Consider the following 72089-nt stretch of genomic DNA (forward strand, 5'->3'; position numbering starts at 1 on the left):
AGGGTCGAACTCAAGGATTGCTTAGAAGTGTGCGATAAACTGATACTCAGATCTTAATGCAAATGAAATGTTATACAAATGGTTGATTTTTGGTATTATTCTAAATCTATTGCGTTGAGGGTTGTGCTTCAAGTGAAACAGTGGGAACAATGGTTATGGATACTAGCAAGCGATGGTAGAATTGAGAAGAATTTTCACCAACACTTCCTAAGCAACTAAATGAGTTATGCATTCAAGCAGTGCACTCGATATACGACCAACACTTTTCAGTGTATTTAGCCCCATTATTCTATCTTTAGGATGCATGCGGTGAGTACAGTATGCAAAAGATGAACTTATTCCTAAAGAGCATCTCCTCTTGTTTTACGAGTTCTAAATCTGAATTCTTTCAAACCTAGATTATTTGCTTAGAATAATCTTTCGAATTATTCAAGTGATGCGAGTAGGCATACATAAAACAAATGATCGCATAATTCTTTTGCTACTTAGTTCATGTTGGTTATATGCTTCTCAACCCATAAGGTAATTTAGCTACTTATGATAGTGATAGAAGAAATGAACAAAGAATGGGATAAACATTTATTCATATTGCATACATGAATTCTTCAATGTTAACGATACAACATAAATACACTGTAAGATAAAGGAAGGGATAAAGAATCAAGCTGTGGTGTACAATGTCTTGCTCCCTCTGGCTTTTATGCTGACTACTTCACTTAAATATCAAACAATGGAGCTTTTCTTCTTCCATAAGAGACCCAGGCCCTCACCAGGGTGTTTTTATGGTTGAACGAGAAGGATTCTTTCCAGAGTTTTCTTCTTAAAAGTTTTATGACCCTCGTATATTTTGCATGGCGATTGTATAGGTATTTATAGGTGTCTGATGATGACTTCTCTTCTCTCACTCATGATTGTGTTGATAAGGTGCATTGAATTCCATACCTTGATGCGCCACCTACAACCCGTTGAAAGTTCATTGAATCTTCAACAAAGTTCTCTAATCAGCTACCAACTCAATCTGAGATTTGACTTCCACCGTCCATGTCATATCATGCTTCATCGCCTAAGGTTGTCACATTAACTGGTTATGTGATCGTGCTTTTGTTTATGATATTTCTTGTTTGTTCGCATCAATGAATGTTTTGCATTAAAATAGCGACATTAGCTCAAAATTTAGATAGATCAGGCATTGGAGATGTATGATTGCATGCTATGATTATTTTATAAATTCTTTAGCAAAAATGTCGCATTTTTAGAGCTTTTTTTCTTATTCTTTTGGATGAGAAAGATAAAATAACTTGTATTTCTACAAGTTATCATTGAGCATTTAGTAGATGGAATATTTATTCATCTTATACAGGAAAAGTTTTGAAAAGATTTTATATAGACAAAGCATATCCATTAAATATTCCAATGGAAGTCCGTTTATTGGATATAAAGAAAGATATATTTCGATCTCGAAAAGATAATGAAGAACTTCTTGGTCCTGAAGTACCATATCTTAGTGCAATTGGTGCACTTATTTATCTTACTAATAATACAAGACCACATATTGCATTTTCAGTAAATTTAGTAGCAAGATATAGTTCTTTTAAAAAAAAAAAAAGAGATTGGAATGAAATTAAGCATATACTTCGTTATCCTTGAGGAACAATTGATATGCGTTTAGTTTATTCAAATAAATCAAAATTTGATTTAGTTGGTTATACAGATTTTGGATATTTATCTGATCTATACAAAGTTAGATCTCAAACAGGTTATCTGTTCACATCCATTAAATATCATGAGGATCGTTGAAACAGATCGTAACGGCCACTTCCTCAAATCATGCTGAAATTCTTTCAATTCTCGAGGCTAGTCGAGAATGTGTATGGCTAAGGTCAATCACTCAGCACATTCGTAAAATGTGTGACTTGCCTTCTAATAAAAATCTTCCAACAATATTGTACGAAGACAACACAGTGTTGGAAATTTCCTAAACTCGCAGTTCGTAAATGTTGTTAACATATTCTGTTTATTAATAAAAAAATGTTGTTGAGTATTTTATTAAATAAATTACTATTTATATTGCATTATTTTATGAAAATCCAATAAACGAATCAATGGCTATAACATGAATACTTTAACTTTATGTAGCGACATAAGAGAGAATCAAGTTCTAGTATGTAGTCAAAATGGTCTATAAGTATACATATGAGATTGGGTACCTCATCCTGATGACACTATTGGATGCGACTCATTTTGTATACTGATATAAATGATGTGATCCAATACTCATTATGTTGGGATTGGTGTCCTAATTCTCCCGGAGTCTCGTAGTTTGTAAACTGTACACATCGTTATGAATAAAATAAGAGTTATTTTATTTGGCATTTACTCATATCCAATAAACAAAGTTCCATGATTATTGTATGAAAACTTAAGCATGTATATGAGATATACAAGTAGATTATGCCTTAAGTGATAACCTAAAAAGGTCTATAGTATAAGAATTAAGGAAGGATACCTAATCCTGTTGACACTACGGATACGACCCGCTTTTCAAGTATTGTGAACTACTACAGATGGTTGATCCTGACTATTCATGTGGAGACATGCGAGCGGAGGTGTCCTATACAAAGAGTTTGTATAAGACCAGACCACGAGATGATTAGTCTCTTTATATAACGCCATTAATACTTAAGATTTATATCTCACCTAAACGACCATAGGTGACATGACCCCAATCCTGAGTGTTTTGGGAACTCCTGCCTTTTAGGGCGGTCCTTTGATTAGTATGGGTGAGAGTGGCAACTCAACAAAGTTACACAAGATGGAATTCACGCCTTCCCTGAACCAGGAGTAAGTAGATAGATTGCTTCCTTAAGGGCTGATTCTGGGTCTTGAACATAGTGGCCACAACTTCGCTTTGGAAGAGAAGACTCAGTCATAGTAGGACTATGACTTATGTTCATTAGAGAGATCAGTGGTATTTAAGGAATTAGATGTAACTACAGGGGCAAAATGGTTAATTGGCCCAGCTGTACTTACGAGCGATCTGTGAAGGGTTATCGCACTGTTGATTAGTTGATATGGATACAAAATATATCTGCAATAAAGAGAGTGTAGATGTCGGTCTTTAGTGGAGTGCCCGACAATTAACGGATGGTGGATCCTCTAACTAAAGAATTTAGTAAGTTATTCACGTACCGTTGAAGCTTCAAGCTACAGGTCTATGAGGTCCCCTTGGTAGGAATCAGTTCTTGGTGTTAGTTTGAAGTGTTCAAATTGACAGGAGGAAACTCAATTATATATGATATGATCAGTGTGATGTAAGAGATACATCAAGTGGAGGATTAATGTAAATGTCATTTACATTAAGTACTATAAAATAGAAAAAAGAACTATGGTTATGTTTCGTGTGATGAAATATTAAAACTATAGGTTATAAATATAATATAGTAAGTTGGTTATCGTATTTATTTATAATAATATTAATTATTGGATAATTATCTCTTTTTCTCTAATAACCAATTGAGTGGGAGATTATTGGTGGTTTTATGGTAACCGTGAGATAAAAGAAAAATTATTTTCCTAAATTTTGGAAGAGTTTCTACTTTTGGAAAAAAAAAACTCACGACATTGCTATCAAGTGAAAGTGTTTCACTAAACGATAGCTTATGGAGAGACTGAACGATCGTGGAGTGTCACTATACGATAGTTCACTCAGGTGGTCGTAGCTAAACGATCGCAGGGCATTGTCTATACGATAGGCTGCCTTCTTCTACACGATTGAGCATTTATCTATACGATAGAGACTTCTCATCTCCCACTTGCTCAATCGTCTCCACGATTGTTGTTCCTCCAATCTTGTCTTCTAACCAAGTCCATATAGAGCCCACACTTCTGGAATCTCAAACCGAGAATACCAAAGTAACCACTATGGTGGTGTCCTCACTCAACTCGACTGAGTTCGAGGTTTTAGAGGCCGTTTGTTGCGTTTCTGTTCATTGTTGATCGTAACGATTGCGGTCGTTTTGTTCGAGTGTTCATGTATTGCTGTCCTGAAGAATGAACAAGCATTTGTGATTGAGGGAGTTTGAAGAATGAGTCTTCAAAGGTATGATACTCTATCCCTCGATCTTATCTTAAAGCATGCTGTAATTTTGTATGTTGCATGACCTATTAGTTTCCGTTTTGTGACTGTAATTGTTTATGTTCAATTTCAAATGGAATTTGGAATGATCATTCCACTGCTCATGGAAATCTTCATGTTTGATTTCCTTCACATTTATATGGAGGCATGTGATTGTGGCATCATGTACAATGAGTTTGCATAAGACCGGACCTCGAACTAATCACTTTTCTTTATAACAACCGTTTACTGTTAAAACTGACTATCTCAAACTCAATGACCTAGGGTAACTCGATCTTAATTCTGAGCTAACTATGAACTCCTATATATTCGGGATTATTCTTTGATTTGCATAGGTGAGAGTAATCCAACAGCACTGCTCAATAAACCTCCCATTTTGGGGATAAGGCTGGATAGATAGCTGGGGACATAGCTTTGCAATATGAAATTCACTCCTACCCGATTTAGGGTTAGTAGATAGGTTGTTCTCTTAAGCGTTGATGCCTTGTTTTGAACAATGGGGCCCTGCCCTCTCATGGAAGAGAGAGTTATGATTTATAAGTTGGACTATAAATCAATTGTTCAATGGAGGATCGGTGGGAGCTTAAAGAGCAAGATGTATTTACAGGGGTAAAACAATAATCTTTGACCCAACTATAAAATACGAACGACCTGTGAAGGATTGACTTACTGATTATGGTTAAAATAGATAGAAATATATCTACAATAAGGAGAGTGCAACTATCGAGCTATAATGGAATATCTTGATAGTTAACGGTTTAAAGAGTTTAACCAATTAATTATAAATTGTTGGAGCTCATGATCTGTAGGTCCATAAGGTCTTTCTACTAGCTCGTAATTTGGATTAGCAAATTGAGTAATCTAAATGAGATTTGAAATTAGGGTTTAGAATTTGAAATGTTTAAATTCAATTAGGGTTTCTTTTAATTGTATTCGATACAATTGAATTGTTTAATTTTATCGAAAATTAAACGAAATTGGAGAATCAATTAATGTTTAAATTATGATTTAAATATTAATTTCATGAAATTAAATTCATTGTAGTAAAATTGGTATTTTATTAATTTAATATTAGATATTAAATTAACAAAATTAATTAAAAGGTTTAATTAATTAGTTTTATTTAAAATTAATTAATTGAATTAATTTTTTATAAAACAAATAAAAACAAATAAATTAGTTTATTTGTATTTTTTGATTTTAGAAATCATTTTTTTTAAAAAAAAATAAATAAAACAAAACCAATACAAAGTGGAAATTTCCAAAAGTTGGAAATCTCCACTATGGTGCAAAGTACCTTATTCATCCAATTTCACTCAATCTATGAAGAAGAAACTGGCCTTCATGTAAGCTTTGAATGTGCATGATGAAAACTTTATAAATTAAAGTGTTGGGCTGGATGATTAAGCTAAGCATTCAGAACTTCTTCAAGAACTCTGCAAAATTGAAAACCCTCCAAACCCTCTTCATATCTTCATAAAATCCAGCTCAATTTAGTGTTTTCACCATACAATCCTTGCAAGAGAATAGTAGAGAAGATCTTCATGGTAGTCTACTTGTAGATTGAAGCATATTTACGTGGAGCTCAGTTGGTGTTGAAGAGGTTTCATCAAAGGTATTGTGTTCAACAAATCCTCTTCTATAATTGCTACTTTGAAGCATGTTTTAAACTCAAATTAAGTATAATTAGGGTGCTTGTTGATTCTGATTTTCTCAGTTGCATGTTAATTTACTCTATCACATGATTTGCATAGCTCAAATCAAAGGATGATATATTAAAGGAGATATAACAAAGTATATTTCACCAAAACTTTTTTACGCTCATGATCTTGAAGAAAATAGCGATATCACTGTACAACAAATTTGTTCGAATGATAACCCGATAAACTTATTTACAAAGGCATTACCAATCAAAATTTTGAAAAATTGGTGCACAACATTGAAATGCGACGACTCAGAGATTTTAAGTGATGTTTTTGTGAGGAGAGTAAATATATCGTATTATTTTAGGAGTATGTATTATATGAAATATGTACTCTTTTTCCTTCATTAGGATTTTTTCCCATTGGGTTTTTCCTAGTAAGATTTTAACGAGACATGTTTCAGATATACATACAGTATATATATACATCTAAGTGGAGTATTATAAATATCATAAAAATAGATGGCCAATGCTTAATGTCCTAAAAGCCATGTGTCATTTTTCTTATTGTCCATATGCCTTGTGATAATTCATGTTTGTCCATGTAAGTCCACATCCTACTTGCCACTTTGCCTATAAATAGTGACATTTGATGGATCTCAACCTAATCCACATTGGTGAGAAATCCATTTCAAAATTCCATAAATTTTCATTTTTAATTTTAGTTATTTTATTTTAGATTATATTTTATATATTTATTATTATTATATAAATATATTATTATATTATATTTTCTCCATATACATGTTTCCATCGTGCTCCTCAATTTCACGACAGAAGTAAATATTTATTGGAGTGTCGTATGTTCACTTTTTACGTTTCCACAAATGTGATAATTGAATAAAAGATTTGAATAAGATTATACGTAGAAAGTACTAGACTAGATGGTCTTGGAGATTAGACTGATTGGTTATTCGTTGGTTTGTTCTTTTGTTATGCCTAAGAATGAGGTTTATATATGTATAACGTATGTATGTATTAATTGATTTATTTTATAAATAATTTTTGTATGATTGACCTTATAGTTGTGAGGTTGTTTGGGCCAGTTTTCGAAAGTAATAAAGGATGATTTTGTCATTGTCAAAATGCATCAAAAATGTGTTAATTATCCAAACTACCTCTTGCAATTTTATTGAGTGCGGCATTGAGATCATTTATACCAAAGTGTTTTACACGTTAAGGTTCTTCCTCCCTCATGCTTAATTAATTTAATACAAATAACGCTTTCAGATGTTAAAATTCTTTCTCATGATAACTAATCCAATATAATAGTCCTCTTACATGCTAGAACTCTTCCTCCCTTGCGTTTAATTGATCCAATACAATAATGCTCTTACACACTAAGGTTCTTTCTCTCTCATACTTAATAATTAATTCATTACAACAGTGTTCTCATACACTGACTCTTCCTCCCTTGGCTAATCTAATGCAATGCTTTCACGTTCTTCCTTCACACTTAACCAGTTCCAAAGGTGAATAAATCTTGAATTGATAGTGCATTGATCCCTACATATTAAAGGTATTTTTGTAATCGTCCACAACCATGTTTTTTGTTTTTATGAGTGGAACCCCCTGATTTATAGTGCCTGACCGTTGTGTACTTATAAAATGAAATATGTCGAAATTATTTTGTTTTGAAAATAAATATTCGATGGTGGTTAATTCGATAAAATATGATATGTAAGTTTGCAATCGATTTTGTTGGTATTGTTCAATGAAATTTAATCCAATACAACAATGTTCTCTCTTCATCCCTCTACATTTAACTAATCCAATACAATAGTGCTCTCACACACTAGGACTTTTTTTTTTCTCGTACTTGTACTCCTCTTCATTCATTCCCTCCTACTTGCAATTGTCACGACACTCTCATTGGCCCTCCTCCTCACACTCTTACTTGTGCTCGTGTTTGCCACTCTAAACCTTCATTGATAGTGGACGAAGAGGAGCACAGAATGATTATCCTTCATTTTCAAAAACTGAAGCAAACAACGTTAACCCTCCAAAATATAGTAATCCGTATAAAAACCCAAGAATAAAACCTTATTATTTTTAGTTAGGCATATGATAACGTGGTTTCCATGAACATAAATTCTAGATGTCTTTATTCTGTTTCATTACTCTAGAAATATGTTTTGTTGTTATTAATAAATAACTAATCAGATTAATTCAAACAAATAATATAAATTAATTTATTACAAGTTATTGGTTATTTTGACACAAGTCAAATAATCAATTACTTTTGTACCTATCCATGGAAAGTAAGTCATACAAGCTGATGAGTAATTCAATGGAGAATTATATGAATAAATAAATGTATACTTAAGGATAGATATTACACCACACAGAAGTTGCAAACCTACACCCTTAGCAATTCTACTTCTACATTCCTTCTTTCTGTTATAGTAGTGTACAAGTAAACGATTTGCCAACATTCTTTCCCTTTTTGGCTTCAGTAATATTCACCAAGCATAGGATAATGTTGCTCTAATTAATAATCCTAATAATCGATTTTCAAGTATACAATTCAAAAACATCACATGTCCATATTGGTTGCTTTGAAGCTTCCAGGGAACTGGAAATGAAGAAGATCCACTCAGAAGGTGCTGATTCCTCTGTAAACTCACCATCATAAAGCTGAACCAGGTGCTGAAGTTGATGCTTTTTTCTCAGCAAAACAACCTTAACATCTCCAGATTATGGCTAATGGGTAATACTATTTCCAGGTCAGTAATTTCAGTTTCATTGAGCGATTTGGTTAAGGCATACACTCCAAATGTGTATTGGAAGCATTTGACGTTTGAATTCCAGGTAGGTTACAGAGAATGAGACCTACAGCTCAACCAGCTGCATAGGGATCTATGTTTTGCTTTGTTGTTTGGCTGGAACAGAAAGTTACCTTTTGAATGGTCAATTGTGTCGACTGTCGAGTCTGAGGAGAGGTCTACTCATTGCTTCAAGATGTCATGTTGGTCTGATCTGTGAGATGCATCAGAAATTCCATCAGGGGAAGGTTGGATCATGACATGAATTATAGACGAGAAAATAAAGTACAACCGATCTTATGAGTCGTTAACCATTGGCAAAGGAATTAAAAAGAGAGAGAGAGAGAGAGAAAAGTGTTATCCAACATAACCACACACTTCAATATAAGCACATGTTTTTTTATTCAATATGTTCATAGTAGGAGGAGATAATTGACCATTGGTTAAATTACAAATTTGGTCTACATGATTTGGAGAATGTTAAAATTTAGTCCCCGTGATTTAAACCATTTGAATTTGTCCCTATTGTTTAAACGTTTGAATTTGTCCGATGGTTTGATAAAACCTCGTATGGAATATTTCTGAAGGTTTTATCCAACGTTAGGGATTATTTATATTATTTTATCAAACCATTTGGATGAAATTCTAACTTTTAAAATTAAAATGACTAAATTCTAACTTTCTCCAACTATGGACCAAAATCGTAATTAACCTTGTAATTTAACCTTGATTGTTCATCTAAGGGGATGTAACTACAGTGGAAAGTTCATTCTCTAAAAATTCTGAAACGCACGCACGTCGACATCCATATTAAAATCAAGTGGATTAGATTATTTACCTGAACGAAGGGCTGCAGAGGAGTCTTGATCCACCAGTTTAATGTTGTCTAATACTTGATCATTTGATGTGTTTGAAACAGGAGCAGCCGCTACTCTAGTACTGTTTCTCACTATTTTGGCCCTCCTAAAGAAGTGAAACAAGATTGCCAATATTGGAAAATAGATTGTCAAAGGAACAGTGATAAAAATGTGAAGAAATTTAAACGTACCTGACTGCATTTCGCTTCAAAGTGCTGCTGGTTTTCATCTTTGATATCCCTTTGAAAACCAAGTAAAAATTTCAGTGTGATCTATAATAAATTTGACTGAAATTGAGGAAAAGTAGATGCAGACCATGCTCACCTGATTTAAGAGCTAAATAAGTTGAAGAAGGTTTCTTATTCCCCCTCTCAGCTTTAATGGAAGCAATTACAGAATCAGCATTAGGACCCAGACCTTTTCTTCCCACTAGTCTCACTCCTAGCTTCTCACACAGGTAATTCAACCTCATTTCATCACCCCCTCGAACCTCTCGGAGTTCAAGGGCCTGTTGCCTCGACAACAGAGTATAAACATGAAGCTGTTGTTGTTGATTAAAGTGTGATTGAAGTTGTTGGAAAAGCAACTTATTTGTGTGCTGTTGATCTGAGTTTGAACCTTCATGGTTCTTCTTCTGAGGATCATTGAATGTCACCCTTAGAATGACTGTTGACTTAGGGTCAGCATTTTTTCGACCAAAAATTATAGAGAAGCTTCCAAATTCCAAATCTGGCTCTCGGAATAGATCTGCAAGAAGACAGGCACAAGAGTGTGCATTTTTGGAAGGGCCTCTATCTATCTTCAACCTCAAAGCTCGAGCATTGGCATAGTTTGCCATATTGGCTGCTTCTCTTAGCCCACTTAGAAAAGCTCCATGCATAGTTGCTGGATATCGTCTCGTAGTTGCCTCACCAGCAAAGAAGAGTCTTCCATCTCCCACATTTTCTGCTAGAATGTCATAGTCATCACCTGATGCGCCCACTGCAACATTTGAGTAAGAGCCCAGACTAAATGGATCGCTAGCCCATCTAGTACAGACTGTTTGAATAGGCTCTGGGACATCAATTCCTTGGGGTTCATAGATACCTGCATCTCTTTACGTTGAGAATCTTTTAACACCACAAAATTAACTAGGGCAATTATTCCAAAGATATATTAAAAACATTTCAGTAAAAACATACAATGAAGACAAATAACAACACTCAAAACACAATAACACTTTGAACGGGAGAAGAAAAGGACAGAAAGTTAGGGTTCTCCTGATCTTACTTTTCTAAAAGTTATGCAATGAGATATCTTGATTTCTTCTAAAAAGTTCCTTTCCCGCTAAATTTTTTCATCTAAAAAAAGACACTTCCCAAGTCAATTAATGCTATAAAAGAAGAATCGGTGAGAGAACATTAATTTCAATCTTGGATTTCAAAGATACAGTTCCTATGTGAACCTCCAAGGGCGCTGAAAAAGTCAAACTGCTTTTTTCATAGCTCAAAATTCCGTCCTCTTTAATCTTGCCCCTGGTCTTAAGAAATCTAAAATGTAACCAAGTAACGGGTAATCAAATTCTCAAGCAAAAAATGGTAGACAAACTAACTTTGTTGGGAAAAGTTCAAGTTCAAAGATTCCCTATAGAAAAAAATGGCATGAGCATAAATTATTACCCTTAAGAATTTCAATAACCCGAGTCACAGCATCTGTAGGGGGCATGCTCTCAAACTTATGTGCAGCTTCACCTGCAACTAAGGCTATCAACAGAGGACCACCTGCAACAGTTGCATAGTTGTAAAATAAAAAGAACTCTCCTCGACGACTTGGATCATCAGACAGGTGCCCAAAGGTGTCAAGATCCATTTCCCAAAACACACGAGGAAAAAGCATTGCAACCTTGTTCAACAGTCCAAAACCCAACCTCTTTATGCCGTCCAGCTTTCTCTGAGGCAATTCTGGAATAAACTTAATAGAACCACTCTTTAAAACACCAAGAGGTACGGTGCACAAAGCCATATCACCTTCAATGACCTGATTTCCAGCAATAACCTGCACACCGTGACCACTGTATCTAATAGTGTGCACTGTTTTCTCATATAAAATAGAAACATTTTCAGCCAACGCTTGAATCAACCTTCCATTGCCCCCAGCCAAGAAGCAATGATCCCCTCCCATGTCATACGGATCATCTTGGTCCCAGAATGCAAGTGAAAGCTTCGACAGCAAACCTGCATTTGCATATTCTAAATTAGCAAGATGCCAATTGAACAAGTTCATCTCTTCACTATTAACTGAATCCCCATGAGCCTGCCAAAACGTTTCCAGTGCTGCACCAAGAGAAACATCAACAGAGACCTCCCCCATTGACTGCCTGAGCATACTTGCCTTATCCAAAAGATGGTTAAATGCAGTTTCCACCTTCAAGTCCATATCAGGATCCACAGGCTTCCCATCCAGACTATAAAGTGGACACTTATCTCTAACCTTATGAAGAGAATAGCCTAATTGTCTAGCCATAATACCAAGTGGGTTTCCTAAAGTACCAGTCAAAACACTCCCACCTAAATCTGCAGCTGCACATACCCTGTTTCCACCCTCCATCTTCTTGGTATAAACCCGCCCACCTGCTCGCTTCCTGCCCTCCAGAACAGTCACTTTAAACCCAAAACGCATCAATTGCCTAGCAGCAGCAAGACCTGCCAGTCCCGCGCCGACCACAATTACACTAGGCTTAGATGGTTCGGCAGGAATTTTTTCTTTGATTGCAGGAGCAACCCCAAAATTAATATACCCATGTGAAACCAAATAATTATAGGCAGTGTCTAGTAAAGTATGACAATGAGTAGGTATAGAATCAATAAACATCTCCTTACTCACCCAACTCGACACATTTTCGCGCCACTTCGCAATAATGTGATTACGAATGATTATGTAGTTCACCTGTTCAATACCTCCGATAACAGAGACCACCCGAGCATCAATTTCATCCTCCGTTAAGTGATCAGCCGGAAATCCGGCCGTTAGCGCAAGCAAGGCCTCGGCAGTGGATTCTTTATTGATCACGATAATCTCATCAGCCACATCTGGGACATTGGCGCTAGAACTTTCAACGCCATTTCTGGCTGCCGGTACTGAAGCTGAAGAAGAGGAAGAGACGATGCCATTGTTGCCACTGAAACTTCCATTGGGAAAGGGAGGGAAATTAAACGACGTGACACTTCGCTGTGGTCTGCCTCTTCGCCGTTTCTTCGGAACTGGGAATGGAAAAAACTGGCTCGAATCTATCGTAGAGTCTTGATTTTGAGTGATACTCGTGTTGATCGTTGTATCGGAATTAGGGTTAATGTTGAGGCTGAAGTTCTCTTCCGGCAAAAAGAGAGTGAACGGAATCGGCGGGAACGAATCAAATAATTCGGAGCTCTGGTCCGGCAGATCCATGATTTTCCCGGCGATCGCGAGTCCGAGGAGCCGATAAACGGTCGTCGGAGGAGAGAAAATTAAGGGACGGTTTGTTTATTACCCGACGATGGGTGATTGGGGACTTACCCAGAGATCAAGTTTACAAAAATATCCCTCGGTTTTTTTGGGGGAAAAAATAATTTTATATCAACTTTTATTCAAATTAAACTGAAATATAATATTTATTTCCGTTTTTATCCCGCTTAATAAAATTAGGACAAATATCAACTTATATCCTCTAAAATATATCAATTATAGTTAAATGTATAATTGTTTATATTGTAGTTCAACCGATGTAGAGTTGGAAGATTTGTACCTCTAATATTAATATTATAAAACATGAAAAAAACCAACATTTCATTAAGTATTTACATTTATATTTATGTTAAATTACAAACTTTGGTCATTAAATTTTCATATTTACATTTAATAAGTCTTTAAACTTTCATTTTTTTAAGAAAAAAAACCTTCTAATTTTATATCTAATTGGTTGAACTCTCATCTTTGTGTTTAACAAGTCTCTTGACTTTAACAAATATAAATATAAATCTTTGTATCTGTAAATTTATACTTAATACATCATGTATATATTAATCATTTTTTTAAATTAATGAACCTATTAAACATAAAATCGAAGGAAATGTGATTGTTGGAACTTTTACTTCAGTGTCCAACAAATTGATTAATTTGTATAAAAATATAGAATAAAGCAGTGACCTAGCAAATAATAAAAAAAAAAAACATTAGCAATCAGAGTAAAAAAAAAAAAAAATAACTAAGTGTCAATATTTGTAAACGTCTATTACGCAAACTCACATACATTATGCAAAAAAAAAAAAAAATAACTAGATAAAAAAAAAACAGTTTATTTTATTAAAGAGTTCAAAATTTAACCCGACAAATCTATAATATAAACATTGGATTAAATACTATTTTGATCTTGTATTTTTTGTTTTGATTTGTTTTAGTCTCTGTATTTTAAAAATGTTTATTTTGATAATTGTATTTATAATTTTGGTTCATTTTAGTCGTCGAATTTTCAAAAAGTGTCCATTTTGATCCTTTAAAAATGGAAATCAAAGAACTAAAATGGTAAGTTTTTGAAAGCACAAGAATTAAAATGAACATTTTGAAAGCACAAGAACCAAAATAAATTAAAATTAAAAATATAGAGACCAAAATGAACATTTTAGAAATATAGAGACAACAAAAATAACTAAAATAAAGAATTAGTTTTTTTTAACACTAAACTAGTATTTAAACCATAAATATATTTCCATTGAATTATCGACTCAAAAATGAAAATGTAACTCATTTATGTTACTTAAATATACTATTGCTTTATTTATTAAGACCCATACTCAGACCGTAAATACCAATAACTATATATATAAATCACCAACTAATTCTTCCCGCTGGCCTCGTTGAAAATTTCTTGCTTGGACTTTAGGGCAAAATCGGCAGATCAACTCAATTTCTTTCTTCATCACCATTTTCTCACGTTCTGAGCAAAATCAGAGCACTAATTCAGCTCGCTTCTCTCGCTCATCAGCATTCCGTTAGAGCTCTGGACTCAGTTCATCTCCATCGCCGGTCGGCGAATCAAACCTCGGTGATAATCTGTAATCTCTCGTTTTCTTTCTTTTTTGGGCTGTACGTGTCAATTGTTACCCCTTTTTGGTCTATAAAGGCTGTTGGTTTCCAAAGCAAGCAACATTCGATTTCTTGTTGAATTATCTATCGTTCTCTCCGTTCCTCGTGATCTCATTTCTTCAGTCTTCTACGACAGTCAATGTCTTTTGTTTAAGGTTTGTTCTCTTGATCTATCTCAAGGTTTTTCGAATTAAGTTATGTTTAATGGCTGACGTTGATGGTTGCTGGTGATTTATCATTTTATTGGTATTTGAATCATGATTTCTGAGAATTCATGACGTGGGTCCGGTTTTCGGAGGGTGTAAACTTTTTTTAAAGGTTTTAGTTGCTGCAATCTGTTGTTATTTATGTTCCGAGCTCGCTGTAATGCGTGTAAATATAGGTCTCATTTTGCTATCAGTCCCTTCCTTGCTGTGGTCGTCTACTGTAGTCTGCTGTAACTTGGGAATTGGTGACATTTGATATCTAAAGTGGCCTATGCCCATCACGGTCCCCACACATTTGGTCGTCAAAAACTTTGTAGGATCTTTTCCATAAGTTTGAACCCATTACAAAAAATGCTTATGCTGAGGAAGTATTTATCCTCGTAGCTTCCTTAATTGGTTCAGGGTTTTACCCTTTGTGATTTTATTAAATGAAATCTGTTTCTCAAAATAAAGGAAGGGAGTTATTGCTTTCGTGCTGCATTTTGTTTATTTCCCGTAGAGTGCTTATGCTTCTCAAGGGGGAGAGGAAAAGGACGACATGCATTGAATTCATTTTAGGAATGTTATTAGTGAATAGCGTGTAGTTTTCCTTTAGTTTCTTGCTGTAGTAGATTGTTTTGCCCTTTGAGCTTGGTTTCAAGAATTAGTTGAAAGACTTGAGCTGCGCTTTAATGATTACCGGCTTGATATTCTCTAGGTAAAGGCTTGAAAAAGGGAGAACCCATAAAGAACGGAGGCAACATACAAAAATGGCCTTCAATCTAACATAATACCTAATGAGTAATTACAAAAAAGCTCAGTTGCCAACGCCTGTAGGGACATGTTGAAACTAAATATAGGACAAACCCTCTAAAAGTTTTATTGTTTCTTTCTCTCTAGAGCCCCTAAACAGTACGTGCCATAAAAACCTTGCTTTCTCACGGTTGATGAAAAGGAGGATGGAGAATGAACTCCTTAGTCATCTCTTTGCAACCTCTATGTGTGGCCAAACTAATACCGAATCTCAAAAAAAAAAAAAAAAAAGATTCCAAACTGCATAAGAAGTTTCACAAGCCCAAAGAATTTGATCTAGATCGTTTGTCAGTTTCCTGCAAAGAATGCAACATAACGACACCATCATGTTGGTCATCCTCCTCGAGATGCTATCCAAGGCATTAATTCTTCCATGGAGAACCTACCAGACAAAAAACTAAACCTTCCTATAATTCTCACTTTCCACGATGAGGCAAAGACCACTCTAGGGAGATGGGTTCACTAAACAGAGAAGAAATGCTTTACACTAGAACCCTTCAGAAGGACTAGGGTTCTAGGTATAGATATCCCTTCTCCCTGGGCTACAACGAAACTCCCCTAGCACCAGTAGAAGATTGATAATATCCAACATTTCCCTGTCGGACAAGTCTCTAGTGTTAGAAATGTTATTTGTGAATACTGTGCTGTTTGACTTTAGTTTGTTGCTATAATAGATTATTTTGCCCATTCAGCCTTGGTTTCGAGAATCGGTTGGATGACTTAAGTTGCGCTCTAACAGTTACTTGCTTGCTCCTTTTTAGGTAAGGCTCAAAATGGGAATTTTTGATGGCTTGCCAGTCCCTCCCGAGAAAGCTGTGAGTCTTCTTTTAGACACTCATTTTCATGCAGTCTTGTGGTGTGTTATATGAGTTATGGTTCTTCATTCCTTCCATACATTATTATAATTGTCCATCAATTTTATATTTTATATTTTGTCATGTTCGAAAGGAAAAGTTCTTTAATGTGATTTGTTAATACATGATCACATTACTGTGCGGAAGGATATTTGGAGGTTTACATTTGTGTTTAGAGTAATAGCTTGTAGCAGTTTCCATTTTCCTTCTGTACAGCAGGAAAGGTTCATTGATTAACAGTTTGACTCTTATTCATGATATTTGTATTACTTGGGATGCTTATTATATTCACACATCATAAATTTCTGTATTTGTATGATATGTTTGACTTCTAGTGATGGCTTTTGGAACTTCGTCAGCATTCTTCATATTGGTGCTCCTGCTGTATGTATGCCAATTTGGGAGCCTTATTTGTAATCCCCTTGGCTTTTGGGGATATTTTGTTGCCTCTTTTTGTACAACTCCATTTTTTTATGAATACACCTGATTTCGTAACAAACAAAACAAGTGAAAACTAAAACCTGCTGTGCATGTTGTGTGTGTGTCTCTCTCGTCATTCATTATGGACTTTTTTTTGTTGTGGGGGGCGGGGGGTTGTTGAGAAGCACCACTGAATTGTGACAAAGAAAGGGTTCATGGGCAATATTTCTTCTTCTTCTTCTTCTTTGCTTTTTTTGTTGCTTTTTTTGTTTTTGCTTTGTTGTGGGACTTTTGGCTTGGGAGGAATAGTGGGATTTTTCATGGGTTTGAGTGGTCTGGAGAAGATCTTGGGGATGCGATCAGGTTTAACATTTAGTGAATTTGGAAACATAAACATTATCAAGATTGCATACCTAACATGCCCTACCCAACTGATGAAGGAATTTTCCTACTTATCCTTATATTGAAATTATTTTTTCCCCTAGAAGTGATCAATGACGCTTGAGCCCAGTTTTGTTAAATATCAAATATCGATATTAACACTTTTCTAGAGGCCATGTACTAGCTATCTTGATATCTGGGTATTTTTGTTAAATGCAGTATTTGAAGGATGAACTTTTGAGAGTCGATGAGAGTTGGGCTGCTGCACGGTTTGATTCGCTTCCTCATGTTGTTCATATTCTGACGTCAAAAGATCGTGAAGGGGAAGCACAAGTTTTAAAGGAGCAGAGTGATGTTATTGAGGAAGTTGTGGATGAAGTGGTGCATGCTTTTCATGGTGGTTTCAACAAAGCCATTCAAAATTACTCCCAGGTTTATTATTATTGTCATTATTTTTGCCTATGTGCACACTTTTACTCCCTGATTACGGATTCAAATCTTCTCTTATCCTTCCAATTAGTCGTTATTTTTGGGTCATATTTTCTTTGGTTGAACCCATTGGCAGCATTGAGATTTTCTTGGTTCAATAGTATCTCGTTTCAATATATCTGTAGTGTTGTTGTAGGAATCTCTATAATTCGTAAACAACGCTTCAGAAGTTTTTTTCCCACTACAAAACTTATTTTTTAAATTGATTTTTCACCAGATATTGCGTTTATTTAGTGAATCTGCCGAAAGTATAGCAGTTTTGAAGGTTGATTTAGCCGATACAAAAAAAAGTTTCAGTGCCCGCAGTAAACAGTTGCATCAGCTTTGGTATCGTTCAGTTACATTGCGTCACATAATATCCCTTCTAGATCAAATTGAGGGCATTGCTAAGGTATGGCCTCTTAATTTTTTGGTTCTAACTCTTTACATTACCAACAAATGGTTATCTGAAATCTGTAAATTGTTGAAATTTGATTTTCGAATGGGTTCGTATGTCATAATGTTCTATTTTATGATCGATGCAGTTTACTTCTTAAAATTGTAGTAGTGAAAAGCTCTTTTGAGTACAACCACAGACCTCTTATAGCTAGTGCCCGTACAATCACAAAAAGACCCTGACCATTGATCCATTCAATCCACTTTGAGTGAAAACCCACTAATGAGAGTATTCTTTCATGAACATCCCAGTTTACTCGATCAGAGGCCTTTTCCATATCAATTTTAAGAATCCAGCCCTTTTTTTCTTTGCTCAGTAATCTTCTACTGCTTCGTTTGCTACAAGGATCGGGTCTAAAATCTGTCCTCCTCCAATGAAAGCACTTTGAGTGTCCGAGATTAAGGATGGCATCGCCTTTTTCAGCCTCTCAGATTGGACTTTGGTAATTATTTTGTAGGGAGCCGTGGTTAGATTTATGGGTCTAAAGTCTGAGACATACAGAGTCTCTTCCTGTTTAGGGTTGAGGCATATAAAATGCTCCTTGATACAAGCATTTAGTTTACTATTTAGATGGAATCCCTCGAACATTGATTACTAAGGCTGGTAGCTAGTCATTTTTGTGTAATTGTCGGACTTGATATAAATTATTCCAGCTTAGACAAACAAGACAGTACTTAGAATTAGGTTTTCCTTTTCCAACAAATGACAAATAATGGAAAAAAAATAATAATACATTGACCTTGACCTACATCAACACGATTCAGCATTTAGTCCTGCTTGAATTGCATGCCATACTGACCTGACCTTAAGCTTAAACAGATGGATTATGATAAACTCTAATTATATCAATACTTCAACACTCCTCATTACTTGTGGGCTTGAAAAGTTGTAGAAGGCTCAACAAGTGGAAATCAATAGTAATTGAGAGGAAATGACATTAAGGGGGTTCTAGAACCTCTTTTTCTAATACCGTATTAAATCATCAATCAACCCAAAATCTTGTTCTGATACTACGTTAAATCACCAATCAACCCAAAATCTTGTTATGATACTACGTTAAATCACCAAACAACCCAAAATCATATTACGATATCATGTCAAATCATCAAGCAACCTAAAAGCTTGTTCTAATACCATGTTAAATCATCCCACCCAAAATCTTAAGTTGTGGATTATGGATAAATTTTTTTATATCAATACCTCATCATATACATACCTCCATAATTATGTATATCCATTATCCCCATAGATTATTGTTGATCTATTTAATAACTAAGAAATATGACTAAGGGTGTGTTTGAAATACATTTTCAAGTGTTTAATTTAAAAAATAAGTCATTTTGGAAAAAATTGGAGTGTTTGTCAAATGGGTCTTGTATAAGGCCAGCACACTGTTGGATTGAGCTCAAGTTCACTTCTTTTACGTTTCGTTTTCATAGTACCAACAAATGCTCTACTTAGAAAAAAAAAGAGAATTGATTTCACAGCTCCTCTTTGCCCCCTATGACGTCTAGTTCTATTCTAGTAAGGCTTTTATTTACGAGGTTCTGAATACTTCATTTCTGACTTAATGGATGCACTAATGGATGAGGGGTAGCGTGGGCAATTCCTGAATATCAAGAGAACGTTGATCAATATTCAGGAAGAGATCGAGGATCCTGATCTTTGTCAACACAAGACTCGTTCAAGTGTATTTTAATAAGGATTTATCAAAAGTGTTTAAATAAAAATGAGTTTTTTTAAAAACACTTTTTTCTCAAGTCAATCCGAACGGATCCTAAATGGAGCTAAACTTGACCAAAAAAAGGAAAAAAAAAAATGAAGCAATTGATGAAGAAGACATGTACACATTGGACAGAGGGTGCGTGCACCACAATGAAGCATCGTGAACAACCCAAAATAAAGATACAAAGAGATTACAAAAATGCTTTTTGTTACATAAAAGGCAATGGTGGGGCACTGCAAATTTCTTTCATTTGAACCACAAAGAAACTTTGAAATAATCACCAGAAGTTATCATATTGCAATATCTAATATGATCTTCTATTTTGTTTTCTAATCCCTAAAGAAAGAGCTAAATGACTTTGATTACTCGGACTCTGCCTTTAACATCGAAACCTTTAAGAAAATGAAAGAACAAATGTTCTCACTTTTCTTGAAGATTGTGTTTCTCAACTTTTCAAGGCCTCATGGAAGGTGAGGTACCTAATGACTATATCCGATGTTGACTGACTCTTCTATGAAAAACGGGGTTCAATTTTAGTAGAGAACTTTTTTCATTCATTCTGAATAGTTGTAGTTGGCATAATATTCATCTGAAACATATCTCAGGTTCCGGGGCGAATTGAAAAACTGATTGCAGAAAAGCAATTTTATGCTGCAGTTCAACTACATGTTCAATCTGCGTTAATGCTTGAGCGCGAAGGGCTTCAAACAGTAAGTTTATTAAGAAAACTTTAATTGCCCAACAGGAATGTTTATATTCATCAGTTGCTTTCTAGTGTGGCTATTGCTGTGTTTCGTATGGAGAGATTGGAGAAATGAAGAGGGATAGAGGGAAAAGGGAAGGAGAGTGTGGGTAAACAGAGTTAGTTTCCATCTCTTTATGAGAGGTGAAATGGGTTAGGGGCTATTATCATGATTTGAAAATCTGAACCTAGGATTTAATAGAGCATGCTCATTTCTTCCATCCCCTGTAGGCCCTTTTTCAATTTAATGCTCCAGAAGTCTCTCATCTGGTTCCTCTTCACATATAGTTGTCATTTCTAGTATTTTAAGGATGATTAGCTTGTTCTATCGTGGATGCATTGTGATGACACCCGTTCTCATATAGGTTGGTGCTCTTCAAGATGTGCGGTCGGAGTTGACTAAATTACGGGGAGTTATTTTTTATAAAGTTTTGGAGGATTTGCATGCCCATCTTTATAATAAGGGTGATTACAGGTAATTGATTTCATATCATTCTTTTGTTGCTGGTTTGACGTCAACTTGCATCTGTATTTTTATGAATTATGATGGAGTTACTGGTCATTTATACTTACTTCAGTTGTTGGTTGTGGTTCACGTTATTATTTTTAAATGCCATTTTGATGTATATTACTATTAGGGGCATAATTATGAATTTAATCTGAAAGAGATGAAAATGAAAAATATGTTATAATTCAAATATCGTTTGGTTCTTGAATTTTATCTCTGGTTATTATTAAGTCAAGAACTTCTGAATATTTGAATTCAGTCTCTTGTTTTTGATTAAATGCTCAAACTAGTTCTTGATTAAACTCCTTAGTTGGATTTAGAAGTTGTTTACCCTTGGATATATTTGGATATTTCAATCAAACAATGAAATTGTTTCATATAAAAAAAAAGGGTGAAATTATGTCCGCCATAAATTAACGAAGTTTCTTTTTCTTTTCTGGATATGAAGCATTTGACAAAGTGACTTCTTATCTTTCGAAGGAAGAAAAAAGAAAAGAAAAGAAAAGTTGTAGGCAAGCAAATCCTCTTTGCACCTTTTTTAAGTCTTTCAGCCACTTGCTCGAAATCAAAATATGCTGTTGTGTAATTACATATTGCCTATTATATTTGGTTTTTTTTATGCTACAAATCTAATACTTTTCTGCAGTTCAGCAGCCTCAATCATGCAGGAAAGGGACGATGAAGTACCAACTGCTGAAGCTGTTGCTTTGTCTCTGAATAGCTCACAATCTCTGTCTCGAAGAACCAGGTCGCAGAGAGGTGACGGTCAATTTGGCATTCATGTAGATGGATCATTTAGAACAGGTTCTGTTGATGATGGGTAAGAGTTTTCACAACTTTCTTCAAGTTTTCTTTCTCCTTCCTCTTCTCGTATGCTCTTCCCCTAGTCTCAATAGAGGTTTCTATGATTTATTTGTTCATTTTGTAAATTTGGTATTTTTTCTGTGTTCTTGATTTAGCCTGACTTGTGAAAAATTACATTTTTTTTTTAATAAATAAATAATAAGAAACCTGCTGTATGGAGTTACAAATATATAAAAGAAAGAGAGAAACAGGAAAAACAACCTAAGGGATGGGGGAAGAGAGATTCCCTACCCGTCAAAAAAAGCTACTTGCAAAAGGCCCAATCAATTTTACTGTTGTCATTGATTTCTTGAGCTTGAACAGTTTGCTTGAGGTTATCATTGTTTAGTACATTGTAGTATTTATAGTCAGTTTGTTCTAGTAGGCTACACTATTATCATATTCATGAAAAGTTACACTATATCACTGGGAGGGGGCTCACATGGAGGGAGGAGAGATGACCAGAAAACCAATGAGCTATTAAAAAAATCTCATTGGGTTACATTATTAGTGAGATCCTTCTAAAAACTTTTTGATGTTGATTTGAAAACTATATCTCCTTCAATCTAGGCAAGGGCCTTCTTACACAGAATCACGTGCAAAGACTGCTCTCTTGTTTACCCCAAGAGCATACGACCTATCCTTCAATCTAGAGCTTTCTTACACAGTATCATTTATTAATATTTTTCGGATTGTAAAATTACATTATATTAACAGATATCATTAATATGTGACCCAACCGTTATGATTGACCTGCTGTTGACCTTGAGGAAATTATGCTGTTTTCATTATTGTTGTCTTCCCTTGTATCCAGGTCATCTTTTGATGGCCACGAGGAAGCTAGTACTTTGGAATTAAATGACGAAGCTGTTTCAGACGGTCAGTCAACTTTTTCAAGGGTCAATGGTGGAGATAGTGGGTTAAAAGAGGCGAAACTGGCTGCACGTCAATTGCCAACATGGCTTTCAAATTCCATTCCAGATGAATTTCTAGTAAGAAATATTTCTTATCTTCTCATTTGAAAAAAAAAATCAGAGAATTTTTGTAGTCTTACAGTTTGATCCTTTAACTTTTCCCTTGACTTTGTGGCTCAGTTTCTATTATATTTTGGATTTAGGAAACAATAAAGAAGCTTGATGCTCCGCTTCATGTGAAGTATTTGCAGACCATGATTGAATGTCTGTGCATGCTTGGCAAAGTTGCTGCTGCGGGTGCAATCATATGGTTTGTTTCTTGTCTAATCTTTTTCTGCCAAACATTGGGGTTGCATAAAGGCTCTCCAATTTTTCAAAGGACACTTAAGTTTTAACTCAAAAAAAGACAATAACATCATTAGGGGTGGGCTGACATATATGCTTTTTTTCTCTAAAAGTTGTGATATAATTCCAGAGAATCTTATTACAGTAAAAGATGTTTTAGATCTATCATTTAGGTGAATGTTCATTTTGCTCTTTTTTAAGGTTCCAGTTTTTTAGAATCTTAATCTTGTAGATATTGCTTCTACTCTATTTCTTCGAGGAGTATTCTTACTCTTTTCTCGGCACTTTTGTTCGTAATTATTGCTTTATTTCTCTCAAATGATCCAATCTATCATATCCAGAAAAACACTAAATCTATATTTGTTTCATCTGAATTTATTTGATCTATTAACTTCTTTAAGGTTTTCTTATATGACAGCCAAAGATTACGACCAACTATTCATGAGATAATAACTTCCAGAATCAAAGCTTATGCAGAACAAAGAAATTCTTCAAGGTTAGGCTTTGGTCAGGCTGTTCGATCCGGGACTGCTGCTCATTTTACGAAGGAACAGTTAGAAAGTTTCCATGTACCAAAACTTAAGTGCCAGAATGGGATTTCACTGGCTGGGACGTTGATTGCAGTAAGCCCCGTCTCTCCTGTGATGGCTCCTATGGGGAAAGCACAGACTTCTGCAAGAGATCTTCTTGATTCTGTTTTGGAAACTGTTGTTCGTGTATTTGGTCAGAAAACATTTTTCATATATACTTTGATAAGAATATTTTTTGTATATCCTTCTCCCTGAAATGCTGAGTGTTAATTGCCAATGGTAATCATACAGAGAATCATGTTGTTGTTGGGGAGCTTCTGGAAGCAAAAGTTTTGCGGCAAGCAGATATGAATACACCGAAGTCAATGCCAACTGATGATAATTGGAATACGGACTCTGAAGCTTCTCAAGTTACTGGAGGTTATACTATAGGCTTTGCCTTGACAGTTTTGCAGGTAATCATGTAGCTTCACTCTCTCTCTCTCCTCTCTCCTCTCTCTCTCTTCTTCTTCTTCTTCTTCTTCTTCTTCTTCTTCTTCTTCTTTCTTCTTCTCTAAAAAAAATTAAATTATAAATTAAGGAACATAGACATTTTATTAAGAAAGACATTTCATTAAGAAAAAGAAAAGGCCAAAGCCAAAACAACCTTAATGGACAAAGGGACGAGAATGACCCTTCTCCAAAAGAGTAAATGGTTCAAACTAGAAGCCTCCTATGTTGACGGTGCAAGTGAAGTAATTACAAAGGAACTTGTGTTGAGCACTTCAATGCTGGCCATGAATTGTGTAAGATCACATAGTTGTTATATTTTCACACATGTACTTTGCTTCCCTTAGGGAACCCTTAACTTTGGAGGGTCATGAAGCACATGTAGTTGGGTGTTGATATCTCTACAAAAAACTTGGTATCTAAAATTTATGTACTCTTGATATCTTCGGCTATGAAACAGAGTGAATGTCAGCAACTCATTTGTGAGATTCTGCGAGCAACTCCTGAGGCAGCATCAGCTGATGCTGCTGTACAAACAGCCAGGCTTGCGAGCAAGGCACCCTCCAAAGAAAAGAGGCATGTATTTAGTTGATCTTCTTTATCATTCTTGAGCATATTTTGGAATCCTTTTTTACCTTCATTTGGTTATCTTTTCATACTTCATCTTCATGTAACCTTTGGCACGTTAAGCTTCTTTATCAACCTTCAGCATATTTTTTTTTTTTGCTTCTTTCTTCTTTATTGTTGTTTTTCTAAATTTTTCGTGCCTTTTTGCTCTGGTCCTCTGGATTTATAATAATGTCTGGACTCTGAAGGTAGCTTCAGATATGTAATTTCTTGAAATGTTCTTGCCTACAATACAGGCAATATATAAAGGCAGTGGTACTGTTTGCTCCTTTACTCTTTGGTTTTGATGCCGTCAAGATTGGATTTGGTGTGAACATGAAGTTTAGCAGTAGATCTTCTTAATAATCCACGTGCCCCAAAATTTCTCCCCTAAATAATTAAAGGACAATCAACAAATATTGATTTTAAATTGGTGATCTTTCTTGTAACCTGCCTATAGGTGCTTGGAGTCTTAATCTACCTATTTCATTTATCAATGAAATTGTTTCTCTTCTAAATAATAACAACAACAACAACAACAACAAATATTGATTTTTCTATTCCAAATGTCTATGGTAATTCTGTTCATTCTTTAGTCTATAAAATATTCATATTTCTAGTGTATGAGAATAGTATGATACTAAAATTCCTCACGTTTATGCTTTTACTTTTCTTGAATTTTTATTGCAAAAATGCATTTTCATGCAAATGAACTGCAGGGATGGGGCAGAGGATGGTCTCACCTTCGCTTTTCGTTTCACAGATGCTACGATATCTGTTCCTAACCAAGGTGGGTATAGATATTAGTACATGCAAAATAAGAAATTTTCATTTCCCTTAAACCAAGAAGCGATGGATCTGTTTGGAGTCAGTTTCAACAACCATTACTCTGACCAAAATCGTGAAATGAACTATAAAAATTAATGAATTCCATTCCTTCAAGTGTTCTTAATTGATTATGTTGCTGTCAGAATGGTTAATAACGACCTTGTGCTCTGAACCTGGATACTCTAACTCAGTTCTATACCTTCTATAGATATTCATTCAATGCAATTGTTATTATAATGTTCTGTTGTGTATGTGTTTTTCACTCCTTCCACTTCTCTGTTAGTCAGCATATCTAAATATTTTTCCATTTTGTTTAATTATCATAAAGGCGTGGATCTCATTCGGCATGGATGGAGTAGGAAAGTTCCCAATGTATCACAAGAAGGCTATGGATCTGCGGCTGTCTTGCCTGAACAGGGATTTTATTTGGCGGCCGCCATATACCGGCCAGTTCTTCAGGTTTCTGACTGTTATTTATACAGATGATAAAATATGAACGAACGAGTCGATATTGGTTTCTATCCTGACATTTTGATATCTTCCCCAGTTCACGGATAAAGTTGCTAAAATGCTTCCCGAAAAGTACTCACAGCTGGGGTAAGGATTAAAAGCTAGAAAAATATAATAGTGTGTTTGTATCTAGACACTACTTTAAAAGGATCTCCACTCGAAATGGTTAATGATTCATTGCATAGTTCTTATTCTTCTATTCTGCATCTGGGAAATTATGAGGGAGACGGCCTAGTTAAACGATGATATGCTTTGATGATCAGCTAATATTAAAATAAGTTGCATAAGCATTGTTTGAAAATTTCCCTTATATTATTTACCTGCGTTAATTATAGAAAGAAAGTATATGTATATGATAGTGAAAATATATTATTTACATTTATCTGAAGAATTTAGTATTTGTATTTGGTATTTGGTTATTCCAAATGCATTATCCTTAGAATGGCCTTATTGTTGATTTTTATTTTTGTTTATTATTTTTTAAATTTTGCATTATTATTGATTTCAGTAATTTGATTCCTGAAATTACAGGAATGATGGATTACTTTCTTTTTTGGACAATTTTGTGAAGGACCACTTTTTGCCAACTATGTTTGTGGACTACCGAAAAAGTGTGCAACAAGCTATTTCAAGCAAGTTCTCTCACCTCTCAGCCTCTCCTTCTAAAAACTATTGGAGAATTGCAACCTGAATACATTTTCTTACAATACAAAACCTCAAAAAATTAGCCCCCATATAGTTATAAATTTTCTTAAAATAAGCATATTACTAACGTAAGCAGAAATTGAGGCATAGAGTGAAGTTGTAGAGGTTTATCCAAGCAATTTCCGTTCAGTGCAGGTTCGGGTAAATATGGAGTTCCAATGAGTTATAGTGACACAAAACTGAATTGTGCTGACCATGAAAATAATATCCTGAAAAGGCAATTCTCAGCTTTCTCCATCTACCCATTTAATTAAATATGGTGTAATAATATTTGCGATAGTAGACGTGTTTCTATTGGGCATAAAATGAGTAGATCAAATAGAGTTGTATGGTTTGTAACTTTGTAAAAGAAGAAAGAATCTTGCCTGTATACTCAGTCTGATACTTGATCAAAGACTTGTCGGTTGTTTGTGCCTTATGGGCTATGACGTTTCTAGTGAACTATATTTCTAAATTTAAGAACTCTTCATAGGTCCGGCTGCATTTCGCCCAAGGGCTCATACTGCTGTGATTTATAATTCATCCGTTGAGAGGGGTCGACCCGTCTTACAAGGACTACTGGCTATTGATTTCCTTGAGCGAGAGGCAAGTCAATATTTCTTCACTGGATAAGCTGGCTTTCCTCCTTTGCAATTATAATTCACCTTTTTGTACTTTATAGTTTGATATTCTGCATTGATGTTTGGCCTAAAAATTTCTAGGTTATTGGTTGGGCTCAAGCCATGCCCAAGTTTTCTTGCGACCTTGTGAAGTATGTGCAAACATTCCTCGAGCGAACATATGAAAGGTGTCGAACATCGTATATGGAGGCATGTGCTTTTGTTCCTTTTCTACATTCCTCTTTCTTCGGTTGGCATATACTTTATACTCATGCTATCCTTCTAATTTCAGTTTTCCTTATTGGTTGTTGAGTTTATTTTCTTCTTGCTTATTCTTCGTTGGGTTTGAAGTTTTAAACCATGAAGAATTCATACTTTGATTAATGTTACTCATTTTCTCATATAAACTCAAAACAATAGAAGAACCCCTTGTTGAATTTATTCTATAATTACCCTGTAGCATGTTTCTTTTCTTGAATCACCTTGTACTCAAGAGTTGTTGTTTTAATTCCAGGCAGTTCTTGAAAAACAGAGCTATATGCTTATTGGGAGACACGATATTGACAAATTACTGCGACTTGATCCAGCTAGTGCTTGTTTATCAAATCTCAGTAGCCCATCAGACCTAGAAAATAGTACTTCTGATGCTGAAACTGCTGAAATTGAATTAGAGCTCTCCAATTTATTATTGAACTTACCGCCAATTAAGCAGGTTTGGAAATAATATGCCCGTTATCACAACTAAGTACATTGGTTTAGCCTTCAAATTTTTAAGTTCATAGTCTGTCCTTTCCCTTCAAGAGAGAACATAAAAGTTTGAATGTAGCTTAAATGTTTTGTTAACTATTCTTTTTAGGAGTATCTAATCCGTGATGATCACAAACTAATTTTGCTGGCATCTCTTAGTGATTCACTGGAATTTGTTGCAGACTCTATTGACAAGTAAGTTCCCTAATTTGCTTGTCCACTAATTTTTATTTTCTTCTTCTTTTGTTTTTTCTATTGTTGGTAAACTTCAACTGATTCAAATTCAGGCTCGAATGATTTAGAAGTTGCTCATTGAAGTATCACGTAGAGGACCTATTCCTCTGTTCCAACGAAAGAGTTGGGGAGTGTCAGATTTTGCAGATCCGAGTGGCTTGTATATGTCATTCTCTTTGCTTGTTTTGTAGCAATCTTTGAGAATGACATCATCATTGGAGCTTGTGCATCAGAATCTTTTTGTAGAACCTTCGATATATTAACACAAATTAATTTAAATTTGTTGCTCGGTATAATTTATTACTTAAGTGATACCTTCAAGAAAGTAGGGACACAAACATTAGAAGTTCCGTTATACTTAAATCTAACACAGAAGAAAGAGAAATTGCCGTATTTTCTTGTAGACTGACGTAAGAATTTGAGAAAATACATACCAATGAAGAGATCTTGGATAATGGGCTAAAGAATTTAAAGAATTCAACTCTTAGGGTTAAATTTATAGGATTTAAATCCTGAAAAAAATCTCATTGACGGTTCTGAAGTCCTACACCCACCTTACAGGGCTGTGCGAAGATTTCTAACATTTTGTTAGCGAAGTGTCCTGTTAATAGCTGATCTAACTTATGTCAAAACTAGTAAATTTAATAAAATAAATCAGCTTAATAGTTAATATTAAAAGGGGGAAAAACTTACTTCAAGCTTCCCCTTCACAAAACTTAACTCATCCCCAGAGCTACATATGTATAGAAAACTGATTTGCGGTGTAAGATTCTTGGAGATCTGCAACATCAAATGTAGGATTGATGTTTAAGTAAATCTGAAAGCTGTGCAACATTTGCCCCTATTTTCTTTTGTATTTTTCTTATGGTCCAACACGTTTGTTCTTCAACTTATTAAATGTTCCTGTGATATATTTAAGTGAATCATGGCCTAGTCTCTTCAGCAAAAGTGTTCAACCTGTTGTGTGCATTCTATTAGGAATAGATTTCATTTTGAGAGAGTTGAAAAGGTTCTATCTCATTACAAGCTTCTATTTATCTATATTTGCCAAGATAGCTCTTTGGACAGAGATTCTTATTTTTCCTCTTTCTGGATGGAAGTTTTTGTATGGGATGAAACAATTCTTTAATTTCCATTTAAACAGATTTATTTATTTCTTATAAAAACGTTTGATGGAAGTTTCTTGTTTGCAAAGTGGAGCCCCATTTTTAGGTTGAAATATTTTTGGCGCATTTTTAATATGAATTTGATGACAGTATCCAGTCCTAAATGAACAGGTTTTTGTTTGCATACAGGTTAGGACAGACAACTTTAAGACCACCATATCAAGCAGAAGTTAACGGCAGGCACCATCATGCCCGAACAAACAGTGCACTTACTCGGGATCTGGCATCATTTTCAGAGGAGTATAGGAAATTATCTATCGACTGCCTCAAGGTTTTGCGTATTGAGATGCAACTAGAGACACTTTTCCATTTACAGGTTGAAATTTGTGGATTGCCAAGGGTTGTGGAGTTTGCTTGATTGGTAAAGGAAACAATTTTTTAATAGTAGTATTGAAACAGGAAATGACAACTAGGGATTTTATGGAGAACCAAGATGCAGAAGAGCCAGATGACTTCATTATTTCCCTCACTGCACAGGTAAGTTAGATGATTAGATATAGGATAGTAAGTGTCAGTTTAAATTGAACTGATTATATAATTTCATAATGAAGCTTTTGGTCAATACTAATTAAACTCTTGGGATGTTTAAGATCTTCTTGCTACTGTCACATTAGAAAAGCTGTATATGATGAAAATGATGAGCACTTTTAGTCATCGAAAATAGTAGATTCTAGATTTTCTTAATTGAATGAGAATAATTTCAAAAATGAATTTTTCACCAAAGTATCAGATTATAAACTCACATAGTCTCCTGAAACCCAAACCGCAGTGTTTATATTAGGCTGAGAGTGCGAGGGAAAATCGCCTTTTTATTGACAATATGTTTTTCCATTTAGATTCTTTTGATCTTTTCCTTCTAATCAAATCACGTAAAAAAAATCTTTTTCTTTTTTAATTCTCTTTCAGTAGCGATGGTTAAAACAGATTTGATTAGTTTGGTTTTTATTTTTTTGTTCCAATTTGTTTTATTTTTGGAAGGTGGTGGAATTATAACATGGGGAATGAATGCTTGAGGATGAGTAGGTAATGTTGTAAAGATAATGGATGAGTTCATTTTTGTAGCCATTTCGTATGGAAAGAATTCTAGAGATTCCCTCGGAGTTTTCCGATGTTCAAATTATATTGATGCCCGGGCATCAAAATCTACACAAATCTAAGGATTTTACAAAGCCTGGAGGTTGCTTGGTTTTTTAGGATACCCTTGCTGTCTGAATTAATTTTTAGAATTTTAGCCTTCAACTGTCAAAATACGTCTCTCTATCGACTGAATACATGGAAGAGATAATCCATAATTTATTTTGTCGCTACCTAGTTTTATTTATGTTCAGTGTTAAGACATTCATACCATTTCCTGAAAGTAATATCACTGGGAGGAACTCATTTAAAAAGTTCACTTTATTGTCCTTTGTAATTTTGATTTTTCTTATTTTGTTTCCTTGTATTTAGAGCATCAGCCTATTTTCATTTCTTCAATCAAAAGTTCCGTATCCGTTTCAAAAAGAAAAAGTTCACATTTTTTTTCCTTACCTACAGATAACACGTAGGGATGAGGAAATGGCGCCTTTTGTTTCAGGACTGAGGCGGAATTACATATTTGGAGGAATCAGTGGTATTGCAGCAAATGCATTTATCAAGGTTCACATCTTTTTCATACCTCCAGATTCTTTGGGAGTTTTCATTAGCTAACTTTTTGGATTTTAGCTTTTATTTAAATTTCCTCAGTTGGACCCTCTCACTGATAAGATTGCATGTTTAGGCGGTAGCTGACATTAAATCTATCAATCTCTTTGGCGTTCAGCAGATATGTCGGAATTCAATCGCACTTGAACAGGTACAGCATATAAATTGCATCGGTTCTGGAAAGAGTGAAGTAGCCTGAAAATAATTCGTGTTTGTCAATGGTTTGACTCACGTCGTAAAGAATGTTCTCTTCTCTAGACATTTAATCTCAACAGAACATTGCATTAATCACAGCTAAAGAAGCAGTACCACTAATATACTGGAGGATTAATAAGCTGAAAAGTTGCAATGTCTTTTAACTACATGGTGGCTGGATGGTTGATTCTTTCCGCTTTACTTTTTTAATATCACTAATTGGTGCATAAACTTATGAAGTGTTACGAAGTTCTGTTTCTACCAAAAAGTTTCCCTGTTAGCTTGACTTGGTTATAAAAGCCGATCTATGGCACTTCCATCAGTAACTGTAATTCCTCTTAATGGAAATGTAAAAATAATCTTTAGTTGGATTATATTCGGTTAATCTCAAGGCCATGGGTAGAAATAGATATAACAGGGTCGTACAGAACTACATTGTGAAAATGCTATACAGCTATAATCAATCTTATTTTATAACTTACAGGCGTTGGCAGCAATTCCTTCAGTTAATAGCGAGGTGGTACAGCAGAGATTAGATCGTGTGCGTACTTACTATGAATTATTGAACATGCCATTTGAGGTAAGTAGTTTGATTTAGTTTTAAAATCTAGGTTAAATTGTAAGTTATTTATCCTTTTAGTCTCCAAATTCTCAAAAGTGTCTGATAGGTTCTCGATAAGTTCAAAACTTTTAAAAATTAAGATCCTGTTTGGTAATCGTTTGGTTTTTGGTTTTTTGTTTTTGAAAATTAAGCTTATAGATATTACTTCCACCTTCAAATTCTTTATTGTTATTTACATTTTACCATTGGTTTAAAAAACCAAGCCAAATTTTGAAAACTAAGAAAAGTAGTTTTTTAAAAACTTGTTTTTGTTTTTGGAATTTGGCTAAGAAATTATACTTAAGAAAGATTGCAAATCATTATAAGAAAAGGGAAGAGGAAATAGGTTTAATTTTCAAAAACCAAAAATAAAAAATGAAATGGTTACCAGATCTATCGGGTTTAATTTTAGATGTTATTTGTTTTGGCCTCATTTGGTAACTATTTGATTTTTTTGTTTTTAAAAATTAAGCCTATAAATATCACTTTCATCCATTAGTCTATATGTTTTGTTTAGATTTTAGGAGTGTTTTCAAATTCAAAGCCAAAATTTAAAAACTGAGCCCCATTTGGTAACCATTTTATTTTTTGGTCTTTAGTTTTTAAAATTTAAGCCTACAAACACCTCTTACACCTCTAGATTTCTTGTTTTGTTATCTATTTATACCTACTTTTTTTAAAACAAAGCCAAATTTTGAAAACTAAAAAAGTAGTTTCTAAAAACTTGTTTTTGTTTGTAGAATTTGTTTTAAAATTCTACTATTGTGCTTAAGAAAGATGCAAACTATTGTAGGAAAATAGAAGAAAATAAGCTTAATTTTCAAAACCAAGAACAAAAATAAAATGGTTACCAAACGGGGCCTAAAAAAAATAATTTTCGATAACTTGTTTTTGTTTTTGAAAATGGGCTAAGAATTCATGTTTATATAGGAAATATGAAAACCATAAGAATAATTACTTTTCCTGCAGGCCTTGCTTGCCTTTATCATGGAGCACGAGCATTTGTTCACTGCAGCAGAGTGAGTTTAACAGTCCACATTCTCTGCTTAATTAGGATGATCGTATAGAACTACTAATCCTAAACAATGGATGTGTTCTCTTGACAGATATGCCAATCTTCTCAAGGTTCAAGTTCCAGGAAGGGAGATCCCACCCGATGCACAAGACCGTGTATCCGAGATCTTATCCCGTTAGGTTTCGTGCCACTCGTGTATCCGAGATCTTATCCCGTTAACTCCTCAAATGCTCTGGATGGCCATGTGATTTGCCAAATTTCAGGGATATCAGTTCAAAATGTCAAGCATATTGCTCGGTAGTTGTTGAAGTGAAGCTGAATGGCAACCTTCAATGGAAGTTGCTAGCTATTCCACGGTTTCATCATATGCGGTAAATTTTATCACTTCAGTTGTGGTGGTGTTTTAAATCCTTGTGTAGAATCAATTTTGGTTCTTTTTTCAGTTTGTTGATGCCTCTTCAGTTACTTCAATTCAGGTTGGTGAGAATTGTTAAATTTTTCATGTACATGTAATGTAGAAACATTTTACTTGTATAAAATTATATTATTATTATTATTTTTTTCTTTTAACTTAATTTCATTTGAAGTGAGTGTAACTTGAGTATGATGTTTTTACTAGCTCAAAACCTTTATGATATGTTTAAGAGTGATTTTGAAATAATTAAAATCATTTTTGTTATTTTCAAAATCACTTCAAAAAATTATTTTAAAATTCAAAATTAATTTTAATAGTATGAAAAATGCATTTAAAGTGTGAAATTAAACATTGGATCGAATATGAATGATTAAGAGTGTATTTTGGAGTGAATTTAACCATTTCAAAGTCACTCTCAAACATGCGTTTACACGATTTTGATGACTTAAAGTATAGGCACAAAAGATGTACAGTTCTTTTTAAATTATTTTAGAAACAACTATTTTTATTAATCTTTTTTAAAATCGGCTCAAATATTCAACACTAAGAAACTTGATTGAATGAAAATTTGATGTATTGATTAATGTAATTGTTAGTTTGGAATTTTAATTGATACAATCAAAGGGTAAAAATTGCATTGAAAAAAAGGTGCATGCCATCTGGTTGGACAGCCAATTAAATAAACTCAAAGGAAATCTTATATTGAACATAGATCTTCTAAATTGCCTCTTGGTATTTAGATGGTTGAACGATGAATAAAACTTGAAAATCCTACTCCCACAGATACGCCGTTAAATGAAAATTTGAGCAAAAGCTCTAATTAACATTAATTAAATATAAAATTAAGAAATAAATCTGTGTAACGCATCAATTTACAGAGTTTGAATCTTATCCATTCTAACCTTAGTGTCTGCCATATTCATCGACGACTTTTCAAACTAATTCTAAATATTTCTTGAAAAAAGACTAATGAATGTAGAAGTTTCTTAGAAACACGAATGTCAACAAAAACCAAGTGATTAATTCACAAAACGGTTCATCAAATATATCTCCTAAAGTCTAATTTAAAATTTAAAAAAATACAATAATGATCAAAAGTTTAAAAATAAGTTGATACAATTTTACCTGTCTAAGTTCTATGGAAATGAAAGATTGAACCTCCAACTTTTAAAGTAGAAAATCATGTGAATGACCATCGAGCCAAACTCATTTTAGCAGCTGGTCTAAGTTGATCGAAATGAATAAAAATTGATTATTATTTTTTTTTACAACGAAAAATGTTTACACATTACATTACTGCAGTTGGCATCCTTGTGGAAATGATTGGCCCTGCTAAAACACGGGATACTGTTGTGGAATGAGAGATGGTACAGACGGATTTACGATGTTTGAAAAACAAAGGGCAACATTTAAAAGCTGTACATCTTGTGATCTTGCTATTTGCTGCTACCTAATGAGCATGAAATGTGGGATTTTGCCGCAGCATCTTCCTCGCTAAGTTACGGATATCCTCTTTATTAGATTCCCGTGATATTCGCTCCAACTCTTTCACTCCCTCACTGCTTATAAAATCTGCTGCATTTTCCTCTGCTCATATATAATATAATAGGTATAGTTATGATTCCATTGGATAATGGTTTAGTTTCTTTTATTTTTTATTTTTGAAAGCTAAATTTAGAAATACTACTTCAGTCAAAAAGTTTCATTATCTTGTTATCCACTTTCTACCAATGTTTTGAAAGCTAAATCAAAATTTAAAACTAAGACCACATTTTTTGTTTTTTTTTTTTTTTGAAAATTGAACATGCTTCCCATTAATGTCAATTTCTTACGATGATATGTATCTTTCTTTACAATTCTTAGCTAAATTCTAAATTCCAAAAACATATTTTTAAAAACTATTCTTTTAGTTTTCAAATTTTAGCTTGATTTTTTAAAACAATGGTAAAAAATAGATAATAAAATAAATCAAAAAATTTTTGAGATGAAATGAGAATTTATATGCTTAATTTTTCAAAAACAACAAATTAAAATCAAATGGTTACCAAACAAGACCTAAATAAAACTAAATAAATAATAAAAACAATTTTTCTTAGAAAAATGTGATAATTATAGTAAAAAATTTGGAGGAAAAAAGTTTAAATTTCAAAAAACTAACCAGACCTAAATAAAAATAAATAAATAATAAAAACTTTTTTTTTCCAAATTTTGATTGAGAACTCAAATGTTTCTTAAGAAAAAATGTGATAATCATAGTAAAAAATTTGGAGGAAAAAAGTTCAAATTTCAAAAACATAATTTGAATTGAGTATGTGAAATTAGGATGGATAAGTAGGAGATTTCTTTGGATAACTTCATGTGTTGTACTCTTGACCAAAAAATAAGAGGTTTGAATCTTTACCGTTTTGTGCCAAATGACACAAGGCAAGCTCGATATGGCGCCGAGTTGATGCAGAACTAGTATGAGAATTGTTGATTAACCATGTAAGGGCACCATCCTCCATTAGCAGAGAACGGCCTTTCTTGCGTCCTGCAGCAAGCAATGGAAAATTTAGTATGGTGAAAGGGCAGCAGATATTTGTGTTTGACAAGAATTAATTACATCAGCAAAAACATATGGTAAAAACCTTGAACAATTCCCCTGGATTCACATTTGGCAAAATTTGCCATTCCCCTTGCAACTTGCGCAATAACATCATTATTGCCGCTTGTAACCATTTCCAGTAGAGCTTTAATACCTCCATCATCCTTTAGCATCTTGTGCAACTTTTCTGTTCAGCGAAAATTTCAGAATCAAATTTTATGAAATCTCTAACATAGTAACCTGAAAATATTATATTAGAGCATTGATTCACGATGGGAAAAAAAAGTGTACTATTGTATCAGGACTAGAAGTGCCAAAAAAAAAAAAAAACCAATTCACTGGTTTGCTTTGGTTTAGTTTTTTAATAAAAAATTGGACATCTTAGTTTGTATTTGAAGAAAGAAAAAATTATTAGTTCAAACTGGTTTTTGATTGAAAAAACAAGTCAAAACCGGACCAAACCATGGGTAGGTATATATAATCTTAAAAATAAACTCTAACCTCAAGGTCCTTTGAGTTAAAAAAATCAAAAAAAGAAAAATAAAACAAAAATGTCCGATTTCAATCTATAGAAAAAGAAATAGACCCCACTTTAATTTGAAAATAGTAAAAATGACCCATTCAAAATAAAAGAGAAAATAAATATGAAAAATTGGAAGAAAAAAAGAGAGATCTACCAAAAAACCAAACTGATAAATAAACCTAACCATATACAAACCAATAAGTTGATTTTATTCTTTATTAGACATCGATTTGGATCCCTTCTTTGTGAAACCAATCAGTTTGGTCTGGTTCTTGGTTGTTCCGAAAACTGATAAAATCAAACTGATTTTCACATAGGCCATAGGGCGAATTAAACAGAATAATTAAATCCAGGCTTCAAAACATTTCCAAATCTGACTTTCCAATTCTGAAAGTTGGGCAAGGTGGATTATTACCATTTCCACATAAATTAGCAAGGGCACCAGCAACCATGCGAAGAGTTTGGGGATCGTCTGTTCTGGATGCTGTTCTTGCCAATAGCTGCCCACCCCCTTTGCTCATTATTACGGCTTGATTCCTCTCTGAGTGAAGTCCCCAAAAAAATTGAAAATTGTTAGTGCATTTATGAATTACTTGGTTTAAAATATTACAATAGCATATGGCTACTTTTGTGTATGATTTATGAAGATCAATTATGTTGAAGGGGCAAAAAAGAAGAAAAATGCAACAAAAAAAATAAATAAATAAATAAAAAGGATCGAAGGAGATTATGAAACAATTCTACAAGTTTTTTGTTCCAAGTCGCCGAGCTTACCATTCATTGCTAAATTGGCAATAGCTCCCGAAGCCACTCTGAGAATTGTCATATTTCTAGATGATTGCAGTAGCATGAGTAAAGCATCCAAGCCACCTTCATCTACGATTTTTTCCTGATTTGAATCTGAAATCGATAAAAACCATCAGACCCAACTTCTAATGAATTATGCAGTGAGAGCGGAAAGAGCCATACATTGAGGGGGTAAACACATTCCCTTTAAAGTAAAATTTGACAAACCATATGGACACAATAAAGTATTATTTGTGAAATATTTAGTCTTTATCGTCCTAAGTTCTCTCCTATTTAAGAAAACCTACTTTACATATTGAATAAAAAGGATATTGATACTATCTCAAAACTAAGATGGTATTAGAGCTCATTAGCAAAACATGTATTTGGTCTAAAAAAATTTGGAATCTGACTCAAAGAGTGGTGAACCGAAAATTTTTTAGAGGCACGTTGAGGATCCTACATCAAAAAAGATGAAGAGACCCATAAATTATGGGAGAGACGATGCACACCTTCAGCAGCAAGATTGGCCACCACTTTCACAGCATGGACTTGGACATCAGAGTCTTCAGAAGTCAGCAATTGTAAAATCTTCTGAAGACCAACTGGATATCGAAGCCAATGAACTTCCATTAGGATATTTTAAAATTTCAATTCAGATTAAAAGAAAAAGGTTTTTGAATCTTGTACAAGTCCATAGCAATTTTCATATTTATGAAAATTCAAGTCTACTAACAATCTCTTACTTTCTTCACATATTTTTGCAATTGTTGCACGTTGACCGGAATTGGTCTCTTTCAATTGACCCGTCTTATGAAAACCCATGAGAGTTCCCATGTTGGAGGGTTCTCTGTGTATATTATCCTTCATATACGATTTCTTATCCTGGGATCAATTAATCATAACAGAAGACCATCAAAAACTAGAACGATTTTGATAAAGGGGAAGTGCATGACAAAATTTACCTCAAAATCATTCTCACTCATTGGTACAGTCCTTTTTATTTGAACCAATTCATTTTCAACAGTCTTCCTCTGCTTCTCTTCTGATAGAAGTTTTTGCCTCGTGATATAAAGTTCTTCCTTCAGTTTTTCCTAAAAATACAAGGATTTGTAAACAACTCATTAACAATAAGTTGCTACGAGTTACCCTAGCATACCTTCTCTTCCACTAGATTTTTGTGCTCTGACTTCAAGGATTGAAATTCAGTGAGAGTGACCTCATGCGACTGGCATGAACGTCTTAACTTTTCCTTGAGTTCTTCGATTTCTTCCTGCTCATACATCCAACAAAACAAGTGAGTAGGAAAATGATGAGTGCAAGAAGAATTTGGTCTCAAGTATATAGTTTCCCCTAGGCTGCGACTAGTAACACTTACAAAAAAATGAAACCTAATATATTTAGGCTCAACAAAAACCTAGTAATGCAGAAGGGTATAAGAGGCTTCAACCGAAGTTTTCTAACACTATAATTAGATTACAAAATCGTAGAAAGATGACTGGGTCACTTTAAACTGGATTGTGACATTCAAATGAAGTAGGGTGCTTGTTCTTGAGTCGAGTATCGATTCAGAATCATATTTTATATGAAATGTCAATTCATCAGGGGGACAGAGAGATGGAAATAAAATGCTTTACGAAGCTGTAATGATGTTAACTAAAGGTCAAATAATAAAGTTAACTAACTTTCAGATACATCTTTAAAGAAGTTAACCTGCATTGAATTTTGATGATTACTTAAGCAGCTCTTTGCCGAATGTAGCTGTTCTTCTATAACTTCAACGTGAGCATTCTTATCCTCTAATTGTTTCGTTAGTTCTGCCATTTTCTTCTCATATCTCTGAGTGGTTTCTGCAAGCGCCTTCTTATACGCTGAATTTTCTGTTTCATGATGCTATGCACCACAAAGAAGAAGAATAAATCTACTGGACACTACCAATGAATTAAAAGTAACGAAAATCAATCTTTTACATTACTGCTTCAACGTTAAGCACCAAGGCCAACTACAGTCTCAATAAAGGGGGAAGGAGAGGAAGTTAAAGAAGATAACAAACAATGACATGTCATCAAGCAACTGTAAGTGGTCAAATAATTCCATGTATGTAGCAACACTTCTTTCGTTTTTCTTTTTTTAGAAAAAAAAAAAAGGTAATAAATAGTTCAAACCACCTATTTTCCAATTTCAATGGAAGCATAAAATTTCAAGAACATTTATAAACAAGTGGAAACCAAAAAAATATAATAATAAGTATCAAACAAAATCGATCAAAACATAATCAGAAAACTGCCTACACTAGCAAGCAAATAAACTTTGCGACTAAGAGCTGCAACAACATATAAAACTAGCAGTAGTATTTAGCTCCGATTCCAAATTCACAATAATAATACAATACTCAGATGGTCAAATAGCAACGATGAAGATATAGCTAAAGAAAGTAAAGAAAAGGCAAGGCTTCCAGTTCCACCACCAACTATCTATAACTGATCAATTTACTGACCTGAATCGACTTTTTGTGATCAGACAAGATTTTCTTCATAACTTCTAACTCTTCCTTGCCACTTACAGAACGAGCATGCTCAACTTCCAGCTGTTTCTTCAAATCTGCTATATTCTTCTCATACATTTGAGTAGTATCGGCCAAAACTTTCTGATACGAGTAGTTTTCAAGTTGATGTTGCTGCCAGTACATAAAAAGAGACCATTATTCTCATAACCTCTTTGGTGCAAAGAAAAGTATATCCCCTCCTATAAGCCACTATTTCCAGTATAAGGGTCTAGTAGAATAGTTGGACATTGAGCTAGTTTCTATATAAAGTAAAGATTAAGAACCATATAAAGGATTATATGTTTCAGTTTAATTTATTCTTTCCCCTTCCCCCCCACCCCCACACCCATTAATTGGGTTAAGGAACCATATGTTACTGATAAAAAAAAGAGATAAGAAAGTGGAGGAAAAGCTGACTGGATCAAAACTAGTGACTAAAGAGTTAGGAGAAAAATTGGGACCAAAATTAATGAAAATAATAGAATTGAAAGCTGGCCGGACCAAGCTTAGCTCATTATGAGGACTACAGAGAGAAGCCAGGTGCTCATCGTGGATCATTAATTATATATGTTGTAGCAAGCAGAAGTGAAGACCAGACAAGAAATTAATCTTTTTAGGAAGCATAACATTAATTATAAAATGCAGCGTATCCCAAACTCAATCGGCCATCACAAATCATGTAAAAGTAATTGAAAAAGTAAAGGCTTGAACATGAGATTATCTAGCATAAGACTACTGAAAGTAATCGTCTTTCAACTAGCCCTACTGACCACCCTTGTGGCTAGACTTAATAAGCCAATAATTACTTGTTTTTATCTTTTTAGTTATTAGATAATAACTTACACCATCATCACACGCTAGGTTCAGAATATACTTCATAAAACAATGTAGCATCATGAGTTCATTAAACAAAAAGATAAGTGGTCTCAAAATGAAAATGTTTAAAAAGAAGTATATTATTTATCAGGATTGATAATACCTTACTGTGTTCTAAACTCATTTCCAGATGACTAACTTTATCACGCATTAGGTCATTGTGATCTCTTTGACGGTTCAACTCGGTTAATAAATCTGTCATCTCCTTTTCCATTCGCATATTCTCCTTCTCTAGAAACTGAAATAAACATCATCAGAACAAGATTCTCAACACAGGAACTAGAGAAAACCCTTGAAATAACATAGAATTTTAAATCCATATTGAAAATGAAATACTGGTACGAAAAAGGAACTTAAAAGAAGTGTTCAAGAGGAGAGATGGCTACCTCAGACCTTGTAATTAAACTATTTTCTGCTTCAGCAAAGGAGGCTTGACAATCCCTTAGCTCTTTTTCCAGTTTATATTTCTCATTTTCTCTTAACTTTTGTTGCCTATCAGCTTCTGCAGTGAGAGTGTCTACTTGATTTTCAAGCTTCCGGCATAAACTTTCATAATCAAATTCTTCTTTAAGTTTTATCATGTTGACAATCTTCATTGCCTGATAAAAGAAAAAAAATAGCAGCCAGTTAATGTCCTGAAATAAAATATACAAACGAAGCAAAATATTCTGATTCGTGATTAGGACGGTAGCAGAGGCAATACAATTTAATCATTTAGGAAATAAATGCGTAGGTAAGACGTGCCAACTGAAAATTTAAAATATTTGAAGATTCTAAAAGATAATCATAAACCCAATTATAAAAAGACACTTCCAGTGTGGCTGCTTTTATTGTTCTTTTATCGAATCCATCGCAACCTGCTTTCTACCCTCATTAATAAAATTGTCATCTGCTTTTATAAAAAAAATATATATATATATATATGATATTAATTTCAATGACACTATTACCTTCTTGATTTGAGGGGATATAATAATAATAGAATCTTGTCTAAATGTTAAAATCTAAAAGTCGCCTTTTTCATCTCAAATTCAATGCACCATATCCACTCATTGACGGAATATAGATGTTTGCAGCATCCAAATGAGACTTTCAAGGCCAACTCTGAGATAGTTATGTTCATGGAAAATTGCTCCACCAAGTGTCGTGGCTAACTGTGATCTTCATTCCACTACTTAAAAGTATGAAGTGATCAGCACACCACATAAATCTATAAATCCAGTTTTCAGCATCCACTACACATTCAGACTGAAGCACCAAAAATCTTTAACTTTATCACGGAAAACAAAAAGAGAAAAAGAGAGAGAGAGAGAAGAAATGAAAGCTTATGTTATCCAAATCAACAGGAAGAGGGAACAAGCCCTCCGGCATTATTCCTTATAAAAGGTTTAAAAAAATACGGATGATTATAGTATGGGGATGAAACAGAATATACAATTAACATATCCAACTCACACGTTGTCCAAACATTATTGTGCTAGCAGTTTCTGCATGGTATCTTGAAGATGGTCCAATTGTTATAATGAGAGAAGTCCTAGCAGAACCTAATAGAATTAAACTTTCATTAGTTCATAAGAAAATTAAGAGAACGTTCGTGGACATAACATAAACAAACATAGTGTCAATCTTATAATTCTTCTTTAAAAGAATATAGAATAGCTAAGGACGTATACCAACCAAGACATTAGGCTCGATCAACTGATCTACTTGTCAATGTAATATGTGAATTTAAATCTAGGAGATTATAACATCGTGAAACAATAAAGAAAGGAAAAGAGAGGAAAAGAAACTCGTGTAGATGCTTGATATTGTAGCTATATATTCTTTATTAGAACTGGTCATGGGAGAATCAGAGCAGATGAGATTTCCAGAGTCGAACCTCCAAATGAATCACGAAGAAGTCTTGTAAGCTTAGAATCTCTGGTGGGTATATGGGTGCTATTTTCTGCCAATGCATTGATACATTTTCCAAGGGAAGTGAGAGAAAGATTAATAAATTTTGCCTCTTCAAGTAACTGACCTTCACTTCCTGCAACAAGAAGTACAAGTAAGGACAAGTTAAACTAGTTGTTCATGTCACTTACCATGTAAAGGGTATTTTTCTCCAACTCAAATAACATTAAGAGAAAGGGAGAAAAGCAAGGGTTGGGTACTGGCCATAAAAAATAACAAACCAGATTTATTTATTCTTTCTGATCCTGCTAGATCAACAACCAGCAGCTTGCTTTTCCGAATCATTGGTATGCCATTACCACCTAGAATATCAATTGCATGGTCGTTCACGTTCCCTTGGAAAGCAGTCATATCTTCATTTCTTTTGCTGACAGCTCTTCGTACATAAACCTATGAAAAGTGAATTAATAAATAATATTTATATTATAACAAAATTTGAAACCATTGATGAATATTAACATCCTATTGAATACCAACCATGAGGATTGCGTGACTTCGCGAACTTTCTGTATTCATTTTTGTATTGGCTGCATGGCGATTAGACTCGCTAATCTCCAGTAATTGTAAAAAATGATCTATATCTTGAATTTTGACAACAGTAGCACCAGGAGCTGATACTTCTCCAGTTTTGGGATCCTCATTAATTGGGATGTTAACCTTTTCAGGAGCAAGCAAATCTTGAATGGATTCCATATACAACTGAGAACAAATAGAGCACAGTAAATTCTTATTCATCTGGAAAAAACCCTTAGACTGTCCAAAGAAGAGCTATTACTATTAAGCATGCAACGGAAACATGCTTGTGTCCAAAATGTATGAGACACAGAGATTCAGGCTTGTTCATATAAACTAGATTTTGGACTTTCTTCTCCTTTTTCTTTTAACTTCAGTTCATGAGCAAATAAAAAATTAATAATAGTAGAGGAAAAAAAACTGAACTTTTAGACTTCTTTTAAGCATATAATTAGGCTAACATATTTGGTTTTAATTTTTTTTTATAAGATTGAACCTTTTAGAGATTTACTTAAAAGAACGCACACAGAATATGCTGCACCATTAGAAAAGGACAAAAAATTCGTAAGATAGAAAGTTGGAATACGAAGAGCAAAGGAGATTTGAGACTAGTTGCATAAATCTATATATTACTGTTCAACTTTGTGGAATTCATCTATCCAATATTATCAGCTTTTTTTATATATTCTTCCAACATTTTACAGCTCTCCAGTCTTGCCTAAACAGTTTCAAATGGTCGAGATCAATCCAAAATTAACCAAACAAAAGTAGAACTATAAAGCAAGCTCAAGAAAATAAAGAGTAAATCAATTCGTCCAAGTAATTGGCTGCAAGAATCTACTGACACTAAAGTTTCCAGTGCACAAAATAAAGTACCAAGAAACAAAAACAATCAGAAAATTTCACAAAAGTAGTATGACAATCACTATTCATGGAAGCACATGTGTACCTGCAAATAGGAAATTTCCACGCTATCCGAAGTAGGAGATACATTGGCAATTATGTCCTCCAGAGCTCTAACCATGATACCACGCTCAGATGCATCTTCTTTACCCATCCTTCCAAGTGTGTAAGTCTTACCAGTACCTGTTTGACCGTAAGCCATAATTGTGCCATTATATCCATTTAGCACACTCTGCAAAAAGTACATCAAACCTATTAACATAAATACCAACTGGGAAAAGATCAAGAAACTTTCATTAAGGGAATGAAAAGAGACTAGCGCTCTAAGATGCAAAAGGATACAACAAAACATATGTAAACAAAAAACCACAAACAATTTAAGACAAACTGAATGAAAGATGAAATGATAGTAACCTATACAACAAGGAGAACCATCAAATATGGGAAGCACACCAGAAATTGTCTATGAAAATTAAGATCACATGCACGTATACAGCATTTGAACCACAACACGACACATCAAACATGATATTTGGGGAATTCTCTATGACTTTGCTTATCAATCACAAACCTCAACAACAGGTTTTGCTACCACTTCATATACACGCCTTTGAGAAGCAGATTCCGTAAAAACTTCATCAAATCGATATGACTCAGAACTCCAGTTGTTTTTTCTCAATTTCAACCGCTTCAGCTACATGGTGAAATAGAATATAAATAAATAGGAAATAAAGAAGATCATTACAACCACAGCTAACACGAAAATAAATTAAGAACAACACTTGGAGCACATGGACCATGTCGAAAAGTATGAACTCCAACTTAATGTTGAATAGATAAGCTTTTTCATGAAATTATTTTGTAATTATGTTGAAAATTACCTCATTTTTTTCTTTTTTCTTTTTCTTTTTTTTTTTTTTTTTTTTTTGAAAAGTTTTAAAATAATGAAAAGAGACCAACGCTCAAATTACCTCTGGTTGTAATTCAACACAATCAGCAAAATCTGCATCTGAAAGAAGATCCTCAGTATTTCTAGGTCGAACTCTAACAGCCACTCTCACCCGCTGAGAATCTATCATCAAAAGGTACATGTGTCAAAAACAAAAAAAAACAAAACAAAACAAAAAAATTGATCCAGAAGATATGCTAGCTTCACAATTGCAGGAAAATCATTTTCAAAATTTATTTACCAAAGAAGCTAAACAATTCAAGCATTGACAGATGGATGATTCGAGTAAGATCCTAAGATGACTGTAAAACCAGTCTGGTTTGGTTAAGACTTGATATATAACAAGGAAATAACACCCCTAATCAAATTAAGCCTTTTGTATGTTATATTTACATTAAATGTTAAGTAATAATAATGATATTCACCTAAAAGGCTAAAACTTTAAATCGACAAATATACTAGTCAACTGCTTGTGGTATGAATTTATCACTTAACTAAGAAGCTGAAACCAATAGGTTTTCATATTGGAATTTACACATGCCATGGACTATCTTAAGCATCGTTTTTCCGGATAAGGACTATCTCCGTGGAGTTTCTGTGGACTATAATTTACTCTTTTTCCACTAAACGTTTAAATTCCCAACGCCCAACAGAGTTCACTAAACAAATGTTGAATCGCAATAACACACAAAAACTCTGTTGGTCGTCGATCAAATATCTTCAGAGTGATTGAGGTAGCAGTCATCATATTACGCCAATTTTTTTATCATTTTAGTGCTGAGTCCTACCAAAATGATCGTACCGGAGAAAATATAATCATTGTATGCTTTACAAGTTCTTTAAGCGTCTTTCTCTTAATTCAACATCCGGCATGCTAGCCATTCTCGTACTGCGCTCATCACAAGAGAACAGGGATATACATAGAACAAAGTTTAGTAACAAAAAGAATTGCAATTTCGAACTGTGAGTCTAACACATTCCGGCCGCTTACCTTCCCTCAACTATCTTATTTATATTATGGGCTCACTTCGTGATCACAATTTCGTACTTAGGCTCCAGAGATAAGAATCCGCTCACTCAACTGACAAACAACATCATAAAGTTGCACATACAGAGTCAAACTGAGATGTGCCAGTTTATACTCGTTCAGGAATCTAAATACATCATAACATCAAGGAGAAGACAAAAAAGCGGAATAAACAAATCATACTTAACAAATTCCAAAAGCAACACAGCACCTAACACGTATCAAACCGAAAGCAGTTTAGAAACAGAGCAGCACGACAAGCATCCAAACCGCGCAAGCAAAGAAACAGACACACAAAGAGATAGAAAGTGACAGAAATCAAGACCTTCATCGCCGTCAAACGAATGAGACCTTGAATTAGGAGTAAGAGAGCGTCGAGAAGCATTAGACGCTTTATTACGAACAGAAGAATTAAGACTCTGTCCATGACCAACACTTTTCGAAGCAGAAATGGAGAAAGAAGAGGAGCTATTATGAGCAGGAGAAAGCGGAATATGATGATGAACACCTTGCCTCTCGGACCTCAAAGAAGACCTTAAACCATTACCGCCAATACCACCACCATTCGAAGCCATTTCTCTTCCAAATCAAAGATTCCGATCAGAGCATGTAGCTCGAAGCTTGAGATGAAACTGAACACCGAAAATCGAGCGAACATTTACAGGAAAAGGAAGAATCCATGGCGGAATATCAAAGAAGTTGAGGCCGGCACGTAGAGAAGAAGAAGAGAGAACCGGTTCCCGCGTTGGCAATTGGGTAACGTTTGGGGCGGCAGCGTTTATTTATTGAATTTAAGATTTATAGTTATTATTTATTTTACTGTCACTATTATTATTATTATTTGACTCAAATTAAATTGGCATTTAATTTGAATCTCAAAACTAACCGAATCAATCCCTCTTCTTTTATTACAAAAAAGATAAATAAATATACTAATCAACTTTATTATCTTTTTATACATACATATATCAACTTTATGACGTCATTAATAAAACTAAAAACTAAAAGTATACTTTCTCCTTGTTTCAAAAAAAAAAAAAAAGTGTATTTTCTCCTTTGTCCCCTTTTAATTTGTCTGTTTGTTTGTGACATTGACACCTATGTTTGGGATTTTCTTATCTAATTTTTTATGAACATTTGTTATATTTTTATTTTTTAAAAAATACTAAAATGAACCTATCTCTATTGTTCATACATCCCTCCAAATTTCCTTTAAAAAAATTTAAAATTTTCATTCATTCCTTTTTTTTTTTTTTCTCTTGAGAAAACTTCTTTTAGTCTCAAAATTTTGAAAATATGTGCATTCAATCTTTACTCATGACATCGCTTTTTAATCCTCAAAGATCTTAAAATAAGTATATCTGATCACTGAATTTTCAAAATGTTTTTAGTCTTCAAATTTTAAGAATAAGTTTAAAAGGTCCTTTGTTTTTTATAACTTCACATAATTATATGGCATTTGAATTAAAAAAAATAAGTTTAAAAAATAGCTTCAGAGAGAAGAAGGAATTGGTTTAAAGATTATTTTTATAATTTAAAAATTAATAATAAAACTACTATATGGATCTTCTAAATCTATTTTAAAAAACTCAAATACTAAAAGGTTACATTATGAAAAATATAAGAACCAAATGCATTTATTCTATAAAATTTAGGGACTAAACATGTATACTTTGAATATTTAAATGACCAAAGACACATATTTTTAAACCTTTAACTAAAATTATAATTTTTTTTCTTTTTACTCTAAAGGAAAAAGTATTTACAAAAGATTGTATATTTTGTTTGATACCGAAGGACTTCATGCTTTATCGTGTTGACATATAGGTTTTAATTCTATTCCATTTCTAAACTTTTAAATTTATTATAGTTTGATCTCTAAACTTTCAAAATGTTTATTTTAACCCTAAACTATCGAGTTTGTTTTACTTTAGCTCTCAACAAGTCAGGTCACCCCATAAGGTCGATAGTAATTATACATTGATCATATATATATTTTTTCTTAAATAATTAAAAGGAATACAAGTTTTTTTATTTAAAAGAAAAAAAACAATAATAATAATAAAATAAAAACCCTCATGTCATTAGTTGCCTCTCCGGTCCACATTCATATACCCTCAAACTCATTTAAACTAGAATAGGAAAATGCTATTTATCAATCATAATGAATGATAACATTCTACTTAAATAATAGGTACAAGTTGTCAACAAGGGGACAATAAAAACTTGCATTTGGCCTATCATCTTAAATTCAAGTTTTGTTTACAAATTAAGACAATACAAATAGATAAACCCGAGTTTATTTCTATGAAGAATATTATTTACTAATGTAGTAACAACACTCTTAACTAATAATTATCGAACTAAGATGAATATAGTTGTCCAACAAATGTGTCCAAGAGCATGAGTTGTAGCGACCAAATTTATTCCTAATAGTCATTACAATTAATGATTGACAAAAGCTACAAAGCTCCTAAAGCTGCAATCTCTTGTGAGGTCTATATTCCTATAACAAGATTTATTCATTTTCACTTTGAAAAGTTGAGGACAATTATTGGTGTATCTATGTCTACTTCTGGAAATTGTAGGGACCTCAAGAGACATAATTCATTCATAATGTTGTAGGACATTTAAATTTGCAAAGATTTTATAAGGAACTTGAGTATAAAGTATAGCACATGCTATGTTTTTCTCACATTGTATTAAAAAAAAAAAGGACAATGCTTCTTGTTGGAAATTATTGTTTGACATTTATTGAAATATTTATACTTATGACCAACTTGAGATGAATTATTGAAACATTATACAGTAAGTGGTTATTTGAAGTTTTTTTATTTTTCAATGAAGGATAATAGTTTTTATTCAAAATATATCACTAACATATTTTCTTAAGAGTAATATTTGGGTGCAATCTTGTATCCTCTTTAATCACAATAGAAAAAGATATATATCATTTATTAAAAAAGTAAAAATTTACCACTAGACAACTTGTAAGTAGGTACTTTGATGGACTATATAAAGATTGGTGTAACTAAGGATATAACGAAATATTTTATTTTCTTAATTTAATTGGTCAAGAAACTTTTTATTATTATTATTATACTGAATGCTTGCAAAGATTTTAGTCTTTGATTTCAAGGGAAACAACACAAACCAATTACTAAACTATACTTGACTTTGATAGGGATATTAAATGATACCTTTTTTTGATGAATTCAACAAAGATTCAGACATCTAACCTTTTAAACAAAAATATATGACTTATGTTAGTTGAATTATGCTCGTGTTGGTAAAGGTCAAATGCAACATTCGGCAGAAGTGGGGTTGACACTAATATGTTTTCTTAAGAGTAATATTTGGGTGTAGCCTTGCATCCTATTTAATAACAGTAGAAAAGGATATATGTATCATTTATTAAAAAAGTAAAAGTTTGCCATGAGAGAACCTGTGAGTAGGTACTTTGGTGGACTATACAAAGATGGGTGCAACTAAGGATACAACCAAATATTTTTATTTTCTCAATTTAATTGGTCAAGAATTTATTATTATTATTATTATTATACCGAATGCTTGCGAAGATTTTAGTCTTTGATTTCAAGGAAAATAGTACGAACCAATTACTAAACTATACTCACTTTGATAGGGATATTAAATGATACATTTTTTATGAATTCAACAAAAATTTAGACATCTAATCTCTTAAGCAAGAATATATGATTTATACTAGTTGAATTATACTCGTGTTGGTAAAGGTCAAAGGCAACACTGTGAGGTTGACACAACTCTTTATTTGACTCAGGTAGTTTGTAGGTCCCACAACTAAATAACACAAATTTCATAACTTATTAGCTATTTATAATATGAATCCAGACTAAACAATTTTCTAAACCTAACAACTTCTGTCGACTAAGTAACTCTACTCTTTGTCTTATAGGCCTTCTGAATGATTTAAAATAGTCAAATTTGTCGAGAAAGAAAAAAATCATTTACCATTGAAACATAATTGATATATTTGTTCTTCAATGTGAATAAATGAGATAGCATTTTGTAAAAGTATGTTCACGAGACGAAAGTTATGGAGATGATGGTAATTAAAGTACCTAAAAAGATAGCTTTACAGTGTCCACTCACTATCAATGAAATTGAAAACTAAAAAGGGGTTTCATTTTTCCAAGAATGTTGATAATTCTTTTCCGACATTTGGAGAATAATGACAAACTTTTTAATGTCTTTCGTAGTCTCAAAATGCATTAAACTTTGAAGTGCGTGAAAGACATTAGAGAATAAAGTAGGCAAGACAAAAGAGGATTTTTTTTTTCACCTATCATGTAACATCTTTTAGTAGAAACATTTTTACTTAGAACTTACATTCAAGTGAAGTAATGATCTATTCTTTAACCATAATTTGTAACGATTTAATCAAAAATTAATTAATTAGCTCAATATATTTGTAAATTACAAAAATTTAGTTATTTCTATCTTGTTTAATAATTATTTCGTTTTAAATTTTTTATTTTTAAAATTTAAACCTATTTCTTCTCAATTTTTTATAAAAATTTGTATCATTCTTAAATAAAAGAGTAATATTCTTTAACTAAATTTTAAAAATAATAATAAATTTTTAAAAACTACTATTTTTAATTTTCAAATTTTAGCTTGATTTTTTAAATATTAAAAAAGAATAGAATGACAAATAAAAAAAGTTAGAGATGGAATAAACATTTTTAAATTAATTTTTATAATCAAATAATTACCCAATTGAACGTTCATCTTATAATTCTCTGAAGAAAAATCCATTCCTAATTTTGATACAATTTTTTTATAGTATTGATTATTTAACCTGTCAGTTTTAAACATCACTTTTTTTTCCCTTCCACTTACCGTAATATATAGTAAGTCCAATGGTGAATTTGGAATGAATATCAAATATGCATTGAGTTTAATTTTTCAGGTGTTTAATTTTAAAAATAAGTTTTTTTAGAAAAAAATAGAAAATATTTGACCACCACACGAAATAGCTTTTGAAACCCTTTTAAAATTTATTTGACATTTTTTTATTTAATCAATCCCAATGGACCCCAAATTAGTACTTTTAATCATACAATTTTATTTATTACTAGAAGTGCCTATTCCGGATTTGTGAGTGATAGTTGGAATGATGATTTTAGAAAAAGAGATTTAGATATAATTTATTTTTAAGGTCTCTGGTAACTATTTTGTTTTTTGTATTGTTTTTTAAAATTAAGCATATAAACACTCATTTCACCTCCAAACTTCTTCATTTATCATTTACTTTTTACCAATAGTTTAAAAAAACTAAGCCAAAATTTGAAAACTAAAAAAAATAACTTTTAAAAAGAGAAATTTTTCCATATAGAAAAAATGTCAAACTATTAACAAAAATAGCAAAAAAAAAAAAAAAAAAAAAAACCTGATAGACTTCCATCAAAGTCTATCAATAAAAAAACCCATCAATTTCTATTACTCATAAACACTAATAGACTTCTATCAACCTTATATAAGATTAAAATTTTTTTATTTTGCGTAAATAATTTTCCTTATTTTTCTATTTCTAAAAACCCCGTTCAAAAATTTGTTTTTGCTTTTAAAATTTGGTTAAGAATTCAACCATTGTACTCATGAAAGATGCAAATCACGATAAGAAATAAGGAGAAAATATGCTTAATTTTCAAAAATAAAAATAAAAAAGAAATGATTATCAAACGGGGTCTAAACAATCAAATTTATGTTTGGTTCCAAATTTTTTTAAGTGATTTTCAAATATTTAAAATTTATTTAAATTTATTATATTTTGTTCTAAAATAGAGTTACCCAATTACTCAAAATTATATTTTCTATTTGAGAAATTATTATTTAACTAAATAATTATGGTAAATATCTATTTCTATTTATTATATTGTTAAATTCTTATGTGCATGGTTGATATTTTGAGTAAGGTAGATGTTTATAATAGATATTAAAAGAAAATTCAAAATATTTATACTTATTTTTTTTATTAATAATATAATGACAGACAATGACATCTTCTGTTCCCGTACTTAAAATTAAAAAAAAAAAATGATTCCACAAATAACCAACCAACAATATTTTAACAAAAATTAAAATAAATAGCCATTTTGGGATTGCTTTCCAGTCAATCACTTGACAGAAATCACCCATCAACTAATTCCTACAAAATCAATTTGAAATGATTTTATATTTTTCTAAAATAATTTCTACTCATGTCAAACACCACCATTTTAAGGAAGAGTGATTATGGTAAGAAAAAAAATGATTTTGACCATCTCAAAATAACTCTCAAATATACCTCCTTGACTAAAAGGACTTCTCACATTTCTAAATAATTTTAAAAAAATATCAAATTAATTCTTAATTATATAAATAATACGACGAAAATAAAAGGTTTCTAATTAACTTAAGATATTTTTTTTATTAGTCAATAATAATCATATCAAACTTACCCCTTAAATAAAATTTAGATCAAGCGGACCTACATCTTGAGAATAACTCAATTGTTTCCCTCACGTGTTGTTATAATTCAGAAAAGGATTATCAAGCAGACCTATAGTCAATATCATCAAACTGATTACCATAGCCATTCATTTTGCTACATAACATTTTTGGAAAATTTTTATAGATAGAAAAAATGTCAAACTATTTATAAAAGTAGTAAAAAAACACTGATACACTAATAAACACTAATAAACTTCTATTAATTTCTACCACTGATAAGATTTCTTATTTTTCTATTTTTGAAAATCTCCCAACTTTTTAGTCTCACCAAAAAAGTTAAAACCCGGAGAGGGTTAAAATGAATTACCAAACCTCGTACCTCTGGGAGTTTGAGTTGATGGTTGTGCCAAAATCCCATTGTATAATATCCATTTTGTCAGTCCAAAGGACGATTCCGGTGGTACTGTACAACAAGAGAGGCTCTGCTGTCCGTTTGTTTTTTGTTGCTTCATTTTGCTGACAAGAGATGGCAGTTTTGTAGTCGGTGCAAGCTGGAATTTGGACAAAAACCATGTTCCCAGATCTCAAGTTATTTCAGATACTACATAGATCTTAATAAAATTGAAGCTTGCAGGACTCGATAGAAAGTTAAGCTAGCAAGGCTAAGATCTAGGCTAGTTTATGCTCTTGGAGTTGTGAAATTAGAACAAAATCCATGTTCCCAGATCTCAAGTTATTTCAGATAGGACATGGATCTTGATAAAGTTGAATTGGAGGACTGAGTAGAACAATTATAGGCAGTTTTTCCATACTGTTCATCTAGTTCGAGTCCTTATCCCCCCCACCCACAAAAAAAAAAAAAAAGTATTGTTTTCAATCACCCTTCTTTCAATTTTCTAGTTTAACATGATCCAAATACTACAAATCTTTGTTTCAATCAAATGAAGCATGGTATATTGAACATAAAACTAGTCAGACGACTCATTGGATGACAAGTAGATCCATTTAGCCACGGGGAAAATTCGTACTAATTGTTGTATTCTATGGGGATAGATGCAAGAGATTAAAACAACAAAATGAAAGGATATTGTCAATAGAGGCTCTTACCTACCAACATACAAGCTTTCAAAGGCAGAGCATGTTGAACTTGCAACCCATATAAGATGTTTCCTTGCTAAAAGAAGCTTCATACAGAAGCCTCATCTGTGCGCAATGTTGATCCTCTGCATCTGCTGGAAGAAGTTGTAAGCTAGAGAAGATGACTAAAGGAAGTTGAGAAAAGAATATAATTAAATGTGAAGTCATATATGAGTAATGAATACAGGATTAAGGCACAGTGTTAGAATACCCTCCCACACTCGCTTTCAATGTGGAGAGAGAAACACAAGGTCTCGTTAACAAGCGCCATTGCAACTACCTGTATGTTCCTTTACTGTTCAGTTTAATACACAATGGGATGAAAGTAATTCTATAATAGAATGGCATCGCACTTCATTCATATTATCTATAAAATTTTGATGGTTGACGACCTGCACCTTCAATGTTGACTGAAATCTTCAAACCCAAGCATAATTGTAAATAATCAATGGCCATGGTGTGAAGCGTGAGCTGGAATAAACAGTATCCAACTTCTTCAAATGTTCATATACTGCCCCAGCAGTTAGAAAGTAGTACTGTGCTTCCATGCATGTGGTATGTCTGAAATCACTCCTACCACATTCAAGCTTCAACAAATATGGACGGCTCTGTAGTCATCAGAAACTCAACTTTTCCAACCAATTGCCTTTAGATCACTTTGTTTCAGTTCAGTGTAACTTCCAAGCCTGAAACAATTCGGAAAATTTTCGATAAACCTACATGGCATCCCATTATCTGAATTCTCATGTTCACAAATAAGTTCCAGCTAAAACTTCGAAGCATTTTCTAGGTTCACCTCGAAAAACTGTAAAAGAAGGGGAGAAAAAGGGAAGTTTGTTGCACAATCTTGAGGGTTCTGACCGAAGTTAAAAAGGAAATTGTTGGAGATAGATTTGAGGACAGAGAATGAACCTTATCCACCTGATTATCATTTGTGATAAATTTTATTTTCAAGATTAAAATTGTTTTATTTCAATTTATCTTCAAGAATAAACTTTTAAGATCTTCGTTGTTCAGTTGAAAGATACGTTTTTATTTGGTTAGTCTTCTGACATCTAATAACATCACCATAATTATAATATACTGGCACGTACTATATTCACCAACATTTCCGAATACTTACATGCAACATAATAAATTATTTACCTTTGTTACTTGGTTTCTGTTATGTGAAAAAGAAAACGAATTGCAATTGAATCAACTAATCCGATTCTGTGCCCATTCCCAAACGATAACAAGTTCAACAAATAAAAGAAACAGATCAAAGGTGATCATAACAAGAAATTACCCCAAATCTGATGGAAGTCTGAAGCCACCGATCCTTACACGCTTTAATGAATAGATCTGTTTCAATAAATTCCAGAAATTACACATGCAAATGGAACTTGCAGACAAACTCAAACAAGAACAAGTAGTTGAAATGGCATTAAAAAGGTATCTCCCTTGATGTCATATTCCCAGTTTCCTCATGTCCGAGTATTTAATGTGGCTATCATGAATGAATGAATGGGACAAAAAGTAAAGAAGAAAAAAAATCGCAACAGGTAATTAAATATATGTTCACATTTATAGGTTCAAAACAAATGTTCCATGAAGTAACATGGTCATAGAAAATAAAGGCCTACAATAGAGAGATACCAACGAGGACATAAAAGATACAACAATGCCCTCCAAAAAGAAAATGAAACTTTTTTTGAATAAGAAACAATTTCATTGATGGTATGAGATTACAAAAGAAGGGGAAGCCCCAATTGAGAGATTACAAAAGACATTTCTAATTTGAAGGGAGACTAGAAAAACGTATAGTGATGGAATAAGGGAGAGCATTTACACCAAGTCACAAGAGTATTAACTGTAGCATAAAAAAATCTATAATAAAAGAGTTCCTTTTCATAGAAGATTCTTCTATTCCTTTCTTGCCAAATGTTCCAGCAGAATGCTCTAATAAAATTCTCTCGAAGAAGCTTCTTTCCTTTTGGAAAGGCTGGCCTCCAAGGACATGGAATAGGACTCAGGAGAGTTTCAGGGTCTTTCAGAAGAGCCGTGTGCCAATTAGAAGTTGAAAAGAGATGGTTCCAAAAGGTCCTAGAAAACTTACAAGATACTATAAGATGACTCTGTGGTTCTAATTGTTGTTTGCAAACAGAGCACCAATGAGACGACAATGCCATGTAAGGCATTCTTCTTTGAAGCTTGTCCCGTGTTGATAGCTTTTTTAGAGAGCTCCCATATAACGATATGACAAACTTTATCTTCTTAGGGTGATGACCCTTCCAAATCAGGTGGTATATATCACGCAATAGTGAGTTGTTTGAAAATGTACCAATAGGTTCAGGTATTTAATGAAACCCAAATCTATGTTTTCAATAATCATATATGAATAATAATCAGAAGCCCAAACGAAGGTATTGAGTTCACAAGACTTTCCACCTCCAATTTCTCCATAAACTTGTGCCCAAAAGCCTTCCTGTTATGGCCAAATTTCCCAAGCAAAACCTTCCAATTTCTCCATATTATAGCCAAATTTCCCAGGCAAAACCTATAGTGCCATCCAGCCACAATATACTTCATTCCTCCCCAAAATGGAAAAAATCATTCGAGCACTATCAGACATAAATTTTAATTTGTTAATGTACTGAAAGACATGGAAGCCAAAGTCTGATGGGGTTTTGCTTCAAGAACACTCATGCAGGGGTGTTGGCTGGAAAGAAACAACAGGATTTTTTAAGACAAGTCCTCTAGTTATAGCATTTTTTGTAGTAATATACAGCTCCTTGCTTTCCGGTGGTGCCATACAACCAAAAATTCCTTTGTAACTATCCAATTTCACTGATCCTTCACAATTGGAAGAATTTTTTTCCCGTAATTAGCCTTCTCTGAGTGGGGGATTCCTCCTCCCCCTGCCCCCATTGTTTCCTTTTATCTAATAATAAATCTACAGGTTTCTTATTTAAATAATAAATAAATAAAGCTTAGTGTACTGAAAAATTGAAAAGCTATATGAATAAAAGACAAGGGCAGAATAGACTTGATCAAAATATTAAGGCCTTATTTCCAATTAGAAAGCCTCTTTTCAACTCCTTTGGAGTGGGCTTCCCCCTTTCTACCATCAATGAAATTGTTTTTTCGTCATCTTCTTCTTCTCATTGTTATCATTATTAAGAAAGTATTATGAAAAAAGTGAAATAGTATTACTTAATTGTATCTTATATGGCTATGGTGGGAAAGTATCACAGTAATGGACAAGTGTCTTAAGGAAGGTCAGATGCTAACCTCTAGACCAGCAGCTTTTACAAGTTCCCGAACTTCATGGTTCCTTCCTTCGTGTACCTGCAGAAGCACAGTAAGTTAGTCGGGAGCTAATGCATGACAAGCGCTGCACGCAGAAAAAAGGCACTAATACATTTTCCTCCAGACTGCTGTATAGCATCAACAATAATAAAGTAAAACTCAGATCATCAACATTCAAGGTACAAAGCAACAGACTTTGTTGGTATGTACAATCATTACTCCATGACCAATTAGATCAAACAAGAAGTAATGAATGTTGAATGCGCTCAAAGTGGATAGATATTTAAAAACTATAATATGGATGGACACAGCACCACGATACGCAGACGAGGCCTTGATATATCTGGCTGTCGTGGTAGTAACTCCACAGAATCCGGTGTGCAATGGATGCCATCAATTATTGTTCCCTCACTGATTGCTATCAGGTTCTGCTTACTAACAGCACCATCTATCGCTGCAATGTATCTACAATTATAAAGGGCAAATGTTGCATTTTCATTTTTCAGAAATCCAACATTCAAAACTTTAAAAGCTATATGCACTAGGAAGCACAATATAAAAAGAAAATGCTTGAATTCAAATTTTTATAGGGAAAAAATAACTAAAAAAGAATCAGTACAATATTTTGATAGACCCCCGATTATTAAAAGATATATAAGAAAAAGAAAGAGAGGAGGTGTAATGTCCCGAAATCTAGGTAAGATTTAAATTAATTCGTGGAATTAATCGTTTCTTTTAAATTCAAGGCCAAAGTTTAGGCAATTAAATATTTTATTTCCAAGTCTCTTCAGAATCACCTTGTTTCCAAATGGTTCGGTTGCTGACCATTGGGACATCCGACTGGCCGCTTGGTCGATTACCTTCCATCGTTTGCTTAAAGATGAGGAGATGATTTCTTTTCAAGAACTGCTTGGGGTTCTTGCAGCAAGAAGAGTTTCAGAGGATTTTGACAAAAGGGAGTGGTCCATTTCAGCCTCGGGTCTTTTCACAGTCAATTCCCTTAAATTACACCTTTCTCCCTCCTCCCCTTTGGACAAATCTCTTTTCTCGGCCTTGTGGAAGACTTGTAGCCCTCGAAGGATTAATATTCTTGTCTGGATAATGCTTTATGGACAGCTGAATGTAGCCACGGTTTTACAAAGGAAGTTGACATCCAGCTATATTTCCCCCTCAATCTGCCCTTTGTGCCTTCATTCGTTTGAAGATTCCCTCCACCTTTTCTTTGCATGTTCCTAATCAGCTTGGTGTTGGGAAAAATTGTTGTCCTTCTTCAATATTTCATGGGTTATGAGCAATGATTTTAAGGGAAACTTGCTGCAGCTTTTAGTTGGAACAAATCTCCACAAATCCAGCCGTATACTGTGGCTTAATGCGGTCAAAGCTCTTTTGGCAGACATTTGGTTTGAAAGAAATCAAAGGGTGTTTCATGATAAGTCTCTTGGTTGCCAAGATCGCTTCGAATCCGCCCAACGGCTTGCCTCTTCTTGGTGTATCCTCTCCAAGCCTTTTAATAGCTACAGTTTATCAGATTTCAATCTCAACTGGAGAGCGTTTGTCTCCCTTCCAAGCGGTGGATTTTAGCTTCTTTAGTAGTCTACTGTTTTCTTTGGTTTTTCAGACTATATTGTTTTGTTTTTCCCCTGTGTTTGGCCTTTATTTGTGATTGTAGTGTTTTGTTCTATTCTTATTTTTCTAGTTTAGTTTTAGTTTATTTTTGGATGTGATGAGGGCGCTAAGGAGGTGTCAACCTAGTTGAGATACCCGGGTGCGCTTGCTGATCCGATTGGTCTTTGGTTGTTATTCCGCTCATTGTATAACCCTCTTATACTTTGGGCCTTAGCTCACATTTCTCATAATTTAATGAATTGTTTCCTTTTCAAAAAAAGAAAAGGGAAATTGGGGGTTGTGATATTTATTTTTTTTTTGTTTATATTTATTTCTTTTTGTTTTGTTTTGCCTTTTCCTAAAAGAATTAGGGTTAAGGGTTTGGTTATTTTAGAAAGGGGGACCTCGGAAGCGTGCAATAGGAAAAAAAAAGGGAAAAAAAAAGAAAAAGGAAAATCTTCTTCTCCTTCTCCCAGCCGACGCCGCCCTCTCCAAGCTTCTTCTCCCAGCCGGTTTTCTTCTCTCAGCCGCGTGAGGAGCCCGCCGCCTAGCCGTAGCCACCGTTGATCGTGCACCAGAAGGCGTTGCCATTTGTCGTCGACCTGAAGCGGTGTTCGTCCAGCCGCCGCGGCCAACGCCACGTGTCCCTGCTTCAACTTGTCGTTCCAGACTTGCGCCAACTGCCTTCGTCGACCTTAACCAGGTCCGCTATCGCCGTGAAGGCGCGAGCCACGCCATCCGCAGCTGACCTCAAATGCATCCTACCGTCGTCGTCAAGGCCGTCGACACTCGCGGCAGTGGTTGTTCGTACAACGTCGACCTGCTCGTGTGGCCTCTGTTCGCGTACTGTAGGGTAAGAACTTAGTTGTTTTGGTCAGTTCTTTTCAGGTTTCTTGAAAGATCTTGGCTATTTAGTGAAATCTTGGCTTGACATTTGGTCCAATATTGAATTAGGAGACTGAAGTGGAAGTTCTAAGGTGTTGTAGCAGCAGCCAAAGCCTTCATTGGTTATTTTTTGGCAAGTTTTGGGGGTAAGTTGTGTGAGGATTGCTGAATTAATTTGTTTGGATTTTGGGGATTCGCCCCACAAATTGAACTGTGTTAGTTGGTGGTCAGGGGCTTTGACTCAAGCCTTTGCTAATTTAGGGGGAGTTTCAGCTATTCGTTTTCTTTTCCGTGGGCCTAAACCCAAGGTAAGCGATTTACTAACGGTTTGCCCTCGATCTTAAGCATGCGTACCTCTAGTTCTAATTGGAATGTTATATTTTTTATATGTCTGCATATGGATGGATGAATGGTGAACGATTATGTAGTCTTAGCATGATTTATGATGTTGGATGAATGCTTATGTCTGTATAAGATTACAGTGACTGTTAGTGTTTCCATTGGGCTATGCACATTGCATGTTGTGAGCCTTCGGGCCTACACCCTATGCTTATGTACGGTATCCTTTTGGGACCACCACTTATGTTTATGATTGTGCCCTCCGGGGTCACTACTTATGAAAGCGTGTCTTCGGGTTCGCACCTTATGCCTATGCCTATGCTACGCCTACGATGCCCTTGTGCACTTGTGTCCCAATGGAAAGGCTAACAGATCACTGAATGGGCCCAGTAGTGGGTCGCTTACTGAGTATACTTTTATACTGATCCTTTTCCTTTCATGTTTTTCAGGTAAAGATAGAGATAGATCGGCGAATGACAAGAGAGATCCGTGACCCGACCATTTGGACGAATAATTGCTTCCGCACTTAGGTTTCATGTACTAGTGTCTGGTTTAAGAGTCAGGCATTCTAAAATCTTATGAAGTATTCCTTGATTTCATTTATTGATTTATTTAATTGTTATTTATTTTTAAAATTGGGTTAGGGGTACCCCGAACGGTATTTTTAGGATTTCTCTTTTCATTTATTCGAGCATTATTTAAGGAAATAATTTTTTTTTTTATCTCTTTTATTTACTTATTCTTCGAGAAATGTATTGCCAAGCCTATGCATGCATAGAGTAACGTCCTAGGATCATACTAGAAATTTGGGTCGTTACAGGAGGAGAATTAAATGTAAATAATGGAGAGAGCGAAATTAGTTAGTTATGTTGTGGGGCCGAGAGGAAAGATTCGGTTGTTACAAGGAGTATTTAAGGGGGCAAATGTAGGGAATTTTCATCATCTTGTTGCTTAGACTTGAGTGTAGTTCAGAGAGCTTGTAAGGGAGGGAGTCTCAGCTTCCTTGGTTATTTTGGTCTAAACAGTGAATATATAACCCAGTTCTATCATTTTGGTATCAGAGCTGTCAATCCTTGGGGATGGTTAAGAAAATGGAGGCTCGAATATCTGTGGTTGAAGAACAACTCACATTACTAGGGTATGGAAGCTTGGATGGACCAACGGTTTGCAGAGATGCAACAACTGATAGAAAACGCCAATGGCAACTTGATTTGAGGTGATGGGGAAGACCATAGAACAGAAAATGTTGATGGCACTTGAGGTGTGGTCAAGGCAAGGAGGTACGATGGATGATGGGGGGAAATCAGCGTCGTCTGAGCAAACAGTGATGGAAAAAGGCAAACAACCAACAGTTGAAGAGGCAAAACGGAAGGGAAGTACGTCTGAAAGAGAAAAGAGAGAAGTACCGTCATTCGATATGCGTTTAAGAAAACTTGAGATACCAATTTTCAAAGGAGAGGTAGGAGATGATTCGTTGGACCGGTTCCATCAAGTGGAACGATACTTTATTGTCAATCGATTGTCGGAAAAGGATAAGATCGAAGCGGCGGTGTTGTGTTTGGAAGGGGAGGTGTTGGAATGGCACCAACGAGAAGAGGAACAAACGTCGATGGACACCTGGGCGAAGTTCAAAAAGCAGATGTTGTTTCGTTTTTTACCGGCGAAAGAGGAAGATCGACGAGCCCAATTACTCACCCTGAAACAAGAAGGGACGATGGGGGCATATCGCGCCGATTTGAACAACTATTTGGACCGTTGAAAGATCTATCTAATGAAACGCTAGAGAACAAGTTCGGGAGTGGGCTGAAGGAGGATATCCAAGTGGAGATGAGAATGTTCAAATTGGTGGGCATCAAGGAGAAGATGCGAATGGCCCAATTGATTGAGGATATTGAAGAAGCCCGTAGAAAGAAGGGGGGAGGAAGCCCAAGCCCATTGACTAAGGCAAGCGGATCTGCTACCTCATCGGGCACCAATTCGATTTCGGGTCAAACAAGCCCAAGTACTCCAGCAGCCCAAACTATCTCCCTTAACCCTAGTCAAAGTACGACTAGTTCATTGACTTCGGTGACCCTACGCGATGTGAATGGGAAAACGTTCACTGCCAGTTCGTTCAAGTGGCTGTCGGACAATGAGATGCAAAGCCGTCGAGACAAAGGATTATGCTACCAATGTGACGAAAGATACACACCATGTCATCGTTGTAAAGAAAAAAGTTGAATCTATTGATTTATAATGGCAAGGAGGAAGAGAACCCAGCCGCTAAAGAAGACCTCGAAGCTGAGAAAGTCGATGAACTGTCTCTCAACTCCCTGGCAGGGATTGACTCATCCAAAATGGTGAAGTTTATGGGCACAATGGGAGATAGAGAGGTGGTGGTGTTAATTAAAGATGTCCAAAAAACCCATGGAGTCGGGGCCCCGCAAGGACCCGCCCCGAACGGGGCGGGGAATCCTCGAATACATGGGGAATGGGGGAGGGAGTGGGAAATTTTTTTCCCCGTTTGCAATTCGGGGTCGGGGTCGGGGACGGGGAATATTTTCCCTGATCCCACCTCGTGTCCCCATCCCGCCCCGCCCCGACTTTTGTATATAAATTATAAATTTATAATATATATATAATATTAATATTGTAGACTTTGTTAGGATAATTATAGAGGTTTTAATTATTTAAGTTTAAGATTTTATTACTTTACTTCCTTAGATGTTGTAATATTTAAGATAGAATGTTCTAATTGTTGAATTTTAATTTATAAAAATAATGAAAATTTAGCATTTTAGTTATATCTTTTTAAATTGAATGTGTATTATTGTTTTTATTACCAAAATTGATAATATTTTATTTAAGTGAAAGTTGTATTGGATATGTTTAAAGAATTACTGAAAATATATATTTAATTGAAATTTTAAAAAAAAAAAATTGTTAGAAAAAAATGATGGTAGGGAAATTTTCCCGCGGGGAACCTGATCCCCGCGAAATCCCCATGGGGAATAGGGGGCGTGGACGGGGACGGGGAGGGCTTCCCCGTCCCCGCCCCACCCTGTGGATATCTCTAGTGTTAATCGATAGTGAAGCTTCCCACAACTTCATCGACGAAAAACTGGTAGATACCCTCAAACTACCGCGAGCTCCAACCTCAAGCTATGGAATTATGTTGGGAACAGGGAATTCAATTCAAACAAAGGGCGTTTGCAAAGTTGTAGTTCTTAACCTTCCAAATTTGGCTATTATTAATGATTTTTTCCCTTTGTCGTTGAGCAATGCACATGTTATTTTAGGTGTTCATTGGTTCGTTGGGTCATGTCGAATGTGATTGGAGTACATCTGAAATGGACTTCCAAATCAGTGAAGGGAAGGTACAACCTCAAAGGGGACAAAAGCTTAATGAAGTCCTAAGTCTCCCTGCAATCCATGATGAAGTTCGTGAAGGAGGAAGGCCAAGGGATCTTGCTAGAATTAAATGCAGTAGCAGCTCAAAGGAATGATGCTCACCTCAGTCATGATCAGACCTCTCCAAATTCGGAAATCCAGGTGGCCCTACAAAAATATCAAGAAGTCTTTAAGCTAGTGGGGGTTTGCCACCTATACGACACTATGATCACTCCATTGAGCTGAAACCCGGGGAAGGGCCAGTAAACATGTGTCCGTATCGCTACCCTCAGTTCTAGAAGGACGAGATTCAACATTTGGTGGAAGAGATGTTGAATGCAGGGGTTATACAGCCAAGCACCAGTCCCTTTTCCAGCCCGGTACTATTAGTGAAGAAAAAAGATGATAGTCGGAGGTTTTGCGTAGATTATCGAGCTCTTAATCAAGCAACGGTCCCAGATCACTTCCCAATTCCGATCTTTGATGACCTCCATGATGAATTGGCGGGAGCAACCATATTCTCTAAGATTGATCTCCAATCAGGGTAGCAGCAAAGGATATCCACAAAATAGCTTTTAGAACCCACGAGGGACATTACGAGTTTTTGGTGATGCCTTTCAGGTTGCGCAATACTCCAATAACATTTCAATCGGTAATGAATGACATCATGCGCCCCTATTTGCGTAAATTTGTTTTGGTTTCTTTGACGACATATTGGTGCATAGCACCTCTGCTCATGATCACATAAATCACTTGTCCCCCAATTTAAAAAAATGTACGTTTGCAGCATCAACAATTGAATACCTAGGTCATTTGATATCAGCAAATGGAGTAGCAGCTAACCCTTTGAAAATCGAAGGTACGAAACAGTGGCCAGTACCAACCACCGTTAAACACCTACAGGGTTTTCTTGGACAGATGAGTTATTACTACAAGTTCGTGACTAATTATGGCTCGATTGCTTTTCCACTCACACGGCAACTCAAGAAGGACAAGTTCCAAGAGTGAGGAAGCTAAAATGGCCTTCGAGACATTAAAGAAGGCAATGAAAAAACTCCCTATTTTGGGGTTGCGGGACTTCAAGCAACCATTCATGGTTGAAACATATGCCCGAGAGTGGGAGTAGAGGTTGTACTGATACAGTAAGGTCGTCCCTAGCGTACTTCAGCCATGCTTACCCTTAACCCACCGTTTGAAGGCAGTATATGAGCAAGAATTAATCGCAATAGTTTTGGCGATGCAGAAGTGGAGGTTGTATTTATTGGGGCAACGATTCGTAGTGAGAATAGGTCATAAAAGTTTCAAGTTTTTATTGGAGCAACGCATTATCGCTGGAGAATACCAAAAATCGGTGGCTAAACCGATTGGGTATGGTTTTGTGATTGAATATAGGAAAGGTTTGGAAAATTCGGCTACTGATGGCCTTTCTCGTTGTAACAACCCAAATTTTCAGGGAAATTTTATCTAATTGTCTTGTGTTATTATGTGAAGATTGAGAGGAAATTGAGTTATTATGTTTAAATAATTCAATTGTTAATTAGTATGACAAGGAACTAAGGGTGGTTTTAATTTAATTGAAGGGTTGGTTTTTATTTGAATTTTTTTATTGAAATTAATTTGGAGAAGATTTGAAAAAGACTTCCTTGATTAATAAAATATTCTTTTTGGGTTTTAATTTGAGTTCAGAATTTGAGAAGTGAAAGGGGATTTTATATTTAGGAAAAGAATTAGGGTTTTAATATATATATATATATATATATATTATATATATATTTCCAAGTTAAGGTTGCCTTAGGAAGCGTGCTTCTTCTCCCTTGAAGCCACATGAGACCCCCCCCCCAAACATTTAGCGCGCCGTTCGTCTCAGTCGTTCGCCGGGTAGGAGCCGTCCGCCGTCCTCATCTCCCAGCCACCGCTCACTGTCGTCCCTCCTCCAGTCGGTCGCGTCCCATCGTCTCTCCTCCGATCATTCTCGTCCACCATCCTCAACTCCCAGTCGCCGCCGATCATTGAAACGTCATTGGAGTCGTCCGATTGTGTTGCTCCATCGCCGTTCATCTACTGCCACCGGCTTTGCCTCGTGTCGTCCCTTAACTTGTCGTTTGGGGGTAAGTTCTTGGCATTTGGTTAATTTTTTGGGTTTGGTTCTTGATTACCCAACAAGTTTTTGGCTTAAAAAATCTTGTTCTTGGTGTGTGAAGGGTTAGATTGGAGTTTTGGAAGGTTTTAGGGTGTTGTCCAGTGAGTACGGGACTGATTTCAACAAGATTTCTGTAAGGATTTGAGTTTTTGGTTGATTGGAGTGTAAAGGATGCTGTAATTTTAGTTTATAATTATTAGTTGTGGCCTACTTTCAAGTTCGGTTGCTCAATTGAAGTTTTGGAGTGGTTTTTGGAATAAACCACATGTGGGGATTTGATTCAAAGTGTGTGGAAACTAGAAGGGTTGGCTCGCTTGAATAACAACGTTTAGGCCTAAAGTCAGGAAAGTGTTTTACTACCGGTTCACCCTTAAACTCCAAGTTGATTTTAGGACTGTGAATGCACTATAGGCATGTTTCTGTTGTGATGAAATATTCTGCCATGGTTGATTGTTATACGATTGTTGAGACTATTCAGGAAACTCATGAGTTATGCTACTATGATTAGTATAATATGTTATGGCTTGTTATGATTATGGACGATGTATGTTGCATGTTGGATTGATGGTGATGGTTAGCACCCCTATCGGAATGTATTCATCCTCTGAGTATGTTTCGGCGTCCTTATGGGATCGTCACCCACGATTATGTTATTGTGTCTCTTCAGAGTCACTTCCTATGAAAGCGTGCTTTTGTGTTCGCCCATTAAGCCTATGTTGGGATGCATACCCTTGTCTTGATAGGGATACTAACCTATACTCCTAGTGGGTCACTTACCGAGTATTTCTATATTCACCATTTTCCTTTTTTTTTCTTTAGGTAAAGGAAAGGTTAGGATGGCGAATGACAAGAAGAATCCATGGCTGGGCCTTAGGACTTGACAACGCTTCCACACATGTTTTTCTTATGTTTGCAAGTTTTAGCTTTGTAATTAAACCTTTAAATTCTTTGAATATTTCACTCGATTTTTTTTATTTCTTTTTATTTAATTTATTTTAAATTAAAGCTAGGGGTACCTCGAACAAAGATTTTATTTTATTCTATTATATTTTAGTTATTATTATTATTATTATTTATTTATTTATTTATTTATAGTTTGTATAATAAAGATTTGTTTTGTTCTTTGGATTTAGTCAAATTCTGTGAAAATTCCGTCTTGAGATTTATGCGTGCATATAGTAATGGTCCGATTCCCATTTTAGAAAGTCGGGTCGTTACACTCGTGTACCAGCAACAATGGAACTAAGCGCTTTGAATTGTGTGGACAGACTAAATTCAGCGATATTCGGTGATCAAATTGATCAAGATGAGGAATTGAGGCAAATCCGACAAGTCATCCAGGCTAGGGACTTAGCTCCGAAAGGATATTCCATGAAGGGAGATTTGCTACTCTATAAACAGAGAATGGTTCTACCTTCCACATCACCCACAATCCCTCTATTACTTCAGGAATTCCATAACAACCTGATGGGAGGTCAAAACAGAACCTTCAAAATGTATCAGCGCCTTACAAAAGAGTTCTTCTAGAAAGGTATGAAATTTGGTATACGATCGTTCGTGGGTGACTGTTCTATATGCCAGCAGGCCAAGTATCTGTCATTAGCGCCAGCGGGTTTATTACAACCACTCCCTGTTCCAGAAATGATTTGGGATGACATCCCTATGGACTTCATTGATGGGCCATCGAAATCCGAAGGATACAACGTAATTTTGGTAGTGGTGGATCAGTTATCCAAGTATGCCCACTTTATTGTTTTAAAGCATCCATTCACAGCAACCACAGTGGCAACAGTGTTCCTCCACAAAATTGTAAGACTACACAGTGTGCCACGAAGTATTGTATCGGATGGAGATAAGGTATTCACAAGCTTATTTTGGGAAGAATCATTCAAGCCAATGAGTACTCAACTGAAATGAAGTACTTCATATCATCCTCAAATGGATGGTCAAACGGAAGTGGTGAATCGAGGCATGGAGACTTACTTACGATGTTTTACTATGGAGACACCGACCAAGTGGTCAAAGTGGCTAGCATGGGCAGAATATAACTACAACACCTCTTAGCACACATCATTAAAGAAATATCCGTACGAGGTGGTATATGGCCGACCGGTTCCACCACTTATATCTTGTGAAAAGGGAGTTGTTGTGGTAGGTGAGGTCGATACCCTTTTAAAGGAAAGAGATGATATGTTGAAGGATTTAAAAGCTACACTAGAGAGAACACAACAACGTATGAAGGCTTTCACGGATGTCAGACGAAGGGAAGTGGAGTTGCAATCTTGGATTGGGTATATGTTAAACTCCAACCTTACAGGCATAGCACTCTGTTTATCTATAAACATCCAAAACTTGCTCCTCGTTTCATTGGCCCTTTTCAGATTATTGATTGAGTCAGACCTGTGGCGTATAAGTTTGCTCTGCCTGCCAGCAAACGTAAATATTCACCCAGATTTTCATGTTTCTCAGCTGCGTAGGGCGATTGGTTCTATGTTAACAAGGATTGCAGCCCCCCCGATCTGGCAGAAGAACGGGACTTGGTAACCGCAGCCCACCGCAGTATTGGATGTTCGAAAAATTGGAACCACTGTGGTTTCACCCACCGACTTTGAAGTTTTAATTCAATGGGATGGCATGACATCTGAGGACGCCATGTAGGAAAATGGATTGCCAATTGCTGAGCAATTTCCTGATTTTCACCTTGAGGACAAGGTAGTTTTTCGAGGGGGCGGGTAGTAATAGACCCCCGATTATTAAAAGATATATGAGAAAAAGAAAGAGATGGGGAGAATTAAATGTAAATAATGGAGAGAGGGAAATTAGTTAGTTATGGGTGAGTGGTGAATTTGTTGTGGGGCCGAGAGGAAATATTTAGTTGTTACAAGGAGTATTTTTTTTTTTTTTTTTTGGGGGGGGGGGGAGAGAGATTTTCATCTTTTTGCTTAGACTTGAGTGTAGCTCAGAGAGCTTGTAAGGGAAGGAGCCTCGGCTTCCTTGGCTGTAGTGAATATATAACCAAGTTCTATTATATTTCTCATCCCTGAATGGTCAGTAGGTAAAGGTTCCAGCAATTTTCATTCAATAAATACGCCACAGATAGCCCACAATCATTCCTGTTATGATGTTTATGGTCTCAATGATTTTTATAAATCTGTTGATCTCTAAATTACTCCATGAAGAAAATAATGCCAGAAATTACCTTTGTAGGTAACTTTAAATGCCATCAGCAAGAGTAAGGAAATAAATTTAAATCACTTACTCCTTCGATAAACCAGATGAAGGATGTGAGATACTTTGAGCAAAATCTCCTGAAAGAATATCAACGATAATTTTGCAAATGGTTCAAGATCTATCCTTTCAACTCCAACTTTTGTACAGTAATCCTAAATAAGGAGGCAACCATGAGAATTTTGTATAGCATACCATCATTTGTCACGAGAATCAACCCAGTTGTTGCAACATCAAGTCTGCCAACTGTGAACAGCCGTGGTTTGGGTTGTCCTGGATATGTTTTATCCTGCAAATATAAAGTGTCAGTTCAATAACTTGCAAACAATATTTCATGCATCAAAATGATCATAAGATTATCATTCCTTTCAAATCTTTTGCTTGAAAACAATATGATTAGTAGGTTTGAGTTTGACATACCCAACTCTTCAAATAATCATCAAATAGACTTATCACAGACTTCGACTCCTTTTTTCCAGACGAACAAATATACCTGCCATGGCATTTTATAAGATTAGCAACGGAAGCACATAAAAGCCAAATTCCCAAGAGAAGCTTGAGGTAGGAAAGGGAAATCGATCTTAGAGAATAAGTGACCTACCCTTTTGGCTTATTCAGAGCTAGATAAACTTTTTGTGGTAGTTTCTTAGGAAGCCTATTTCCATTCACGTAAATAACATCTCTTGCAGGATCCACCCGAGTCTGAAGAAAGGTGAAATCATTTATTCCTTCATAGTTAAGACAAAATCTATCCAACCCAAATGTCATGAAAACTAACCTGAGGAGTATTGCAAACAGAACCATTAACAGTCACACGACCTTCAAAAATAAGCTCTTCACTGCTCCGTCTTGATGCCACTGACAAACAAAAGAGGAGTACAATACCAACTATGAGATCTTATGGGGACATTGGTAACCAATGTAAACAGAACACTGCAGAAGAAGACAAAACAGAACTCTCCATGACCAATGCTAAACAATAGAAAAAGAACGATCAAGTACATTGCTTTAGAAGTTTAACTTTTAGATCAAAGAAACTAACAATTATAATTTATTCAGAGCATTTTGCTGCAGCTTCTCCAATGTATTTTTCTTTCATTCATGACAGATTCGCTTCTTTGGTTAAGGCTTGTGGTCTTCAGTTCCAGGCAATTCCTTCTAGTTCTCCAGGAGCTGCAGTTTAAGGGTGTTCACCTTGTTTGTTAAAAGTTATTTGTATTTTTTATGAATTGTCCGAGGTGTTTGAGTTACGTTTTAAGTGTCATTTGCTTTGTGGTCTTGTCTCCCTCTCATAAGGGCTTTTTCAGAGTTTTTTTTTTTATCTTTTGTGTCAGTTTATTTGGTTTGTTGTTTCTCTGTCTTTGGCATGGTTTGTCTTGGTTCGGTTTGTCTCTTAGTTTAAGATGAGTCTCTCTCTAAGTTTGTCGAAGGTTTTCTTCCTTTTGCCTATACTCTTCGTTAATTGTGTATATGTTTGTCTCCTATTTTTGTCTTCTATTTGGAGATCTTGTATTTAGGAGCAATAGTCTTTTTTCATATATTAATGAAATCTTTATTTCCTTTTCAAAAAATAAAAAATAAAAATAAATAAAAATCTGTTCTTACAAGCTCGACCAAATTGTATACAACTGAATTTTCATCCGCAACCCTCCTCCTAACAAGGGTTGAGAGGCTAGCTAGAAACAGCATGGTATTATGGAAAGATTCCAACTTAAGTGCCTACCACTGTAAACAAGGATCCAGTTGTTGGGGTGAATGGATAGAGGATAGATAGAATAACCCTTTGGAACCAAATGCCCAAAGGGTAGCAAATAGCATTTAACCAAGTTGTAGTCCAGACCCCCACAAGATATCTCTACCTCTTCCAGTTTCTCTCAGGCCAAATGTTCCAACATTTAATTTTATAAAAAATCGATTCTATTATCGTGAATTCATGACTTACTAAAACGTATTTTTACAATACATGTCAACTTACATACTCTGTTATTTGTGGTTTTACAAAGAGAATGGAGCTCAAAGGGAAGAATAACACTTAAACCAAACAGACAGCAAATAACAGAGCACAGAATACCAAACAGCAAAAATAGAAGAGAAAAAAAGAAAGCCACAAATAAGAAGATGTTGCTAGAACAAGAATAAAAGAAGGTTGCATGTTGAGAATCCCACCTTGGAAAAATCAAGGGACCTCACGTTCTTAATAAGATATATGAACTACTCCTCTTTTTGCCAATTGGTTTTGAGATGGACCCTCTTATTATCTAATATGATATCCCAAACAGGTATTTGATCCAATAAAAAGGAATTGGGATCTGACCAAGAATTGTGAACCCAAAAGAGGCATCATCTTGAAGGGCATGTTGAGGATCCCACACGGAAAAAGTCAAGGAATCTCACATTCTTAATAAGATAGATGGGCTACTGCCTACTCCTCACATTGCCAATTGGTTTTAAGATGGAACCACATGTTGAGATGGAAGAGCTTGAACCCCTATCAACTTTTTCTCTACCCGATTGAGTGCCTTTGTTAATCTGGGTCCACTGTGCTGTTTTGATTATTTCTTCTTGAAGTATAGTTGTTGAAGGAGACTATATTTAAGCTCGTATATCACATAACACTGGTGTAGAAACCGCTCAGATTGTTCAGTCTCTCCATTCTATCCACGTGTAATAAACAACTTGAAGTTCATGCCAAGTAAAATCACCTTTAGCATCGATTTGCACAACTATACTTACAAATTCTAATACTAACTAAACTAGAAAGGGATGCTTCCGTCCTATTGCCAAAACCCATTGTCGAAATAACTAAATATTTTTCGAAAATAACCCAAATAAAGACGACTAACTACCACGCCAAGAACCAAACACCGACAAGTAAAGAGCACATAACAATCACAAAAGAATGCTGTGTGACAAGACATGCCGAGCTACTATAAGCCAGGATTAGCATTTTAGTTAGAGAAGCACAAACCTCCAGCGGCAGCAAGAACTTTACTGAGACGTTGCGACGCGTCCCTAATATTCTCATTGTAAAATCTTCGCGCAGCCTTCGAATGCTTAGGGGGTTCGGTTGGCCGTTTATCAGCAGAAACCTTCTTCTTCTTGGGCTTGGTTTCATCCTCCGACATGGAATGAAGGAACCGTGTAGGAGGATGTGATTGGAGTTTGAGGTTGCCATCTTCGCCGCGAACTATCCACGGAATGAAGAGCTGACCGCCAGTGTTTCGATCGATGAACTGAAAAGGACCTTCAACTTCGGATTTAGGCTTCGGTTTAGGGGGAGCGAAGGTGATGTTGAACTCCAATGAAGATGAAGACGAAGATGAGGCGTTGGGAGTGGAATTGGAGGAAAGCGAACATGAAATGCGAGGAATGGCGCGAATGGGGTTGAGGATGAAGGAAGGTTTTGAGAGAAATGAGAGTGAAGAAGATG

At 34.8% G+C, this 72089-nt stretch overlaps 4 protein-coding genes across 6 annotated transcripts in view; 1 reads left to right on the forward strand and 3 right to left on the reverse strand.

The window, feature by feature from the left end:
• Nucleotides 1-8706: 8706 nt before the first annotated feature.
• LOC120075729 (protein FLOWERING LOCUS D) lies at nt 8707-13014 on the reverse strand. Its single transcript, XM_039029364.1, has 5 exons — nt 11118-13014; nt 9784-10545; nt 9651-9699; nt 9441-9565; nt 8707-8816 (listed from the first exon to the last, which is right to left on the reverse strand). Exons 1-5 carry the CDS (start codon nt 12880-12882, stop codon nt 8794-8796), a joined length of 2724 nt encoding a protein of 907 aa, XP_038885292.1. The 5' UTR covers nt 12883-13014; the 3' UTR covers nt 8707-8793.
• A 1296-nt stretch (nt 13015-14310) lies between these two features.
• LOC120075461 (exocyst complex component SEC8) lies at nt 14311-33670 on the forward strand. Of its 3 annotated transcripts, none has more exons than XM_039028873.1 (27): nt 14311-14515; nt 16316-16369; nt 17429-17641; nt 17916-18089; nt 20466-20570; nt 20968-21077; nt 21757-21930; nt 22768-22945; nt 23071-23177; nt 23631-23935; nt 24034-24197; nt 24692-24807; nt 25557-25627; nt 25994-26124; nt 26213-26262; nt 26707-26807; nt 27353-27465; nt 27582-27689; nt 27994-28191; nt 28336-28421; nt 29756-29942; nt 30026-30103; nt 31160-31261; nt 31383-31457; nt 31986-32081; nt 33072-33121; nt 33209-33670. In XM_039028873.1, the coding sequence occupies exons 2-27, from the start codon at nt 16328-16330 to the stop codon at nt 33294-33296; spliced, it is 3222 nt and encodes a 1073-aa protein (XP_038884801.1). In that variant the 5' UTR covers nt 14311-14515; nt 16316-16327; the 3' UTR covers nt 33297-33670. The 3 variants fall into 3 exon arrangements, with proteins under 3 accessions (XP_038884801.1, XP_038884800.1, XP_038884802.1); XM_039028872.1 differs by having other exon boundaries at nt 14312-14711; XM_039028874.1 differs by lacking the exons at nt 14311-14515; nt 16316-16369; nt 17429-17641; nt 17916-18089 and having other exon boundaries at nt 21762-21930.
• A 1042-nt stretch (nt 33671-34712) lies between these two features.
• On the reverse strand, nt 34713-46976 carry LOC120075869 (kinesin-like protein KIN-UC). Its single transcript, XM_039029589.1, has 21 exons — nt 46517-46976; nt 45187-45287; nt 44787-44909; nt 44262-44447; nt 43277-43498; nt 43021-43189; nt 42726-42875; nt 42302-42390; nt 41233-41445; nt 40950-41084; nt 39923-40102; nt 39139-39318; nt 38585-38698; nt 38391-38519; nt 38172-38310; nt 37938-38030; nt 37414-37539; nt 37055-37180; nt 36160-36303; nt 35934-36062; nt 34713-35119 (listed from the first exon to the last, which is right to left on the reverse strand). The coding sequence occupies exons 1-21, from the start codon at nt 46764-46766 to the stop codon at nt 34983-34985; spliced, it is 3135 nt and encodes a 1044-aa protein (XP_038885517.1). The 5' UTR covers nt 46767-46976; the 3' UTR covers nt 34713-34982.
• A 6954-nt stretch (nt 46977-53930) lies between these two features.
• The window catches only part of LOC120075346 (putative ribosomal large subunit pseudouridine synthase SVR1, chloroplastic), an 18268-nt gene continuing 109 nt past the window's right edge, over nt 53931-72089 (reverse strand). The window contains exons 1-10 of the mRNA XM_039028648.1: nt 71628-72089; nt 69438-69517; nt 69261-69361; nt 69080-69152; nt 68855-68948; nt 68691-68739; nt 57408-57558; nt 57076-57132; nt 55091-55146; nt 53931-54488 (exon numbers count right to left, since the gene is read on the reverse strand). The exon at nt 71628-72089 is cut by the window's right edge and continues 109 nt beyond it. Of these exons, the coding sequence (XP_038884576.1) occupies nt 54428-54488; nt 55091-55146; nt 57076-57132; nt 57408-57558; nt 68691-68739; nt 68855-68948; nt 69080-69152; nt 69261-69361; nt 69438-69517; nt 71628-72089 (1184 nt within the window). The 3' untranslated portion in view covers nt 53931-54427. The remainder of the gene's footprint in view (nt 54489-55090; nt 55147-57075; nt 57133-57407; nt 57559-68690; nt 68740-68854; nt 68949-69079; nt 69153-69260; nt 69362-69437; nt 69518-71627) is intronic.

Source organism: Benincasa hispida, chromosome 4 (assembly GCF_009727055.1).
Source record: "Benincasa hispida cultivar B227 chromosome 4, ASM972705v1, whole genome shotgun sequence".
In the NCBI taxonomy this organism is placed as follows: domain Eukaryota; kingdom Viridiplantae; phylum Streptophyta; class Magnoliopsida; order Cucurbitales; family Cucurbitaceae; genus Benincasa; species Benincasa hispida.

Excerpts from the sequence above, each read along its gene's own strand:
- LOC120075461 (XM_039028873.1), top strand. The coding sequence starts at position 16,328 with ATGGGAATTTTTGATGGCTTGCCAGTCCCTCCCGAGAAAGCT. Across the intron at positions 16,370-17,428 it reads CAGTCCCTCCCGAGAAAGCT|TATTTGAAGGATGAACTTTT; the intron begins GTGAGTCTTCTT and ends TGTTAAATGCAG. Across the intron at positions 31,262-31,382 it reads CAGCAAATGCATTTATCAAG|GCGGTAGCTGACATTAAATC; the intron begins GTTCACATCTTT and ends TTGCATGTTTAG.
- LOC120075869 (XM_039029589.1), bottom strand. The coding sequence starts at position 46,766 with ATGGCTTCGAATGGTGGTGGTATTGGCGGTAATGGTTTAAGGTCTTCT. Across the intron at positions 37,540-37,937 it reads GGCCAATCTTGCTGCTGAAG|ATTCAAATCAGGAAAAAATC; the intron begins GTGTGCATCGTC and ends TATCGATTTCAG. Across the intron at positions 37,181-37,413 it reads TGCCAATTTAGCAATGAATG|AGAGGAATCAAGCCGTAATA; the intron begins GTAAGCTCGGCG and ends GACTTCACTCAG.
- LOC120075729 (XM_039029364.1), bottom strand. The coding sequence starts at position 12,882 with ATGGATCTGCCGGACCAGAGCTCCGAATTATTTGATTCGTTCCCGCCG. Across the intron at positions 10,546-11,117 it reads GGTTATTGAAATTCTTAAGG|GTATCTATGAACCCCAAGGA; the intron begins GTAATAATTTAT and ends AAAGAGATGCAG. Across the intron at positions 9,700-9,783 it reads TTATTTAGCTCTTAAATCAG|GGATATCAAAGATGAAAACC; the intron begins GTGAGCATGGTC and ends TGGTTTTCAAAG.